The sequence below is a fragment of the Arachis hypogaea genome, chromosome 17 (genome assembly GCF_003086295.3).
Source record: "Arachis hypogaea cultivar Tifrunner chromosome 17, arahy.Tifrunner.gnm2.J5K5, whole genome shotgun sequence".
Taxonomy (NCBI): domain Eukaryota; kingdom Viridiplantae; phylum Streptophyta; class Magnoliopsida; order Fabales; family Fabaceae; genus Arachis; species Arachis hypogaea.
The window spans coordinates 127,748,240-127,820,328 of NC_092052.1; the positions used below are offsets into that span (position 1 = coordinate 127,748,240).

General features: G+C 36.2%; 6 protein-coding genes across 7 annotated transcripts; 4 read left to right on the forward strand and 2 right to left on the reverse strand.

Annotated features, from left to right (window-relative positions):
• Nucleotides 1-14,081: 14,081 nt before the first annotated feature.
• LOC112764955 (vacuolar protein sorting-associated protein 9A) lies at nt 14,082-18,649 on the reverse strand. The gene is made up of 5 exons (XM_025810801.3): nt 18,207-18,649; nt 17,850-17,997; nt 16,684-16,854; nt 16,098-16,277; nt 14,082-15,192 (listed from the first exon to the last, which is right to left on the reverse strand). Exons 1-5 carry the CDS (start codon nt 18,296-18,298, stop codon nt 14,347-14,349), a joined length of 1,437 nt encoding a protein of 478 aa, XP_025666586.1. The 5' UTR covers nt 18,299-18,649; the 3' UTR covers nt 14,082-14,346.
• Nucleotides 18,650-18,962: 313 nt separating this feature from the next.
• On the reverse strand, nt 18,963-22,626 carry LOC112765026 (beta-1,3-galactosyltransferase 7). Of its 2 annotated transcripts, none has more exons than XM_025810882.2 (11): nt 22,395-22,626; nt 22,113-22,209; nt 21,955-22,010; nt 21,575-21,792; nt 21,325-21,388; nt 20,605-20,677; nt 20,399-20,519; nt 20,198-20,285; nt 19,950-20,075; nt 19,648-19,757; nt 18,963-19,541 (listed from the first exon to the last, which is right to left on the reverse strand). In XM_025810882.2, exons 1-11 carry the CDS (start codon nt 22,484-22,486, stop codon nt 19,393-19,395), a joined length of 1,194 nt encoding a protein of 397 aa, XP_025666667.1. In that variant the 5' UTR covers nt 22,487-22,626; the 3' UTR covers nt 18,963-19,392. The 2 variants fall into 2 exon arrangements, with proteins under 2 accessions (XP_025666667.1, XP_025666666.1); XM_025810881.3 differs by having other exon boundaries at nt 21,575-21,801.
• Nucleotides 22,627-28,468: 5,842 nt separating this feature from the next.
• LOC112763925 (auxin response factor 17-like) lies at nt 28,469-30,544 on the forward strand. The gene is made up of 2 exons (XM_025809467.1): nt 28,469-29,575; nt 29,951-30,544. Exons 1-2 carry the CDS (start codon nt 28,469-28,471, stop codon nt 30,542-30,544), a joined length of 1,701 nt encoding a protein of 566 aa, XP_025665252.1.
• A 4,322-nt stretch (nt 30,545-34,866) lies between these two features.
• On the forward strand, nt 34,867-37,704 carry LOC112763926 (uncharacterized). Its single transcript, XM_025809468.1, has 2 exons — nt 34,867-36,544; nt 37,034-37,704. The coding sequence occupies exons 1-2, from the start codon at nt 34,867-34,869 to the stop codon at nt 37,702-37,704; spliced, it is 2,349 nt and encodes a 782-aa protein (XP_025665253.1).
• A 6,867-nt stretch (nt 37,705-44,571) lies between these two features.
• Nucleotides 44,572-46,683, forward strand: LOC112763927 (auxin response factor 17-like). Its single transcript, XM_025809469.1, has 2 exons — nt 44,572-45,681; nt 46,090-46,683. The coding sequence occupies exons 1-2, from the start codon at nt 44,572-44,574 to the stop codon at nt 46,681-46,683; spliced, it is 1,704 nt and encodes a 567-aa protein (XP_025665254.1).
• An 11,317-nt stretch (nt 46,684-58,000) lies between these two features.
• On the forward strand, nt 58,001-59,984 carry LOC140180759 (auxin response factor 17-like). Its single transcript, XM_072222052.1, has 2 exons — nt 58,001-58,027; nt 59,391-59,984. Exons 1-2 carry the CDS (start codon nt 58,001-58,003, stop codon nt 59,982-59,984), a joined length of 621 nt encoding a protein of 206 aa, XP_072078153.1.
• Nucleotides 59,985-72,089: the final 12,105 nt, after the last annotated feature.

Below are 72,089 nucleotides of genomic sequence, written 5' to 3' on the forward strand. Positions count from 1 at the left end.
TTTTTTTCTTTTTTCAACTAAAACTTTTCTTATCAATTCTTAAATATAGAAAAATCTAATTATCAAAATAACTTAATCATGTAGACCTGAAAAATTATAGAAAATTAACATTTTTAGCTAACAATATTTTCTTTGTAATTTTCATGGAGAAAAAAAAAACAAGAAAAGACAGATATAAAGAAGAAAATATAAATGTAAGAAATAAAAAAAAAAATCTATAAAAATGTTTACTTGTTGTTATTTTGTTATACTTAAACTTCCATCTTATTTCCTAATCATATTTTATTTTCCTGAGATTTTATGAAAGAAGTAAGAGTGTTCACTTTTTTTTGTTCATTTTTTGAAATTTAAATTTAAAACATTTAATTAAAATAATGACATATATTACCATCTTTAGTTATATACATTGGTGTGTAGTGTGGACTTTTACTTGGTCTCCCTTTTAAGAGTAAAGAAAGGAGAAATTATTATAAAGAAGAAGACAAAATAAATAGAATAGAAGAGATGATTGCAAGGAAGGAGTCTCATTGAAGATTGGGAACAGGCATCAAACGTTCAGGACCAGGACACCCCAAGGACCACATTACACTAAATATACTAAGCTTTTATTATTTTTAGTGTTTTTATTGAATTTAATGTCCGGTTAATATAAAATATTTTTATACGTGTATTTAATTATAGAACGTTATCTTAATAAAAATAAAAATAAAAATAAAATATATAACTAAATCAAAAGTATCTCAAAATTACATAAAATTTTTAAAACAAAAATTATGTCAAAGTTCTATACACATATTTATATAAATCGAATTGACCTAATTCAGTTTATAAAAGAATTGAGTAGATGTTAGTAAATTGAATTAACCTAATTTGATTTACTACTAATAATCCATATATAGTAAATCGAATCAGTTTAATTTGATTTAGTAATGGTACAGATTATGACATTTACTATTTTTAAGTTTTAACTTTAAAACATAAATATCATTAAAAAAATATTTTCATTTGAATTCAAATAAAATATTAAAAAAATCGAAACGAATAACCAATTTTGTGTTTTAGTTTAAATTTCAGAAAATCTATATTTTTATAAACTTATGAATTTAAAATAGAATAATAAACGATTTTTAAAAATTTATTAAAAATCATTCTTTTACTTATTAACATATAAAGAATCATTACCGAGACTTTTGATGTTAAAAAATTTAATATAAAATATAGTCTTTGAAAATAACAAAAAATTTAAAATTTAAATTTTTCAGAATAAAAAATAACAGATAATTGTGCATTATAATACGACTAACTATATATATTTATATAATATATAATTTAAATAATAAATTATTTAAAATTTTAATTATTAAAATATATATTAAAATAACCAACTATATTTATAACAAAATAAATTAACTGATTTTATTTAAACTGTATTACTTAATTCTATAAATTCTAGTAACTTTTTAATTGTAAGTGTAATAAAAAATGAGGAGTCGTATTTATCTAAACATTATTCATTGATAATGGTAGTAAAGTACACACACTACTATAGTGGTAAAATCATAGGCTGACCAACCCTTTGTCCCCCTCCTTATCAATGTCTCCACTTCAAGGTAGTAATTACTTATTATTACTTAATGGTGTTTTGTTATTGACGTAAAAAATATTCAAACTAATATGATAATGCATATATTATTATTTTGCTGACTAAGTAATCTCAAATACCTTTTTTTCTATCATTATCAACAATTTATCATAGAAATTTCCTTGCAATGGACCGAGGATAATAACAGCTTGTGTTTATCCTTGGACTCAATATTACAATAATTATCAAGTTGGAAAATTTCAACAAAAATTTGAGATAATTCGTACTGCAACAAAATTTTTGAATTTTTTTTCCACAAGCAATTATTGAATTTTGTTTGCATGATGAGTCAAAGACAATAATATTATTAGTGCTAACACTTATTATGAGGAGAACCACGTTCACCAATAAGCTAATAATCCAGGGAAGACATTATTATAATTATTATTATAATGTACATTACATCGAGTGAATTGCCCTAAACTATAACGAAAGATATGGCTTGACCAATGTGTTTGTCTTTATATATATGTCCCTTTATTTGTTTATCATCATTATTACTAACCTATATTTACTCTATTTGAAAAAGAAGAAAAAAAATAAAACAGGTTAATTTATTTATTTTTTTGACTAATTTTATATTTATTAAATAAAAAAATAGATCTATATGTATCGACAATAAGAGAATATAAAAAACTTTACCATCTTTGATGTGTGAAAAAAAAAAAAAGAGTTAACATGGTTTGATGCAAGCAACCAAAATCTTGTCACAATTGATTTTGACTTGAAATAGCGGAGTCAAAGTGTAGTAATCCAGCGAGCGTGTTTTGTGGAGTGGGTCCACAATGTCACCATTCTCTTCTTTCTTCGCCACGCATATAACTCATACTCACTCTAAAATTGAATTGTTCACTCATTTTTTTTACGTCGATATTTTTTAGTTTGGTAGACTAAAAACTAGTTCGTCGCAAATTTGAACTTCATTTAAAAGTCTGTTATGTTAAGAGTAGTGTTCATATCCTTGCCGAATGATAAGGCTCAGGTCCAAACGAAAGGCCCAATCCAAAGGATTAAGCCTCGCTCTATACCGACCTTCACCCCCACGAAGTCGGTTCCTACCACGACTTGCTCTAAAGAAGTCGGGACGAAGATTAGCTGGCAGATAAACACCCATTCAAATGAGTAACTACCCCTAAAATCTCTCTACCCACTTCCTGGAGCCATATCTCAACCTCCCTAAGATAAATGGACGGTTATTCCCCATGAATAACGAAACTACACCAACGGTGGTTATGGGTTCACCACTATAAATACACTGACACTTCTCATGTATCACTAAGCCCAATACTCTCTAGACCTGTTTTGCTCCCTTTGCTGACTTTGGCATCGGAGTGTCTTTGCAGGTACCACCCCCCATTCTCTCATACCGAAGTCGGACGGGGCCTTGGAGCATCAATCCGCTTGGATACTCCCTCATTCCAACGATTGGGCCAGCCAAACGAATCCAACCCAATAATCTCCGGTTACCCATCGTAACATTGGCGCCGTTGCCGGGGACCCGAGAGATCAATCAGTAAAGGCGGACATGTCACAGGAAGACGGTCATGTGGCATCAGATTTCGAACAAGAGAATCTGGATACCGGAAACCACGACGCAGACCTGACCCTTCACCAGGAAACCAACGACCAACACAGGGAAGAAACCTCTGGATTTAAAAATCCGAAGACAAATTCCTCGGAGGGGCGTGAGTCAGAAAAGGATGGACCACCCCACGCAACTGAACTAATGGGGCTAGTCCATGTCCACCAAAGTCGCTTGGAAGAGCTGGAACAGGAACGGGAGCGACAAAGGGAGATAGAAAAGCACCTAAGAAGGAGATGGATCGACGAAAAGAGTTAGAGAAAAAACTCTTAAAGTTAGAATCCTCCCTCAGAGGTCGAAACTCCCGTGAAGATCGAGAAGAGTCGCCCCCGGGAGGGGAGGACCCTTTCAGTGAGAACATAATGAGGGCAAAAGTTCCAAAAAACTTTAAAAGCCCCGATATGGACCTCTATGACAGAACCACCGATCCAAAGCATCATCTAAGCAACTTTAAAAGTCGGATGTATATGGCTGATGCTTCTGATGCAACGCGCTGCAAAGCTTTTCCGATCACCTTATCGAAAGCAGCGATGAAGTGGTTCGATAGTCTCCCTCCAAGGTCGGTCACCAGCTTCGAAGACCTCTCGAGGAAGTTTCTGATGAGGTTCTCCATTCAGAAAGATAAAGTAAAGCATGCACCGAGTCTCCTGGGAATAAAGTAGGAGGTCGGAAAACCTCTACGAGATTATACGGAAAGGTTCAACAAAGCATGCTTAGAGATTCAAGACCTGCCCACCGAGGCAATCATTATGGGGCTAGTAAATGGACTTAGGGAAGGTTCCTTCTCACAGTCCATATCAAAAAGGCACCCCACCTCCCTGAGTGATGTGCAAGAAAGAGCTGAAAAGTACATCAACATGGAGGAAAATGCCAGGCTGAGAGAGTCGAGCTGGCGACTTGGGCACCTTCCCTCAATAAAAGAGAGAGAAAGGGAGCCCAAGAAGAAAGAAGACTTCGGTCCTGACAGGCCCAAGAAATATCACTCTTATACTCCTCTAAAGGTTTCTATAGTGGACGTATACAGAGAAATTTGTAATACTGAAAAGCTGCCACCTCCCAGACCCATTAAAAATAAAAAAGGGGGGAGTCGCAGCGACTACTGTGAGTACCATAAAATATATGGTCACTCGACAAATGACTGTTACGACCTTAAAAATGTGATAGAAAAGCTAGTCAGAGAAGGCCGACTTGACAGATATCTCATAGAAAGGTCGGACAATCATGGGAAGAGAAAGCGAGACGATGCGGATAGAAGAGACCTACCACCGCAGACTCTGGAGAGACATATACATATGATCTCAGGCGGATTCGCGGGAGGGGGACTCACCAAGTCCGCTCGCAAAAGACACCTCAAGCGAGTATACCAGGTCGGAAATGAATCATCCGACCTCTCCACTATCTCATTTACAAAAGAGGATGGGCAAGGAGTAATCCCTGGACACGACGATCCAGTGGTAATAACTATGATCCTAGCTAATGCCCATCTCCACAGAACCCTAGTAGATCAAGGAAGCTCGGCGGATATCCTTTTCAAGCCCGTGTTTGACAAACTAGGGCTGGACGAAAAGGAATTAAGAGCCTACCCTGACACCTTGTACGGGCTAGGCGATACGCCAATAAAACTACTAGGATTTCTACCCCTCCACACTACCTTCGGAAAGGGGGAAAAATCCAAAACTCTGAGTATAGACTTTATAGTCATCGACGTAGGGTCAGCATACAATGCCCTAATCGGCAGAACTACCCTGAATCGACTCGGAGTAGTGGTGTCTACCCCCCATGGCCCCATCTTTGCATGAAATTTTCAACACCTGCGGGAATAGCAACAGTGCGGGAAGACCAGAAGTTGGCAAGAAAGTGTTACAATGAAAGCCTGAACCTGAGGGGAAAAGGCAAAGAGGTTCACACCATAGAGCTCGGTGGTGCAAGGGCCAAAGAAGAGCTACGACCACAGCCAGGAGAAAAAACTGAAGAAATACAGGTCGGCGAAGAGGAAGGGAAGAATACCAGCATAGGAGCCAACCTAGGGGAGACCCTGAAGCAAGGGTTGACTAAGCTCCTAAGAGATAATTCCGACCTCTTCGCCTGGAAGGCTTTCGACATGCCCGGGATAGACCCCGAGCTCATGTTCCACAAGCTCTCGGTACATCCGGGATCCCGACCTGTACAACAGAAAAGGCGCAAGCTCGGCCCGGAACGAGCCCTAGCGGTGGAAGAGCAAGTTCAAGCACTCCTAGAAGCCGGCTTCATTAGAGAAGTTAAATATCCAACATGGCTAGCAAATGTAGTTCTAGTCAAGAAGCAAAACGGCAATTGGAGGATGTGTATTGACTACATCGACTTAAATAAAGCATGTCCCAAAGACCCTTATCCACTCCCGAGTATTGATACCCTAGTAGACTCTAGCTCGGGATATCAATACTTGTCGTTCATGGATGCCTACTCGGGATATAACCAAATCCCGATGTATGAGCCAGACCAGGAGAAAACATCATTCATCACGCCCATAGCTAATTTTTGCTACGTGGTCATGCCATTTGGATTAAAAAATACAGAGGCCACATACCAAAGGCTGATGAATAAGGTATTCGCCCCTCACCTTGGGAGCTTAATGGAAGTCTACGTCGACGACATGCTAGTAAAAACCAAGGAAGAAGTCGACCTCTTATTAGACCTCTCGCAAGTCTTCGACACCATAAGGTTACACGGGATGAGGCTAAATCCCGCAAAGTGTGCCTTCGCAGTGGAGGCTGGAAAATTCCTAGGTTTTATGCTAACACAGAGAGGGATTGAAGCAAATCCCGATAAGTGTAAAGCTATCCTGGAAATGAAGAGCCCGACTTGCTTAAGAGAGGTTCAGCAATTGAATGGCCGACTTGCAGCCCTCTCCAGGTTCTTGGCAGGATCAGCACTCAAATCCCTTCCACTGTTTTCTTTATTAAGAAAGGGATGCCAGTTCAAATGGACTCCGGAATGCGAAGAAGCATTCCAGGAGTTCAAAAGGTTCTTGAGTCAACCACCAATCCTAACCCGACCTCTAGCCGGAGAAGATCTCGTCCTTTATTTGTCCGTAGCAGACAAAGCTATCGCATCAGCCCTGATAAGGGAGGACGAGGTCGGACAGCATCCAGTCTACTTCATCAGCAAAGTTCTACAAGGCCCCGAGCTAAGGTACCACAAACTAGAGAAGTTTGCCTACTCCTTAGTAATAGCCTCACGAAGGCTACGGCCTTACTTTCAAGCACATATAATAAGAGTCCGAACGAACCAACCCATGAAGCAAATCCTCCAGAAGACGGATGTTGCAGGGAGAATGGTTCAATGGGCAATAGAGCTCTCCGATTTCAATTTGAAGTATGAAACTTGGACAGCAATCAAAGTCCAATGCCTCACTGACTTCATAGCTGAGTACGCAGGAGACCAAGAGGAAAAGCCAACTACATGGGAACTCTATGTAGATGGATCCTCAAATAAAACAGAAAGCGGTGCAGGCATAATACTGGCGGATAAAAGGGAAACTCAAATAGAGGTATTCCTCAAATTCGAATTCCCAGCTTCAAATAATCAGGCAGAATATGAAGCCCTGATTGCAGGATTGAATCTGGCAGAAGAGGTCGGTGCGACAAAAGTGATGATATACAGTGACTCTCAGGTGGTGACCTCCCAGATAAATGGAGAGTATCAGACCAAAGACCCAAACATGAAGAGATACCTGAAAAAACTCTGGAATACCTCGGACGCTTTGCTGAAACCGAAGTTAAGCATATAACTCGGGATCTCAATAGCAGAGCAGACGCCCTCTCCAAGTTAGCGAGTACTAAGCTAGGAGGGAATAATAGAAGCCTGATCCAGGAAACTCTCCAAGAGCCCTCTGTAGTAAAAGCAGAGGGCAAACAAGATGTCCTTGAGGTATCCGGGCTAAATCTCGGATGGATGAATCCTCTGGTCGAATACCTAAAATTCGACATCCTTCCCAAAAAGGAAAAAGAGGCCAAGAAAATCCGGAGGGAAGCACAATATTACACTCTGGTGAAAAATATACGCCATTGTTGAAGTACGTACCGACCTCAAGGACCACTGAAGTGCTAGAGGAGGTCCACAATGGGATCTGCGGAAACCATCTCGGAGCCAGGTCGCTAGCCAGAAAAGTAATCCGAGCTGGATTCTACTGGCCGACCTTGCAAAAAGATGCCACAGAATTTGTGAAAAAATGCCAACCTTGCCAAATGCATGCAAATTTCCACGTAGCTTCCCCCGAGGAGCTCATTAGTATAACTTCTCCATGGCCCTTCGCAAAATGGGGAATAAATTTGTTAGGTCCTTTTCCCCAGGCGCCAGGGCAAGTCAAATACTTAATTGTGGGAATAGACTACTTCACAAAGTGGATAGAAGCAGAACCATTGGCCACCATCACCGCCCAGAGAAGTCGGAGGTTCCTCTACAAAAATCTCATCACAAGGTATGGGATACCTCACTCCATTACCACGGATAATGGAACCCAGTTCACCGATTCCACCTTCAGAAGCCTAGTGGCCAGTATGAAAATCAAACACCAGTTCACCTCGGTGGAACACCCACAAGCAAATGGACAAGTCGAGGCAGCCAACAAAGTCATACTGGCAGGGCTAAAGAAAATACTACAAGATGCAAAAGGAGCCTGGACAGAGGAGCTCTCCCAAGTGTTGTGGGCTTATCGGACGACACCCCAATCTGCAACTGGAGAAACACCCTTCCGACTTGTCTATGGGGTAGAAGCTATGATACCAGTGGAAATCAGTGAGCAAAGCTCAAGAGTGATTCTCCATGATGAAATTGGAAACGTACAGGGGCACAAAGAGGAACTCGAGTTGCTCCCCGAAGTCCGAGAACAAGCCCAGATAAGAGAAGCAGCGCTGAAGCAAAGGATGGCTACCAGATACAACAAGAAAGTCATTCGAAGAAATTTCGCACTAAGTGAGATTGTCTTAATCAGAAACGACATAGGAGTCAACAAATCGGGGGAAGGAAAACTCGCTGCCAATTGGAAAGGACCCTACAAAGTTAGCGAGGTCTTATGAAAATGTTATTATAAGGTGACCGACCAATACCCATTCTTCTGTCACCAATCCAGTCACTAATAATAATGCTACAACAGTCATCTATCAACAAAGATCATTCAATCCCATTTCTGATAAGCTGTGTGAAACTAATTTTAAAACCTGGCAGCAACAGGCCTTCAATGCGATTCAAGGACAAGGTTACGAAGATCATCTCATTAAAGAACGCATTCCTCCACAATTTTCATCCATTGCTGATCAAGAAGTAGGAATTGAGTCATCTCCTTACAAGCAATGAAAGCAAGATTATTGTCATTTGGTTTTTTGACTGCTTGCATCAATGGATGAAACTTTCCATAACAAAATGGTGGGTCACAAACTCAGTTATGAAATATGGTAGAAAATTGAAGACTATTTTGCACAATCAAGATCAAGCAACTCAAAGCACAGTTGAACAAGTGTTTAGTCCGATGATTAGACCAACAACTGTGAAACTTATTCTATGCATTGCTTTATCACACAACTGGACAATTCGTCAATTTGATTTTAACAATACATTTTTAAATGGTGATCTTCATCAAACTATTTATATGCATCAACCAATTGGTTTTGAAACAAACTCTGATTCATATGTGTGTAAATTAAATAAATCTCTATATGGTTTAAAGCAAGTACTTAGGGAATGATTTGATAAATTAAGTACAACACTTTAGTTTTTGCAGTTATAAGTCAGACTCGTCTCTTTTTATTAGACATAAACTAGACTCAGTGATGTACATTTTATGTTATGTAGATGACATAATTATTACTGGTAGCCATAATAGTGACATAGTTAACATGATACAGTAGTTAAATAAAGTTTTCTCTCTAAAAAATCTAGGGGAGCTAAGTTATTTTTTGGAAATAGAGGTTTAAAAGACTGCTCAAGATCAACTTCATCTATCCCAGACCAAGTTTATAATTCATTTGTTATCTATAATAGGCATGGGGAAGCAAGCCCAATGCCTACACCTATGGTTTCATCCTTATAATTGCTGTCTAGTGGTTCTAAGAAGTTTGATGACGCAAAATTATATAGAAGTGTGGTAGGAACATTGCAATACTTGTGTATCACACGATCAGACATATCTTTTGCAGTAAGTAAGATAAGTCAATTTATGCAATATCCATTGCTTGCTCACTAGAAGATAGTAAAGAGGCTACTAAGATATTTGTAAGGCACAAAAGAGCATGAAATTTTGATCCATTCAAGCACATATTATAGGCTTTATGGGTTTGATGATGCAGATTGAACAGCAGACTTGGAGGATCGAAGGTCTGTAATAGGTTATTGTGTTTTCTTAGGTAGCGTTTGTTTTTGAAGACAAGACACAAAGACATAGACATGGGTATAGATGTTCATTATTTGGTTATTAAGACACAAAATTGAGAGACAGTTACACATAAATACCCATAAAATACATGTAATTTGTATCTCTTCAAAAAGGTAAGACACAAATTTTTTACTTAAGACACAAATGAAATTATATTTTTATACTATTTTACCTTTTCCTCATTTTTTTTCTTTTCTTCTCTACGCACTTTCCTTCTCCACGAATAAGGGCTCTCTTTTCTCTTCTTCAACTTTGTTATTATTCACCTTCATTCCGAGTATATATATTGGCTGAGTACAAGTTACTGAAGTAGAGTACATTCATTTTTACAATTCATAATTTTATTTTTACATTCATCTTTGCAATTCATAATTTTATTTCTCTTCTTTTTTTCTCTGCTTTCTTTAATCTTCTTAACACAAACCCTAATAATATATATCTATGTAAAATTTTGTTTTGTTATTTGAATTTGTTCTGGATTATGAAAATTGAATTATAAATTAGTTTTGTTGGAAATACGAGTTGATGGAAGAAGATAAAGGGATAGAGATGCAGTTATTGAATTTTTTTTAATTATCAAGGGTAAAATAGACTTTTTAAAATAATGTGTACTCTATCCATTATAATTGCCAAATACAATATTTTTTAACCGTGTCTTTGTACATGTGTTCCTGTCTCAATATTTATGTCTTTGTGTATGTGTCTCAATCTTTGTGAGACATGAACTAAACGGAGCCTTAGGGCCTCATTTGATTACTTGGTGTTGCAGTAAGTAGACGATCAGTAGAAGTTCAACGAACAGTCTCTACTATTTTCTGTGATAACTTTAGCACTGAGTTACTCACAGCAAATCCAGTGCTACATAATAGTACCAAGCATTTTTAACTTGATGTTCAAATTATTCGAGAGAAGCTAAATTTCAAATCTCTCCGTGTGGTTCACATTCTAGGGAATGAACATGTAGCTGATATATTAACAAAGCCCAGTGACTGCTTTTTCGAGGTTGAAGGACAAACTTGAGTGATTCAGAGGCCTCACTCGAGTTTGCGGGGGAGTGTTAAAGGTAGTATTGTAAAACAGGCTCAAGATGAGCTCAAGAAAAGTCAAGAAAGTGTAAACTGTTGCGTTCTGTTCTAATAATCAATTTTACAGATTCACATTTTTTCTTCCTCTGTTTTACTTGCTGAAAAAAGTTTTTTTCATAGAAAACCCTTTATGTCATTGGTCAATAAATTACTGTATATATAAAATAAGATTAGAATCTCTGATATTTATTTAAGTGGACAAGTGAATTAACTACTCAACTAACAAAAATTATCTAATTTGAATAGTTTAATTGGTCTTTTTTACTTAAATAAAATTTAAAATTTAAAATTTTGTATTGTGTATATAGTAATTTATTAGATAATAATAAATTTTTTAAATAGAATTTTAACTGCAACGGATTAATTTTTGATTGATTAAATTAAAAAATACAATGAAAAAAAGTAATATGATTTTTTTTTAAATACGAGCTCTTCTTAAATTTCAAGTATGATAGTACTCTAGTGAATTTTATATGTAAAATATTATCATTTGCTTAAGTATGTTCATTATCGAGATAAATTTGGACAGCTATACATAGTTTTACACTTTAATTAATAATCAAGTCATATGGGCTTAATTTTCAAATCTATTATTTTTTCAAGTCCTAAGTTAGATAAGTCTTACTTATACACACAAATACCATATGATAATGTTCAGACATAATCACTATTTTTTTAAGGCTGCCTTTAATGACTCTTGATTTTAAATTAAAAGAATATAAAATATACACGTTACAAGGAGGAAAAACAAAAAAAAAAGGGAAAAAGGAGAATACAAAACGTAAAACTAATCACATGGAAAGAAAATTATATTGATTGAAAACCTTGGTTGGTTGATGCATTTTATTTGCGGCCGACACGCCATCAATATCTGCATGTGTAAGGCACGTGATCACAACCTTTTGGTATCTCATGGGATCTTAATTCTTTAGTTTGTATTAAAAATGGAAAAAAAGAAAAAGAAAAAACTTAATCCAAACAAAATTATTTAGGAACTTATTACATTTTTTCCCTCCAAACTAATATTTCACTAAAGTTTTGTGTGTGTGTGTGTGTGTGAATTCTATAATAACTATAATTATGATAAATATAGTGGTTATGAAATTATTTTGACAATATTTAAAAGATATAGCTAAAATTAAGATGATATTTTTTACTATTTAATTTTTATCAATAATATTTTACAATTTGCTTATATATAAAGAATCACAAATTTGCTGAGCAAAAGAATCTGCTTTGTGCTATAATGGTTGTATAACTTAGAAGAGAAGCAAGAAAATTTGTTGTTGAAGGAGTAGAGACTAGAGAGATCCAAAACTTAGTAGATTCCGTCCAAAATAAAAAGGGCAAAAAGGTCAATTTTAAAATAAAAAACAAAAAAATAAAAAATACTATAAGGAACACTGCCCAAGAGAAACAACATGAAAATTAGAAAATATAATTAATTACTATTAATGATAAAATGCTACAGCAAAGTAAAACAGGCATGTATTAGGCTAGTGAAAAGTGAACCTACTTGTGAACATACTAAACATAGCTATTGACAAAGACTGTCTTCAAAGAATAGGACATGCATTGTTGTCTTAAATTATTTCAGGTGCAACTTTATAGTATAAATTAATTATTTAAGGCTTTGGCTAATGAAAATCTTAAGGTTACTTATCAGTGTGATTTTAGTAAATCTATAATACGATGATTGGATTTGGATCCTCTAAATTTTGAATTTCACTTTAGAGAATAAAGTTTGATCTCTTACTATTTATTTTATAAGTGGGACCAAGAGAAAATATGAGAAAGAAATTATTCAATAGTGAGAGATCAAACTTTACTCTCTAAAGTGAAATTCAAAATTTAGAAGATCCAAATCCACGGTGATTACATTAGTTATGATATTTTAAAAAGTGTTTTTAAAATTAAAATAAAGTATTTTTATTATTTAATAATTTAAAAAAAAAGTGTTATTAAAAAATATTAAAATATAAAAAAATAATTAATTTAACATTTTCATAGTTATTATAGTCACCATAAATATAGACATATTAAAATTCACCTATTTATGAATATTTTAATATCAATGTCATTTTCTCTTAATTCTTTTAAAAGTAGTAAATTTTTATAAAAGTAGTTAAACAAAATCATTATTTGAAGGAGTTCAGTTAATTGCTCATTTTCCAAAAATGTCTCTATGACAGAGTTTAAGCATGGAGAAGAACCTTGCTTAGGTCAGACAAGTCTGAAGTTTAGTTGACCAGAACATGATCTTGAGATTATGAAAGCTCAACCAAAGAAAAATATATTTATTGGAAAATCTTACACGATTATGAATAAACTATTAGTTAATCTTTCAGGTGTGATTTGCAAAGAGGATAATGAGTGATGAGGTTCCATAACTTGTATATGATAAAATACTTTGCATTATTAAGGGAATAATTTTTTCAATATAAGGATATAAGAGAAAGAGACAAGGCATTGGTGCTATCCAGCTTTGTAAAAAAGAAGCATAACCTATTGTGTTGATATTGTAGGCAAGATTTAATGCCTCTGAATCAAATTCTCGATCAAGTCTTAAAACATGGAAAAGAAACAATTCATGTAAAGTTAGAAATGTATATGCATTATTTTCCCTCACTCTTGAATTATTTCATTTTCTCCCTTTTTTGATGCATGATACTCATATTTGTAATCATGAAATATTCGAGTATTGATAAAATTGACTACTGAAAAACTAAATTAATGTTATACTCGAAAAAATTTAAAAATTTAACGTGATTTTTTAACAGTCAACAAAAATTTAACAATTAAATATTTTTATCAAATAAAAATTATTTTTTTTATAAATATAATGTTAGGTATTTTTGTAGTTAATTTTATCAACACTCAAATATTTCATATTTAAAAATAATTATTTACTTATATTTGATATTGATTGGAGAGTGAATAATATCTAGTCGGTGCTACAAAAGCTGGCACTGTTTTGGGGAGGGTTGTCTAATCTGGGTTACCAGCTCCCATGGCCCAATTTCCATGTTTCATAGATCTTCACACTGTTCATTATGTGCAAATACAATGTTTCCAACATGGCTGAGACCCAACTTGGTCCCCTCTGTTACATAACTTTTCTTGATCCAGCATATTAATATAATATTGCAATCTTGTAGACCATTATGGATAAGTAATGATTAATGAATATTGTTATTTAAATATAACTTCATCATAATCTCTTATTATCACACACATATCTGGCCACTGTGAGAAGAACAGCCACTATCAATAACATAATTCAGGTGAGACATAAAGAGCTATTATATTATGATGAAGAGGAGAATATTATTCACTGCATACAGGGATAGCAGAACACACAACTGGATTTTCAATTTTCATCTTTACTTTCTTTTTTATCAATAGCAAATTTCTAGTCAGTTGAGAAAAGAAATTTCATGAAAGTTCTAAAAAACTATAAAGAACATGTTACAGAGGGCATAGTGATCATGGTATTCCCCATACATAAGCAAAGCAGGGGCCAAGCACCACAAAACCAAAGGTATAAAGTAAATTTACATGAAAAGATGGTGGAAAAAATGTAGGGTATATGATAAGGGGGGCAAAAAATGATCTTTTCTAGTTCCAACTAATCAGAGGATTCTACACTGGTCCCACCTTCTGGTGCAGCTGTTTCATCCTGTGGCACAACAGATTCAACTGTTTTCTCCTCATCTGGTGAAACTTTTTCTGAACTATCCTCTTTTTTACTTGAATCATTAGAATCTTCTGATTTCTCGTGGGCATCTACATGTCCACCATCTGATGCTGACTCTACTGTGGTTTCATCATGGACTTGAACATTGTTTGGTGGATTAGATGATGAAGGATGAGATTTAGTGGAGACTCCTAACCCCTTGGAGAGAGAAACATACTTGAAAACAAGTTGTTTATAATTGTTCAGTAGGTCTTCAACATCACCTACTGTTAGGTCACCTACACTGGCAAACAAATATGGGTACTCCCTGAAAACTTCATTCAATTTATCCTCCTTTAAAAGCATATTTGCCCCTTTGTTCTCCAACTCTGAGAGGGATGGAACCTTTGTGATTAATGACTCATCTGCGAGGGTCATATTCTTATTTTCGTATTTTGGAAGAGATGGAGCAGTTTGTAATAAGGCATCGTTATTATCATTTGAAGCTCTTTTTTGGTGCTTGGTGGCTTCTGATCTTGGCTGGTTTCCATGATTTTGGTAAGTTGAACCGGAATCTTGTGTACTAGCTGAAAGCCCCGACAGAAGGGTGCGGGCGAATTCCATGTTTCTCTCAAACTCACTTTCATCCATTGAAAGGGCTTTTGCATCGATGTTTGAGATGAAGGACTCAACAGAGAGCATATTTGTAAAGTAATATGCTGCTTCCCCAGTCAATCGTGATTGGCGTCTAAATCTTTGTATATACAGTAGATTTGAGTGCAGTTGTGGAGGGTTCGCCTGCAAAGTATCATTAGTAGAAGAAACTTTGTTTTAACTGTAAAAGAAGATTCTAAGAGAAAATAAGGTCTTTATGCATAATTGGCATGTTCGGCCAATCTAAGTTTGAGCAACATGTATAAAAGAAAATCCATCATTCAAGTTAACACATCGGCAAAAAGAAACGATAACACAGTATAATTCTGTAGTTTATGTCTCTCACTGTCATATATTTCCAGTTCCACTAGTCTTCAGTTTTGAGGAACAGATAAATAATTTTGATAGCAAAGATTTCCAAAAATAAAGTCAAATATATCTGCACCATAAGCACTACAAAGGACTAAATTGTTTACAGCAACTAACATAAATTAATGAAACAAACACCCCAACCAAAGAATGTGTATTTATGGCCAATTGGTCACGCCATGATTAATGGACAGGTTCAAGCAACAAGGCATTTCAACATGCAAAGGTATTACACAACTTCCCAATTACAAACTTTATTTCTATTAAGGAAAGTTCAAGAAGCAAAAGACTGTATGTTAAAGCTTTTTTAAATAGAGGAATATATGTTAGAAGACAACGAGGGTGAAGTGCAAGAGAGGATATCCTCCAAAAGCAACCACAAAGCAAAAACAAAACCTCCAATAGGAAACCACAAAACAAACAGATTGACAAGAGAAAACGAAAAAAGAACCCCCACGATTGACCCAAACACCTCCTATGACCGCCCCATTTCTCTCTTCAACAAGATAACTTGGACAAAAGGGGCAAACAAGTATATGTATGTACAAGTGAATATCCATAATTCATACCCATGATCTTTTAGAGGGTACAGGAACTAAGAAAATTGTACTTCAGGAACAAAATTATTTTATTCTTGAAAATTATGTGCATATCAATTTGTGATGAAATATTGGGATTACCTTTATGGTAACATAAATTAGCACAGGAAGAAAATCATCAGCTCCTGGAGGACTATCTTTGGATGCGAGAGAAGCATTAAGCAGCAAGTTACCGATAACCTTGCAGCAATTTAGTATACAGACAAGTTTGTCTCTGGGTGCCTTGTACATGTTGATTTTCTGCAATTCTTTTTGTGCAAGCTGCCGCCATAAAAACCAAACAGAAAATATAAGATTTTAAGGAAGCAGGATTACATACAGAAAAAGATTGCCAAAGCTGTAGTAAAAACTCAAGATTGGAAGAATTCTTCCAGCACTTTTGCCTGGCATTTGACAAATTGAAAATTTACAAACTAATATGGCAACTAGAGAGCCTTATATAAAATTGATTCTTAGGAAAAGATTGGCCAATCAAGAATATTATCCATCATGAAAGACAAAGTGACAAACATTAAGGTGCATATGTCATACATCATAGAATATGTTGTTATGAAGGGTTCAATCTTCAAATTTAATAACTCTGAGCAGCTTTTACAGTTTTGCTAAACCTACATATGTTTTTCCTTTTGTGGGGAAAAGAAAAATGAATGTGTAGTTATGTACTCACCAACCACGATGTTTCATTCTCAAAGGCTGGCTTGATATCCAAATTTTCTGGCTTGATGAACTGTTGAACTAAAGCCATCTTTTCAGAAAGTTGGTCATCAAGTTTTACATCCTCTGGAAGAGAAGCAAATACACGGGCAAACAACTTTGTCATGACATACTTCTCAAGCCCCTGCATATGAGCAAAACCCAATGATCAATAGATCACCTAACAAGGTAAGTGTTATATGTTAAATTAGTAACAAAAAAATTTACAGCAGAAAAAGGTGGCATCAGTAAGAAAGCACATAGAATCAGAAATTTTCCGAAAGACTCATTGAATTCTGGGGAAAAAAAGTACGACTAAGTTCTTGTTTAATTCATGCATGTCCAAGATTTTAACTAAACTATAAAGAAATGAGCTTTGATAATAATACTTGCATAAATTGCAGGGATGTGTGCACTTGGCAGGCAGAGTGACTAGATAAACTCTAGTTTCTAGTAAATAACATACGTTAAATCGAATATACAAAATATGTTACATTTTTAAATTGACAACCAGGGTGTTCAAGTTTTATTTACCTTTTTGTAGCTCAAGGATAACAACCTTCTATACATTCGCTAGCAAGTTTCATTCAAACAAATTCATATCTCAGAATACACCATAACATTGTGCAATGGTATATAATCAATGGGCGGTCCTACGAGCAAATTGCTGCCTCGATTGCTACAAAACATTCTTTTGCAATGAGGCAACTAGATGTGCGAATACACACCACAATACTAAATCCGTCTTCTATTCTAAATTTATCTCTACAACTTTCTTGACACTAGCTTTATAGAATTAATCATTATTCAAAGATAAAATCCAAGAAAAAGCCTCCAGAAGAAAAATGAAAAGGGAAAAGTGGGTCATAACGATCGAATAAATAACTGAATTCAACCACCCCAAGTTACAGGCTAAGAGACTAAAGCTACACTATTTTTAGCTGCACCAAATGCAAGGACCACAGAAATCAAAGAAAAAAAAAATATTAGAAGGATCAATGTCACAATTCAGTGATCCACAATCTAGTACCTAATTAATTGAATATAAATATCTTAAGTTTTGGATCAAAAACATAAATACAGCACTGAATAAGCAAAACCAAAAGTGCAAAGATATCTAAAGAGAGAAAAGAAACTAACTTCACCAGCACTTTCGAGCTCTTCATCAGAGCAACCAGCCCAAAGTGGATGAGCCCTAAAAGCAGCTTCCATGTTGGCAAAGAACTCTTGCACTGCGCCACCGTCCCTCTCAGGATCAGGTGCATTGTTCGAAAACGACACTATGAAACTGCAATCAATGGAACACACTCTCTCTTAACTCCTAAAATCATAGTAAGTAATTAATTTAGACCTACTGCTAAGCTAAGCTAAGCTAGTTTCTGATTAAAGCACCAATTAGGTTTAACAATAACAATAAATTAACTAGATAGAAAGGAATCATAGAGAGAGAGAGAGAGAGAGAGAGAGAGAGAGAGAGAGAGAGAGAGAGAGAGAGACCTCTTGATGGCTTTGACGAAATCGGCGGCGGAGGGTTGGCGCATCCGCTCGAGGAAGTCGTGTAAGCCAAGGAAAACGTCGGCGTGTTCCATTCTCCGCCGCGCCGCAGTGACTTCTTCTTCGAAGAGTTGACAACACCAAGACGGAGAAACTGCTCCTTCTTGATGCGATCAAAAACCACAATTTTTTACTTTCTCATCCTTCTCAAATCTTCACCTTCCTTCCTTCCATGTAAACCCTTTCTCTTTTTTATTTTATTTTTTATTTTACTTTAAACAGATTTTGTCATGTTCTTTCTTCTTTCGTTTTTTTGTTACATTGCGTGTAATACCTACTAATGGTAACTTGATGTATTTTTTTTTTAACATGAATGTTAACAAATTTGAGGGTTAGATTTGAGGAATTTTAAAATTTAATGGAACACAAATCAAAAGGTGCAATATAAATCTGAGAGTTAGATTTGCGTATATAAAAAAAATATCTATTGATATCCAATTCTACATTACAGTAAAACATACCAATTTAAATAAGATGAAATTTTCATGCAGTTATTTTTATTGTGAAATTAATAAATAAAAATCTTTATATGGTTTCAAAGATTAACTTGACATGTCACCAAAAAAAAAGATTAACTTGACATAAAAGACAAATATAAATAGATTTCCATCTTTAAAACGTGTAATAAAATTTGATGTGAAAAAAATAAACTTTCCAATGCTTCTGATAAATGGATCAATTGTTAAGAAGAAATAGGACTAGTGAAACTTGTGATTTCAGCATATCGAAATTCTAACATACAGTATAAGTTACAATACAATGCTATCATTCACTACTACAAAGAACAAAAAATCAAGTAACCTCACTTCAACTACAAACACAGAAACGTTACGTACAAATAACATAACACCTTGTATTGATTCATATCCTTCCATACTAAAAAATAAGACCGGAAGGTATTGTGAACTCTGAAGAAATCTGTATCCTGAAATCCACATTCATGCCATTGCTAACTCCAGTTAACAGCTTCCAAAATCGATGAACCTGCTTCGGTTGCCGGCTCTAATTACCTCATGCATTCTTGATTCTTCCATTCCATCTCAGAGCTCAAATCCAAAAATTGTTATTTGTTTCAGCTGCTATTAAACAATCAGAGTCCCTTTTCTAAGTTCTCTCTTTCAGAATATATCTATAGTAGAGCACTCCATACAGCTCCATCGCCTTCGCCGCATTTTGAGTGGACAAATTTAATCTTCTCCACTGACTTACAGATTCCGCTGCAGCTCCAGTCAAATGACGCCACGCATATGTTACCGGCCTGCGCCTTCCACTCACAATCTACAGGAACATTGATTGTAAATCAACTAGAAGTGAGAACCATAACCAAAAGAGATTGCAAAGGAGATTAACATAGAAATAGTTACATATTTATCGGATACAGTACCTGGAGGTGTCCCACAACACATACTGCGTTCGTCAATATGCTCGACTTCAAGACCGATAAACCACGAACCAAGTGAGACATCTTCGTTAGCATATTTATGCAAAATTGGCCTGAAGTCACAATAAGGATCCAGATGAAATTTGTCTATTTGTAAAGGTATATACAGTAGATTCTTGATGGTTACAACTACAATAGACTGATCCATGAGCTTTGTGTTCATATTTCGAAACATTTTTGTCATGAACAAGGTTTCTTATGCAAAATGATCAATGATGCACAGCTGTTGCAAACAATAAACATACTGGTTGATGGAAATGTAAGTGGCCAGATCCTTAGAAATCGCATATATCTGCCCGGTTGCGTGTCGGAAGTATTTGTTTCCCTCCTCTCCAAACTTCCAAAACTCAGGTTCATGGTACTTGACATCCCTATATATACAGAAATGCACTTAACAGGTAAATACAATGACATAAAGAAAGACATAGAATAAAAGTAACCGCATTCCCATTATATGTACGAATATATAGATATAGAAGTTCGGTGGAATTACTTTCGAGAAAGAACAGGCCCTGATTTCATACAACCAATGTAGATTCTGGGTTTTGAACGATGACGAGCAAGCGTTGTTGCCAAAACACCTATAAATAGCATACGTTAGGGAGGGGAATAAGTACTTGTGCAAACGAAATGGGACGAGAATTGGTAGAGGAAACTTAAGAAAGATGACAGAGAATCTGGAGATAGCATATACCTAAATTGACATGGACATCATCATCCACCTTAACATAGAAATCGGCATCCCACATTGCAACTGCAGTAGAAAAAAATATCTTTGTCTTTGCAGACAGTTCATGATACCCTTCAACGTGTTGCTACAAGGTAACATATGTCAAAGATTAAATTCCTGCCGGATTAACCAGAGTTTTTGTAGATAAAATGTGCTATCGTCTGCCTTACCAGACGAAGAAAATCTTTGTGCTGGTTTTCTTCTGCATCAATAGCTCGATCTAGAATGCTGTTGGAAGTTGCACTGAGATAGCAATGATAACATCATCCACGTTAGATCCATTATTAATTATTAGCAACCTATAAATATTATCAGCTTTCAAATAGGCAAACAAATAACAACAAAGTCTTATCCCACTAGGTAAGATCGGCTACATCGATCAAACGACGTCATTGGGCCTTATCTTATATCATGTTTAAGCTCTCAGATAGGCAAAGAAACTAAAAATGACACCATGCCCTATAGGTACTGGAAGAAAGCCAATTTTAAGAACAAAATCAGCATAAATGTCCATACTTACTTAGAGGCTTAGTGTATATAATTAAATATGACAAAAATACAACCACCATACAACATACTAAAAGAAGCAATTCACCAAACACTCCAAGTTCAGCAAGGTATATGCTAATGGAAGAAGAAATTTACAATAAAATAGTTCAACATTCCACGAAAGGCACAACATAGGCATATAGAAGAAATAGAATGGGCAAAAGTAAATACTGAAGATAAGTTTGAGTATACTATTATCCTAATAAGTATTTAGGATTAAAAGAAATTACACAAAAACACAATAACATACATTAAAACTTCAAAGGAAAGGATAACTTTAACAACTTATGTTGTCAAGATAATTTACAGTCACACTAAACTAGAATCGTCCAGCCAATTACCTGTGACCAATCATGAATCTGATAACAATTCCCTTCTCGCGCTCCAACTGAAGAAGTTGTTCTCCTGTTCAAACAGGTATTAGATACATATAAAAGTTGGCCATGCCATTCTAGTTCAATGTCCCCTCAATATTAGGATCCATATAATCATCTATCTAAAACTTCTCCTCTAATATTCACCCCATTTTTTAAAGGTGGATACCAAAATTGACTCTTAGCAGAAACAGTTTCTAGAGGAAATAGAATATACCCTGAGGCATCCAAGTCTCTCGAACCGAATCACGCCTCTTCCTGCTACTGAAAGCTGTGTTTATTCCAATCACTACAAAGGCCTTCTTCCTAGGAAGGCCTTCCCCTTTGATCCCCATGGTAGTGGCCGTGCTATTCGAGTCTGAGATCCCGGCTTCATGAGAACTCCTAGCAGCTGCTAGCTCCATTTGTAGCATGGAAACCTGCTTATCTAAAGCCCTGGCATGCCTCAATATAAATACAGAGAGGAAAAAAAACAATTATTCATTTATTATTCAACCCCAAAATACAATAAAAATAAAAATAAAAAAGCTCAAATTGCAACCAAATCTAAGCCAAAAAAAGGAAAGAGACTCAGGTTAATTAGTTAGAAGCACTCACTGAATTGCCTCATGTGTCTTGTACAATTCACTCATCGCATCCTTAGTTGGCTGCTTCTGATATTCCAAAAATGAAAATAAACACAAAAAAGGAAAGTTTAAAAAATGTATTAAAGTTGAACACTTTGTGGCAAATGCTGTTACAAACTCGGAAGATACCTGTTTGGTGGCGCAGTCACCTGAGATCACTTGCAGTTCTTGATCACGCTGATGCTTCGAAATCAGCATGCCGTTTGATTCAGGTTGCTCCCACACCCTGCATCAAACCAGCAAAATAATTTTAAAAAAAAAATTTCCATGACCCAGATCACAAAGTTTAGAACTTTAAATGAAGCTAAAAGCGTAACAATAGTAACGAAAGTTTCCAAATTTGGAGCAAGCCAAATTCATAGGTCACATCATGGATTAAAAGATAAGTGAAGGTAGAAGAAGAGGATGGACCTGGTTGTGATGAGCATGCCAAGAAGGAAGGAAAAGATAGAGAAAATGGGAACCCATTTTGCAGAGATTTTGGTGGAAGCACGAGTCTTCATTATGGTCGTCTTCTGTTCTTCTGGGTCTCAATGGAAGAAGATGAGCTGAAATGAAAATAAGAGAGAGAGAGAGAGAGAGAGAGAGAGAGGAATGCAATATGAAAAGAGACAAGGAATTGGTCCAATGAACCGTCAAATTGTACATATGTTTTGCTTAATAAAATTGTATCTTTTAAGAATTTAATTTGCATGGATTAATTTAATCAGAATTTACTTATATATTTTTGTTGGATTTACCTAATATATATTTTTTTAAAACATACTAAGCTTGTTTGAAATGCTAAAAATTAAAACTCAATCAATTTTTTTTTTTGGTTTTAGAATAATTAAAAATAAATAATTTAAATTTCTTTAAAAAAATTAATTTTTATTTTTTCTTCATTTGTAAATTCAGATTAAAAAGAGTTTGATTTTTAAATCAATTCTTACCTTTTTTAAATTTAATATGTCAACTATAAAAAATATTTTTATTTATAATTAATAAAATAAATTTATCAAAAATAAAATTATATACAAAAATTAATTTATATAAAAATTATTTTAAATAAAAATAATTTTTTTAAAAAAATAAAATTCTTTTTTCATATTAAATAGTTTTCAAGAAAATTTATATTAAATTTATTGTTAGTAGACAATTAGACATTTTCAAACTATTTACTTTAATAAATATATAATAAAAATATTAAAAATTTAAATTTTATATTTTTATAAAAATAATTTTAATTGATAATCTTAATATGTTTCATTAAGAGAAATATTAGGTAAATCTATTTTTATATTATTGAAAATATTCAAATTAAATATTATTTGAAGAGTTGAATTATTATTATGATTGTCATTTAATTTAAGTAGAGTTTCATTGAAGAGCTGAAAGGATGTGAAACGAATGCCTCCATTGATAGATGAGCTTGATATTTTTTGTGACCGAAATAAATTAAATAAAGAAAAATAAAACAAATAAAATAAGGAACGGTTTAAATAGAGGGATAGTCCTATTGAAGATTATCCTTAAACTCCTTTCAAAGTGAAAGAAGCTTCACATGTGAAAGTTGTAACTTCATCGTCATCTTTGCCATAGTATCTGCTACTGTATTTGCATCTCTCATAATCAAACGAAAGTTAATACGCCAATTTCAATGCATGATATCTCTTATTTTGAACACCAATGGATCAATAAACCCAAAACCATCTTGAGTAACAAGATTAAATGCTTCACACAATCCGTCTCACAAATAACATCTCGTTGACCCACATCCCAAGCTAAGAGATATCCTCTCCAAATGGCAAACAATTCTCCTTGAAGAATACTATTACTCTCAATCATTCCCAAACACGTTCTTTGCCAACTCCCATTACAATCTCTAATAATACAAGCAAAACAAACACTATCACCCGAATCAAAATAACTAGCATCACAATTAATTTTAAAAGTACCAATGGATGAGGATTCCAAAAACCATTTAGAGTAGAGAGAAGAGACATACGTTGTAATTCAAAAATATTCCTAAGCTCCTTTTCTGAAGTTAATACCAGACAAATCACTTTTTTCGGAGGCCAAGTTTCATGAGGATTAAAGATGTCATTATTCCTTACTCGCTATATCCACCAAAGTCCGAAAAGAACTTGAACGGATGCTCTCTGCTATGATACAAAAACCAGTTCTTCAAATCTAAAAGATGACAAGAAAACAAGCTGAGCTTTTGAACAATCCCAAATACAATGTAAAACCGATTCTTGGATAGATTAGCTTGATATGATTGCAGTTGGAATGTATTATTTTATATTTTCATGCTAAATAATAGTTAAAAAAACAGATATAATTATACAATAATAATAATTTACATAATCATTATATCAAAATTAAATTATATAAATCCATATTAAGACGAAACAAAAACATCTTTTATAATAGTCATTTTGAATAAACAACTTAATTAAATTTAAAAAAAATAAAATATAAAGACTTATATTACAAATTTTATAAATAAGTTTAATTTTTTAGTTATAAAATTATTTATTTTTAAAAAAATAATAAAAAGTCTCTTATTATAAGAAGAAGTCATTTTTTTTATTTTTTATATATATAAACACTTTAAATGATTTTTTAGTTAGTTACAAGTTAATTTTAAAAATTATACTAAATATTAATGTAATAATTTTTTATAAATTGTAAGTAAAAAAATTACTTGCGAATCTATTCAATTTGACAACTCTTTCTAGGATTTTTTTTCTTTTATTTATAGAAATTGAACTTGAATATTCTTACATCATATAATAATTTAATTTTGTGTTGAACATAATGATAGTGATTGGTAAGCAAGTTACAACGTGATTAGTCATGTGTTTGATTATTCGTGACGCGCATTGTTTTGTTTTTGTCAAAGGATTTGGCCATACAACTAAGTGCCGTCAGAAATGGCGTCTTCTCCTGTTTTCTAAACAGTTAATACTTAGTTAATACTCTTTTTTCAGTTATTTGGATTGGAGATAGATTAGATTTTTTTTTTTTTGGGATATGTTCATGGCGTGATTTTCGCATGGAATTTATATTTGAATGTCTTTGACATTGGAATCTTCCTAGAAGTAGACGTTCAACATTATTTAGGGTATAATTACCATGTGGAATATCTATATTTACTTATTTAGTATTTACACAAATTTTATTATTTGATAATTTTGTTTTTCAGTATGATTCATGGGAGATTAGATTAAAATTATAAGTATTATTTGATATTGTTATAAACTATATTTAAAATTATCAAGGTATGTTACAATTCGTGGGTTGATTCATTCACAAAAATTATAAATTGAGTTAGACAAATTTCAACTCATATAATAATAATAATAATAATTTATTTTGACCCAATTTATGTAATCCGTTATTTAAATAGATTCAATTCCTATAGCTTAGGAATTTGAGTGGGTTGATTTAAACTAAATTTTTAAGATAGTGTTTGTCTTAGATTTATGTCAATCAGAGACATAGATATAATAACACATATATTTATTGTTTGGTTATTGAAATATAAATTTTTAAAGACACGTTTACACACGATAGATACAATAAACATGTATTTATTATTTTTAGAAATAGTTTAAGACTCGAAAGAATCAATATAAATGCTAATTTTTGTGTTTCTTATGCGATTTTTTTGTAATTAAATAAATTTAATATTAAATTGTCTTTTTGTGTTTATATCTCAAAATTTTAAGACATTAACCAAACTGAGCTTAAGCTAACCCCAAATTAAATAAGAGTTTTGTTTTTTTTTTTTGTTATTAAAGATAGTAGTTTAGAAAAATACAAACGAAAAGAAAAATAAAATGAAGAGTTGACATGTATTAATATTAAATAGTTTATTAGTTCTACCGAAAAAAAAAAGTTTATTAGTTATATTGATTTTAATATTAACTCAAAGAGAGCATTAATAATTGAGGTCTAATTTGAATAAACAACCTAAATAAGTTATTTTGAAAAAAGAGTTTAAAGTATAAAAATTTTTATTAATAGCAGCTTATAAATAAATTATTTTGTATTTGAATTTTTAGTTATAAAAGTACTTATTTTAAAGTTGTAAGCGTTTGGATAAATAACTCAAAAAATATAATTTTTTTTACACAAGAAAATGAAAATTAAAATAACGATGATAACAAATACTTTTCAATTTTAAATGTTGATTTTACATAATCTAATTACTAAGATTACAATTGTTTAGGCAATTGATTTTTTATTTACTCTCTTATTAGTTCCATTTTTTAGATAATTGGTTCTTGCCACGTAATATCATTATCTACTTCACTTTCATCCATAACTATTTTTTTGTATGTGCTGAATAGTAATAAAATTTTAATTCACAATAATCTTGATAGCAATGCCAAAAAAATTATTGTGTAGTTAGTGTTTGCTGTTTTATTGTATATGATATAATAGGTAAAAATAAAAAATAAATATAAAATGTGTGTTAATGTATATTTTGTTACTGTTTTTTTTTTTTACTCCTGTTAGCCTCCTCCTTTATTTGGGTCAAGAACTTGTTATAACTAACTATAAAAATAATAGCAAGCTATATAAAAATAAAATCACATGTAAAAAAATAAAATTAAAATTAAAATTTTATACCACACACAATATTAAATACAAATTTAATAATAAAAATAGAGTGACAAATAATAAGAACAAATGTTAAAATTATTATTAAAAGAAATAAAAAAACATAATTTAAGTTTTTAATATATTTACTAAAATAAAATGTTTAAAAACTTCTATTATAATAATTTTGACGTATATTTTTAGTATACATATTAATTAAACTCTTTAATTATATATAATAGATAATAAATACTAGATAAAATAGATGATATACAATAAATAACAGATAATATTAATTAATTAATTTTGGTCATACTATGTACAGTCAACTTGTATAGCGGGTCATTTACAGCAAGTTAACTCTTATATTTGGTCTCTTATTGCCTCTTGTTTTTTTCTTTGATTTGATATCTGTTAACAATATTAATTAATTAGCGATCTGTTAGCAATGCTTGAATTACAAGTTGTCAAGTTCCTTCAATCTTACTACTAAAATACTGATCTGTTCAGATTTCAGAATAATTCATTTTCTTATTAATCGTTAATTTTCTTTCAAATTAACGTATTTTTATTAAGATAATTACTTATTAATTTATTATAGTAAAGATGAGAAAAGTATTATCAGTATTTTTTTTCCTTTGTACTTTTAAAGCTACTTCACATTGGGCTACCAGAAAAACCATTGTCTCTATTGGGCCGCCTTGGGTTTCTCCTGTAAGCCTTTTTATTAAGCAATACAATATTTTAAAAACCATGACCAAAAAAAAATTCAGAACCAAATTGTATACCAAAAATAACATTCAGAACCAAATTGGTCAAAGAACAAGATTTATACATAGGAGATAACATGTTAAAATTTAAATTGTCATCCTGTCTTACCATTAGTTGTAATTGGTTACTAAAATAAAATTTGAATTTTGACTCAGTTAATTTTTTATGTCTTAGATTAATTTGAACTTGCACTTTTAATCCCATGATAAGTTAGTACAAAAAAATTATAAAAAAATAAAAACAAAAGAAGTTAGACCACAAATTAAAACAGATAATTTTTTTTGTCCAGATTTTCGATAAATACAACAGATTTATAGATAGAAGAAGATAACATGTTAAAATTTAAAATATCACCTTGTCTTATCCTTTTTTTTTTATGAGATCTTGTCTTATCTTTAGTTGTAATCTGTTATTAAAATATGAGATTTGATTTAGTAGAGAGATTTCCGAAACCTATTGTTAAGGATGAAAAAAACAATCATGCTACCCTAAACAATCATTATTATCCAATTGTTTATCTAATAAATTTTATTTTAATTTTCAATTCCTACGTATGTATTGAAAATAAAAATACTAATTATAGAATGAGTAATTGTTATGGGAAGTCAAGAAGGTAGTAACATAGTAGTATTAACTATTAAGGTTGAAATGAATGCAATTAATTAATCAGTATATCATCAACTTGCTTTAAAAATTGAACTGCATGAAAACTACTTGTCTTTCCAAACGAACTAAGCCATGTCATCAGGGATACAAATAAAAGAGTTTTTATTACTAACTTAAAACGTAAAAAGTAAAAACACACATACAATTATACAAATGATAGAACTAATTAATGATCAGTTAACAGTGATGACCATAGATATTCCCATTCAAAGATAAGATAGAACATAAAACTTAAATTTCAAAATTCAATTGAATTTGATTTTGCGAGGGTTGCTCTAACTAACCTTATAGTCTTACACTAATCACTTGTTTGATTCAATTGACTAAGGGTAGCTATATAAAAGACTGCATGGTTTGATTTAAAATCCCCACATTTGTTTTCTTTTCGGTCATAAAAAAAAAACCACACATACTAATCACTCTCTCATTGCCGTAGTGCTCCGTCCTCATCAGCCATGCCTCGCCGTAGTGCTCCGTCCTCATCATTGCCGCCGAGGCCAACACCAATTCCCGCCAAATTCTGGCGCGCATGTGCTGGAATCTCTGCACAGGCACCAGTAGTGAACTCTAGGGTTTACTACTTTCCACAGGGACACATCGACCAAGCTGCTTCGCAACCGCAAAACCTTTCACCTCTGGTTTACTCCAGGCCGGTCATCCCTTGCCGTGTCGCCGCCGTCAACTACTTCGCGGATCCTAACACCGACGAGGTCTTCCTCAAGATTCTTCTTCTTCCTGTCACCAATGGATCCGCTCAAGATTTTCTTCCACCTGCCGTCGCCGCCGAAGGCAACAGCGGCAACGGCAATGGCGACGATGAAGAGGTTATCTCGTACGCCAAGATTCTCACGCGGTCCGATGCGAATAATGGCGGAGGGTTTTCGGTGCCGAGATCCTGTGCGGACTTGGTCTTTCCGCCGTTGAACTTTGAAGAGGACCCGCCGGTGCAGAACCTTAGAATAACCGATCTCCATGGCGCCGTATGGGAGTTTCGCCACATCTACCGCGGGACTCCGAGACGGCACCTCTTCACATCTGGCTGGAGCAAGTTCGTTAACAGCAAGAAGATTATCTCCGGCGATACTGTGGTTTTCATGAAGGACTCCCATGGGAGGATGTTCGTCGGGCTCCGCCGTAATATGTCGCTGGAGGACGGTATCTCAGATGGTGGATTGGATTGGGTTGCAGCTATGGTCGGGATGGACGAGGGCGAAAAAGAAAAAGAAGAGGAAGAAGAAGAGGCGATGACACAGGGATTTGCAAGAAACGAGAAGGGGAGAGTGACTTCGACATCGGTCGCGGAGGCGATGGAGCTGGCGGCGCAAAACAAGCCGTTCGAAGTTGTTTACTATCCAAGCGTGGGTTGGGGGGAGTTTGTGGTGAAAGCAGAGAAGGTGGACGCGATGATTAATGGTATTCCCTGGAGTGTTGGGATGAGAGTGAAAATGGGCAGAGAGAACTATGATTCGTCACGGATGGATTGGTTTCAGGGAACTGTTTCTGCTGTTAATGTTCCCGGTAAAGATCAACCATGGAGCGGTTCTCCTTGGCGCACGCTTCAGGTATAAAATTTGCCCGCTTTGTGAATTTTGATTTGTGTGTTTATGTACATTGATGTGGACTTTGACTAAGAAATGGCAAGAAAGGAAAAAGAAAAAGAACGGAATGAAAGAAATAAATAAAGAAAAATTTAACGATCCCAATGTTAACGTAGTGATTATCTAATAATAATAATAAGAAAAATTGAAAGAAAGAAACAATTTGTTGGTCTGTCGTTATGTCTCAGCAATTTGTTTGTGTATTGTTATGGTTCGTTAAAAAATAATAGATGGATTTTTACTGGTTGTTTTGGTTAAATAAAGATTTGGTCATAATATCTTTTTATAATATTTTTTATTGAAGTTGAGGTTGGCTTTTTTTTTTCTTCTTTTTTATAGATTACATGGGATGAATCCGAAATTTTGAAGAATGTAAATCCTGTCAGTCCATGGCAGGTGGAACTTCTTTCTGAGACACTCTTACTTCCTCAAATATTTTTCCCAACAAAGAGGTTCAGAACTACAGATGGTTCTGGAGTATTCACTAATGAAATGGGAGAATCCTCCTCTTCCGTTACAAGATTTTCTATTCCTGATTCAACAATGGGATTGCTGAATCAAACATTGTTGAGTAATTATGATACTCTTTTTTCTGCTAGCATGCAGGGAGCCAGGCCTCATCTATTTTCTGCAACTACTTATCCCTTCATTCCGATGGATCCTTCTCTGTCTATTGATAATTCCTTTGAGAATAATATTGTACCAAAGTTAAATGTTATGTTGCCAAAACTTAACATTGACACTCATAAGCCTAAAAACTTATCACCACATAGCAAGTCTAGTTTGACTCCCATTGATGAGACCCCTAACAGCAACTCAACCAAATCTGGAGCTACTTCATTTCAGTTATTTGGTTGTACTATTCAAACAGATCAAGTTTCTGATAAAATTGCTGACTATAACAATGTTGAAGGAGAAGACAACATACAATAAAATAATGTCTCCTCTATGAAAGTAACATCTAGCTGTACAGGTATGTCTATAAGCCTATATCTGAATAATAAACTGAAATTTATCTTAAGAATGAATTTAATATATATAAAAAAACAGCTATTAGTATATAGTTGATAATTTCTGTACCGAAGAAATGGATTATCTAGTTCATGGGGATGCTTGTAATGCTTGTTAGATTTGTTTCCATTAATAATGAACTCATTGTTCCACTTTTATCCTTCTGTGTTGTTGGTTTTTTTTTTTTTTGCTCTTTGCTGTAAGGTCATTCCATGGTTCTCTACTTCTATGATTGGCATTCATATGTTTTACGACTCGACTTTTTGCTTAAACTTTTTAATCCTTTTATACAGGTAACCACGTGATAGATGCTGCATGATGACCTTGAAGTGAAGCAGCTGTATACAAATTTTTTTTTTTGGTATTACAAACCAAATTTTTTAAAGTGAAAAAAATGTTGTAACTTTAGTAACATGGCCTAGTAACATTACCACGGCGCTTTTTTTTTATTAATTTTAGTTAATTAAAATAAAATAAATTTCATATTTTTAATTATCTCATATCATAACACGTTATAATTTAAGTAAATGTTAAGTTATTAAATTTTAAATAAAATATGTGATATAGTTTTAAACTTAAAACAAGTATCGTGGATATTACATAATTTTTATTTGAAATATTTTAAACATCAAGCATTAGAATTTCACTAGCAACAATTTTTTGGCCACTAATATCATTAAAAATTGGTTCTTCTGCTTCACTTTCACCCACAACGATTTTTTTATATGTAATGAATAGTAATAAAATTTTAATTCACAATAATCTTAAATAGTAATACCAAAAAAATTATTGTCTAATTAGTTTTTGCTATTTTATTGTGTATGATATGGTAGATAAAAATAAAAAAACAAATATAAAATATGTGTCAATGTGTATTTTGTTGCTGTTTTTTATTTTTTATTTTTACTCTGATTAGCCTCCTCCCTTATTGGGGGTCAAGAATTGGTTATAACTAACCATAAAAATAATATAAGCTATATAAAAATAAAATCACATGTAAAAAAATAAAATTAAAATTGAGATTTCATACCACACACAATGTTAAATACAAATTTAATAATAAAAATAGAATGATAAAAATAATAATAATAAAATAACTGAAAGGAATATATGCATTAAGTGGTTCGGATGTGTTACGGATCCGGCCCACCATCCCGGATCCAAGACCGAACCCAACACCGGTTCCCCGGGTCCGACCCGTTCCTCACTTCTAGAAGGCCCGAAAACGGCATTCTCAGACTCCTAACCGACTTTCGAATTCAAACGTCCCCTTTATCTTAGCCAAATAAGATAAGATAAGATATCCTCCATCACCTATAAATAGAGGACTCAGGCCCCTCCAGGTATTCATTCATTCCACACACTTTCTACCTCGCAGATCCATTCTGACTTGAGCGTCGGAGTGTCTTTGCAGGTACCACCCCCCATCGCCCCAGTCAAGTGATCCGGCATCCGCCTCGACCCGCAGGTTCCCGATCCATCTCTCAACCCGTACCAGAGACTTCTTGTACATTGGCGCCGTCTGTGAGGACCCTGCGCGTACCGGGCCCGATGGGGGACGTCCTAGAGGAAACCCCCTCAAGCCAGGATGACACTCAACCAATTAACCCGACCCCCGAGCACCGTGAAGTCACAAACCAAGCGAGAATAGCGAGTGCGGTCCAAAACGCGAACAATTACGACGTCACGGACAGACGACATCATGAGAAAGCCAGCGACAAAGCAGCACAGATCATCCAGGATCTCTGCCTCCGGGTTCAGGAACTCGAAGGCAAGATAACCAACAAAGGAAAACACAACAACGAGCACGGAAGCCATGCAACCTCCAGATCAAGATCTCGCCGCGGTAGATCGCCAACCCGAAAAGACGACAGAAGAAACGGTCGCAGTCCATCACGCGATCGCAGACACGAGAAATCACCAGAACGGCGATACAACAAGAAACATAACCGTAGCACCTCTCGAGATCTGAGTTCTCAACGCTACTCAGACGAAGATCGGAGGGACCGAAACACCAAGCGCACGAGAAACGACCACATAATAATGGGCGCTACACCCTTTACAGAAAGAGTCCTAAGAGCAAAGCTCCCCAAAGGCTTCGACAAACCTACCAATATGAAGTACGACGGAACCAAGGATCCCCAAGAACACCTAACGGCTTTCGAAGCCAGAATGAACCTAGAAGGAGCAGCCGACGCGGTCCGATGCAGAGCTTTCCCGGTAACCCTCGCCGGGCCAGCAATCAAATGGTTCAACGCCCTCCCAAACGGATCCATAGCCAGTTTCCACGACATCACACGAAAATTCATGGCCCAGTTCACTACAAGGATCACTAAAGCCAAACACCCCATCAGCTTGCTCGGGGTCACACAAAAACAAGACGAATCCACAAGAAAATACCTCGACCGCTTCAACGACGAATGCCTAACGGTCGACGGACTCACGGATTCCGTCGCAAGCCTTTGCCTGACCAACGGACTAATGAACGAAGACTTTCGCAAACACCTCACCGCCAGACCGGTATGGACCATGCATGAGATCCAGAACGTCGCCAAAGACTACATCAACGACGAAGAAGTCAGCCAAGTCGTCGCGGCCAACAAGCGGCAGCACGGCAACAACCAACGCGGCAATTCGGCTTCTCACCATAACGCAACACCTAAAGAGAATCAACGAGACCACCCGAGGCCGACCAACCGGACACCGAGAATAGGCAAATTCTCCAATTACACACCCCTAACCGCACCAATTACCGAGATATACCACCAAATAGCGGACCGAGGCATCATTCCAAAAGCCCGACAACTCAAGGAAAGGACAGGAGGCAACAAAACCCTCTACTGCGAATACCACCGAGGCTACGGTCACAAAACGCAGGATTGTTTCGACCTTAAAGACGCCCTTGAACAAGCCATACGAGACGGCAAACTCCCAGAATTTACCAAAATCATCAGAGAACCGAGACGCGTGGAGAGAGACAGATCACCGGAGAGAGAAGGACGTAACCCGAGAACCCAAAAGCGACCCCCAAGAGAAAGTCCAGAAGAAGACCCGACCATCATAGTAAATGTCATCACGGGCAAAGATGCACCATGCAAGTCAAAATCCAAGATAAAAAAGGACCTCCAGGTAATGGCCATCAGAAACCAAGCCCCAACTCCCATGTCCAACAAAGCAATAACCTTCCTACCCGAGGACTGCCAGCACGGCACCACAGCCGAAGACGCACCTTTCGTGATCTCGGCGAAGATCGGAACCGGACTAGTCCGAAGAATACTAGTAGACACCGGCGCAGATTCCAACATCCTCTTTCGAGGGGCCTTCGACAAGCTTTGGCTCCGCGACGAAAATCTCCAAACGCACCGCAACGGCGTCACGGGACTCGGGGACAACTTCCTCAAACCGGAAGGCTCCATCACACTCCCCCTCACCATAGGAACCGGTGACAAGAGGAGGACACTCATAGCCGAATTCGTGGTCCTAAAAGACTCCACTGCCTACAACGTCATCCTCGGAAGAAAGACGATTAATGACTTTTCGGCCATCATCTTTACCAAATACCTCCTTATGAAGTTCATAGCGGAGGACGACTCCATCGGGACCATCCACGGAGATCGGGAAATCGCGGCAGAATGCGACAACACCAGCCTGGCTTTACGGAAAAAATCCCGCGACGCAGCCGGGATATTCCTGGCCGACCTAGATGCCCGACAAGACGGCCAACCTAGACCCGAACCAGAAGGCGACATGGAGAAACTGCAAATAGGACAGACCAAGGACGAATACACCTTCATCAACAGGAACCTCCCTTATGACCTGAAAGAAGACCTTTCCCAATTTTAAAACAAAACAGAGACCTGTTCGCTTTCACTCCAGCCGACATGCCGGGGATAGATCCTGACTTCATGTCCCACCGGCTAGCCGCGAACCCCAAAGCCAAACCCGTAGCACAAAGAAGAAGAAAAATGTCAGCAGACCGAGCGGCCGAAGTCAAGAGACAAGTACAAGCCCTGCTCGAAGCAAACTTCATCCGAGAACTTCCCTACACAACCTGGTTAGCAAACGTTGTACTTGTAAAGAAATCCAACGGAAAATGGCGAATGTGCGTCGACTATACGGACCTCAACAAAGCCTGCCCCAAAGACGCCTTTCCCCTACCGAACATCGACGGACTAGTGGACTCCGCATCCGGACATCGATACCTCAGCTTTATGGACGCGTACTCCGGCTACAATCAGATACCCATGCACCGACCCGACGAAGAAAAAACGGCGTTCATCACCCCCGACGGCACGTACTGCTACACAGTCATGCCCTTCGGTTTGAAAAACGCCGGAGCAACATACCAACGGCTCGTCAACAAAATATTCCAGAACCTATCCGGAACCAAACTAGAAGTCTACATAGACGACATGCTCGCCAAAACTGACTCCGACGAACAACTCATCAGCGACCTCAAGGCCGTAACGGACACCCTAAGAAGACACCAAATGCGACTCAACCCAACAAAGTGCGCCTTCGGAATGGAGGCAGGAAAGTTCCTCGGCTTCATGATCACACAACGCGGAGTTGAAGCCAACCCGGAGAAATGTCGCGCCATTCTCGAGATGACGAGCCCAAAAAACCTACGCGACGTCCAGAAGCTCACCGGTCGACTGACAGCCCTATCTCGCTTTCTCGGAGCATCAGCCCAAAAAGCAATCCCCTTCTTCAAACTAATGAAGAAAGGAGCCCCCTTCGTATGGAAAGAAGAGTGCGAAGCGGCATTCCAACACTTCAAGAAAACCCTGGCGGAACCACCAATCCTCGCCAAACCCCAAACAGGGGAAACCCTGTACTTATACCTCTCCATAACGGAAGAAACACTCGCGGCGGCACTCATCCGAGAAAACAAGAAAAAGGAGCAAAAACCTATATACTTCACAAGCAAAGTCCTACAAGACGCAGAGACCCGCTACTCGCGCCTAGAAAAACTAGCCTTTGCCCTCCTCACGGCGTCCCGACGCCTGCGGCAATATTTTCAAGCCCACCCCGTAACGGTTCGAACCGACCAAGCAGTCAAACAGGTACTACAGAAGCCCGACCTAGCGGGTAGAATGCTAGCATGGTCCGTCGAACTATCCCAATTCGACATCAAGTTCGAACCCCGATACGCAATCAAAGCACAGGCCATGGCCGACTTCATCGCAGAAATGACCCCAGGAAACACCCCTCCCGAAGCATGGAAACTACACGTCGACGGCTCCTCGAACGTCACTTCCGGAGGCGCCGGAGTCATTCTGGAAAGCCAAAACGGCGTCGTGATCGAACAATCAGTCAGATACGATTTCCCGGTCTCAAACAACCAAGCAGAATACGAGGCCCTCCTGGCAGGCCTAACCCTGGCCAGCGAAGTCGGGGCAAAAATCCTGGAGATCAACACGGATTCGCAAGTAGTCAGTTCCCAAATCAACGGAGACTACCAAACGCGAGATCCCCTACTACAACAATACCTCGCCAAGGTCAACAAACTAAAAGAAGAATTCGACCAGGTAATCATACAGCACGTCCCCAGGGAAAGAAACGCCAGAGCCGACCTCCTCTCCAAACTTGCTAGCACCAAACCAGGACACGGCAACAAATCACTAATTCAGGAAGTCGTCAAAACGCCGTCCGTATCCTTAACAGCCGACACCCACCTAACACACTCCCACCACAAGTCATGGACCTACCCCATCCTACAGTACCTCCTCAACAGGGAACTGCCCGAAGACCCTAAAGAGGGAAAACGAATAAAAAGGGAGGCCGCCGGTTATACGGTCGTCGCAGGACAACTATACAAACGCGGATTCTCGCAACCCCTGCTCAAATGCGTCGAGCCCGGGAGCACGGAATACATACTACGCGAAATCCACGAAGGCTGTTGCGGCCACCACGTCGGAGGTAAAACCCTTGCCCAAAAAGTCATCCGCGCCGGCTACTTCTGGCCCACGATCATCCGGGACTCCACGCAACTAGTGAAAAACTGCGATAAATGTCAACGACACACCAACATCCACCAAGCCGCCCCACATCAGCTCAGCATCATATCGGCAGAACGGCCATTCGGCACCTGGGGGATCGACCTTGTCGGACCTTTTCCCACGGCACCAGGCCAACTCCGATATCTCATCGTCGCCATAGACTATTTCACCAAATGGATCGAGGCCGAGCCGCTAGCCTCTATCACGGCGACCCAATGTCGAAAATTCCTTTGACGACAAATCATCACCCGATTCGGGATCCCCGAGATCATCATCTCGGACAACGGAACCCAGTTCGCCGACACCAAATTCAAGGAATTCCTAAACGGGCTACGCATATCCCACCGCTTTAGCTCGGTAGAACACCCCCAAACAAACGGACAAGTGGAATTAGCAAACAAAATAATAGTCAAAGGCCTCAAGAAACGACTCGACGAAGCCAAAGGACTATGGGCAGACGAACTCGGATCGGTCTTATGGTCGTACCGCACGACCCCGCAGACAGCTACCGGAGAAACCCCCTTCCGATTAACCTACGGCACGGAAGCTATCATCCCAGTTGAAATCGGTGACCTAAGCCCGCGAAGAACAATCGGAGGCAACGACGAAGAAGCAGAACGAGACCTCACTGGCGAAATAAGAAGCATAGCCCACCTCAGAGAGCTAGCCCTAAAACAAAGAATCAGCCTGAGATACAACCACGGAGTCATTCGGCGAGAGTTCACAACTGACGACCTCGTCCTACGGCGAAACGACATCGGTCCCCAACCCCGGGAGAAGGAAAACTCGCCCCCAACTGGGAGGGACCATATAGAATCAAAGTTGCAATCGGGAAAGGAGCCTACAAGCTCGAACGGCTTAACGGTAACGAAGTCCCGAGAACGTGGAACGCCGCCAACTTACAGCGATACTACTCCTAAAACCAACCCAGGTCTCCATTTCCCCCCTCCCCCATTTCCTTTTACGCTTTCGCTTTACTTATTTGCAAAATTACATTTACATTTCAAAAACTATGTATCAAACTCGGGTACTCTTTCCCGCCAACAACGGAGGGTTTTAACGAGGCCCACCCATCAATAAAATCGCATTACAAAGCTATCCCTAAATTCTTTATTTTTTCTCACACAATGTCCCAAATACGGAACAAAAACACGGCCACAACTGGAGGACCGATCACCCTCCAGGCCCAACCCGCGGATATCCATATAAACCCGACCACACGACGGTCCACTCATCCCAAATACGGGAAAAAGATTAATTAAACGGAATAGCTTTTAAACGGAACATACGAAAAGAGCCCGAACGGCTCGAAAAATTGTTAAAACAAAAAACCAAAGTTACGGAGTCACGGTTACACGGCCCACGGCCAAACCAAAAGTATCCAAAAACAAAGTAAGTCTAAAAAAGCGGGAGAACAAAAGATTACAAAGATAAAGCTACTCGAGGTCGACTATCCGGCCATCACGAACGGTCTTGAATGCGCCCATCACGGACACATCCACTCCCGGAGCAAGCACCAGGGCCTGCGCCTTCATCGTCCCCTCAGTAGCAGCAATTGCATCCTTAGCATCGGCCAACAGTTCAGTTTTCTCCCTCTTCAATGTAGCAACCTCGGCAGTCAGAGCCTCCATCTCACCAAGAAGTACGGCAGCCCGGGAACCCGCATCAGAAGCCTTGCGCCGCTCCTCGCCCAGCTGAGAAAGAAGCGAAGTCTCAAACTCGGAAAGCCGGAGAATCTCCGCCCCAGCTTCCTCAGAAGACTTCACCGCCTTCCCCCTCGCAATCTCGGCAGCATCGAGCTCCTCTTTCAACTTAGCCACCTCAGCCTGAGATTGGCGAAGCTTCTTATCCAATAAACCAACCTGAGCCATCACAGGCTCAGCCTTCTGAACAACAACAGCAGAGCGAAGGAGAGCACGATACACCGACTTGGCCTGGAACGAGACATCACAGCCATCAAAATAAGGCTCCGTACCAGGCATCAAATGCTGATCAATAAACCCTAGAGCATCAAAACGACGATCCATCACACTTGGCACCAAACCCTCCTCAAAAGTCTCGCTGCTCGGGTCCTCGGGCCTCTTTCTCTTCCGAGAAGCCTCAGCAGCCGACACTACCACAACCTCAGGAGAGTTCACATGGCCAGGGGAAACTTGAACCTCTGCCCGAGCAGCCGAAGAAATCACCTCCTGGGAAACCGGTTGAGATTCCACGGCAGGATTGGAGACAGGGGTCGAAGGAGACGAGGATCCCTCCTCCCGACCCATCGCCGCCTTCAACCTAGCCAGAGAAGTCAGCCCACCAGCCATCTCAACTGAAAGAAATAAAAAATAAAAAGATTACAAAAAGGCAACAATATAACATACGAAATCGGGAAAAGAAGACAAAGCACACACCGATATACGCCCGACAAGCCTCGGGATCCCCCATAACGTCCCGAGGATTCAACGGACGCTCACCAAATAAATGCCACAAAATATTGGCAACGTCCTTATCCTCCTGGGACAAGCCATTGTAGGTGAACTTAGTTAGAACCGACGGGCCAGCCTGGAAATTCCAGTATGTCAGAAACCGACGAACACCCTCCGGTGACAGCCAGAATGGATGGTGCCCCTGGACGGGACGCACCTTAAAATACTCCCATTTAAAGCCATGAAAAGAATCCTCAAATAAGCCAAAAATACGGCGATGAGGCTGAGCCCGGAAGGACATATACCCCTTCTTATGCTTCCCCTCCTTAGTCGGAAGAGTGCATAAGAAAAGAAAAAGAAAAACAGGAACGGAAGCCGGAAGGTCGAGATACCGGCACACCAACTCAAACGACCGCACAGCAGCCCAGCTGTTCGGGTGAAGTTGAGACGGCGCCACGGAACACCGACTCAACAGATCCTGAACAAACGGCGAGAAGGGAAGTCGCACGCCAAGCCGAGTGAACATCGACTCGTAAACCCACATCCAATCCGGAACGGTGGGAGAATGCAGATTCAAGTAACAAACGCGCTCATCGGCATCCGGGAGGACGAGCTCATACCGCCCCTCCTCATCACCACCGCCACAGATGGCCCCTTGATCACGGAGCCGTTGAAGGTCGCCCTCCGTCATCCGCGACGGAACGCCCTATACATCACTAGTCACCCAACCATAACGATTGGGAACGCCCCTGGAAGGGGCTACTGGAGCCCTCACACCCTCATTTCTCCGCCGTTGCATACCTAAAACAGGGAGGAGCACCACCATCAGCCTGCTAACCCTAGACAGAAGCAAGACAGAAACCTACACACCACTACCAAACCAACGCGGCGGTATACCGCCATCACCAAACGAATACGGCGGTGCTCGACCCCTCCAAAAACTCAAACAACCACCCCCCCCCCCCCAAAAGAGACTAGTTCAACGCAAAACTAAAAACAGGCAGAACAATGCATGGCAAAAAACAGAGCAGCATTCACAAAATAACAATAAAACGAAACGCGCTAACCTGGAAATGCAGAAAGAACACTTGAGGAAGCTTGAAAAGCAGGAGCAGCAAGCAAAAACCAAAAACCACAGAGAAAGGAAGGGACTTTCTGTTCAGAGAGAGATTCTTTAGAAGAGAATGGAAAAAGCAAAAAGGAAGGGAAGTGAGCGAGGGAACTGAAATAAAAATCCAAAACGGTTTCAAAGAGAGGGGTAAACTGACACAATTACCCCTAGGCACAGTTAAAGCTAGTAGGGGCAGAAAAGGGAAAACGTCCCTTCACATTTAATGACCCTCCCTCGAAAAAAGAAACTGATAAAGCATCGAAGAACGCAACAGACACGGCAGAAGCGGAGGAGTCTCGTCAAACCAAAAAACGGTCAGACGAGCCCCCCAGCAAAACCGGAACCAAGGCACCGACCTCCCTCCAGAAAACAAACGAACTCCTGAGACGAACCGAAGCCCACGGACAGGCATCGCGCCTTTCAAGCAACGGACCGACCTTGTTCGCTCCCCCGCTGCGGGGGCAACTGTTACGGATCCGGCCCACCATCCCGGATCCAAGACCGAACCCAACACCGGTTCCCCGGGTCCGACCCATTCCTCACTTCTAGAAGGCCCGAAAACGGCATTCTCAGACTCCTAACCGACTTTCGAATTCAAACGTCCCCTTTATCTTAGCCAAATAAGATAAGATAAGATATCCTCCATCACCTATAAATAGAGGACTCAGGCCCCTCCAGGTATTCATTCATTCCACACACTTTCTACCTCTCAGATCCATTCTGACTTGAGCGTCGGAGTGTCTTTGCAGGTACCACCCCCCATCGCCCCAGTCAAGTGATCCGGCATCCGCCTCGACCCGCAGGTTCCCGATCCATCTCTCAACCCGTACCAGAGACTTCTTGTACAGGATGGAACATTATTTTAAATGATGGTAGAAGTCAATACTTTTAGCAGAGGAATCATTACGTGAAAATAATGGTGGAAGGCCAATGCTTCTAACAGATGAAACCTATGGTGGTAGAGAGCCAGTCTTTTCAGTAGAAACAGAAAATATTTGTACAGAACCAAAAATGAAAGCAATTTTTTTTGTTTTGAAGTCAATTCTTTTTAAAGAAGTAACAGAATGATTTATCAAAAAAAAGAAATCATATATTTTTACTTCTTTGAAAAAGCTATAAATTAACTTTTCAAAAATTTAAATTTTTTTTTAAATAATACCAAATACGCATATTGTAATTTTTTATAATTAAAAAAAAAAAGGCTTCTACTGTTTCAAAAGGAAGTTATAAGTCTGAATATATCATCGTAATTAATTGATATTAATGAATTAGATTAAATAAATCAAAAAATATAATTAAGAATGTACCACTTCAGCTTCATAATTAAATGAAAAAATATCTTTTAATTATAAATTTTGCTAACATGTATTATAAGAACAAATGTTAAAATTAGGGATAAGTATTGTTTTGGTCCCTCATGTTGAGGGTTGGAATCGAACCCGTCCCCGATGTATATTTTGATTTAAAATTATACTTAACGTTTTTTTTCGTATTAAAATTGTCCTTTTAATTTTTTTGGACAAATATACCCTCATCACTACCAGCACAATTACCTCCTCCACCTCCACCACCACCACCACCACCACCAACACCAACACCAACACCAACACCACAACCAGCACCACAGCCAGCACCACCACAACTACCACCACCAACACCAACACCAACACCGACACCACCACCACCACCACCACCACCACCACCACAACCAACACCACATCCAGCACCACCACAACCACCACCACCACCACTACCACCAAGAACACCAAACAACAGCAACAATACCAAACAAAAAGCAGAAACAGAAACAGAATGCAAGACCACCACCAACACCAACACCAACAACACCACCACCACCACCACCACCACCACCACCACCACCACCAAGAACACGAAAAACAGATAGCAAAAAAAACACAGAAAGCAAGAAAGCAAAACGGTGGTGATGGGCTTCTGCTCAGTGGGCTCGACGGCAACGGCCATAGAAGCTTCTCAGACGGCGATAGAGGCGCGAACGGCGGTGATGGGCTTCTGCTCAGTGGGCTCGACGGCGGCGCAGCGAGGACGACGACGACTGGGTGGCGCGATCCTCCTCCTCGCGGCTCTCTCTCTTCGTTGTTGACTTGCGATGGCGGCTCGTGGCGGATCGGCAGCGACTCCCCATAGACGGCGAAGCAGTACGGCGGCGGAGAACTGACGCGGTGGCAGGGCGCGGACAGCATCTCTTCCTCTTCCTCTCCTTCTCCTCGGCGGCGGCAAGGGCGTCTGGAAGTGGCGGCGCGCTTCTCTGCTCCCTCAACTCCACGCTCTCTCTCTCTCTCCCTCGGATCTCCCTCCTAACGGCACAGCGGCAGCGACGGTGGCAGTGATGCCCACCCTTCCCCCCTTCCCCTCCCCCTTCTCCTTCCCCCCTTCCCTCCCCCCTCCTTTCGAATACCCTTTTCTCTTCCCCCTCACCGTGTTTTCTTTTATTTTTTTTTTAAATTTTATAATTTTTTTTATTATAGGGGTAGTTTAGGAATAAATTAAAAAATTTTATTAGAAAAGACGATTTTAAATTTAAATACGACTTTAAGGATGATTTTAAATCAAAATATATATCAGGTACGGATTCGATTCCGACTCTCAACGTGAGGGACCAAAACAATACTTATCCCTTAAAATTATTATTAAAAAAAACATAATTTAAGTTTTTAATATATTTGCTAAAATAAAATGTTTAAAAACTTCTATTATAATAATTTTGACGTATATTTTTAGTATACATATTAATTAAACTTTTTAATTATATATAATAGATAATAAATACTAGATAAAATAGATGATATACAATAAACAACAGATAATATTAATTAATTAATTTTGGTCATACTATGTGCTTTTGTGATGAGGTAACAGTAGTATAGTCAACTTGTATAGCGGGTCATTTAGTCATTTACAGCAAGTTAACTCTTATATTTGGTCTCTTATTGCCTCTTGTTTTTTTCTTTGATTTGATCTGTTAACAATATTAACTAATTAGTGATCTGTTTGCAATGCTTGAGTTACAAGTTGTCAAGTTCCTTCAATCTTACTACTAAAATACTGATATGTTCAGAATAATTCATTTTCTTATTAATCGTTAATTTTCTTTCAAATTAACATATTTTTATTAAGATAATTACGTATTATAGTAAAGATGAGAAAATAATTATCAGTATTTTTTTTTCCTTTGTACCTTTAAAGCTACTTCACATTGGGCTATCAAAAAACCATTGTCTCTATTGGGCCACCTTGGGTTTCTCCTGTAAGCCTTTTTATTAAGCAATACAATATTTTAAATTCAGAACCAAATCGGTCAAAGAACAAGATTTATACATAGAAGAAGATAACATGTTAAAATTTAAATTGTCATCCTGTCTTACCATTAGCTGTAATTTGTTACTAAAAAAAATTTGAATTTTGACTCAGTTAATTTTTCATTTCTTGGATTAATTTGAACTTGCACTGTTAATCCCATGATATATTAGTACAAAAATATTATAAAAAAATAAAAACAAAAGAAGTTAGATACTTAGATCATAAATTAAAACAGATAATTCTTTTACTCAGATTTTCGATAAATACAACAAATTTATAAATAAAAAAGGATAACATGTTAAAATTTAAAATATCACTTTGTCTTATTTTTTTTTGGATGAAATCTTATCTTATCTTTAGTTGTAATCTGTTATTAAAATATGAGATATGATTTAATAGAGAGATTTCCGTAACCTAAAGTTAAGGATGGTTGTTATAATTTACTATCCTTTGTTTCTTTAACAACCATGCTACCCTAAACAACCATTATTTATCTAATTAAATTTATTTTAATTTTCAATTCCTACGTATATATTGAAAATAAAAATACTAATTATAGAATGAGTAATTGTTATGGGAAGTCAAGAAGGTAGTAAAATAATAGTATTAAGGTTGAAATGAATGCAATTAATTAATATCAATATATCATCAACTTGCTTTAAAAATTGAACTGCATGAAAACTTGTCTTTCCAAACGAACTAAGCCATGTCATTAGGGATACAAATAAAAGCGTTTTTATTACTAACTTAAAACGTAAAAACACACATACAATTATATATACAAATGATAGAAGCATAGAACTAATTAATGATCAGTTAACAGTGATGACCATAGATATTCCCATTCAAAGATAAGATAGAACAAAAAACTTAAATTTCAAAATTCAATTTAATTTGATTTTGTGAGGGTTTTCTAACTAATCTTACACTAGTCACTTGTTTGATTCAATTGACTAAGGGTAGCTATATAAAAGACTGCATGGTTTGATTTAAAATCCCCACATTTGTTTTCTTTTCGGTCATAAAAAAAAAATCCACACATACTAATCACTCTCTCATTGCCGTAGTGCTCCGTCTTCATCAGCCATGCCTCGCCGTAGTGCTCCGTCCTCATCATTGCCGCCGAGGCCAACACCAATTCCCGCCAAATTCTGGCGCGCATGTGCTGGAATCTCTGCACAGGCACCAGTAGTGAACTCTAGGGTTTACTACTTCCCACAGGGACACATCGATCAAGCTGCTTCGCAACCGCGAAACCTTTCACCTCTCGTTTACTCCAGGCCGGTCATCCCTTGCCGTGTCTCCGCCGTCAACTACTTCGCGGACCCTAACACCGACGAGGTCTTCCTCAAGATTCTTCTTCTTCCTGTTACCGATGGATCCGCTCAAGATTTTCTTCCGCCTGCCGTCGCCGCCGAAGGCAACAGCGGCAACGGCAATGGCGACGATGAAGAGGTTGCGTCTTACGCCAAGATTCTCACGCGGTCCGATGCGAATAATGGTGGAGGGTTTTCAGTGCCGAGATCCTGTGCGGACTTGGTCTTCCCGCCGTTGAACTTTGAAGAGGACCCGCCGGTGCAGAACCTTAGAATAACCGACCTCCACGGCGCCGTATGGGAGTTTCGCCACATCCACCGCGGGACTCCGAGACGGCACCTCTTCACATCTGGCTGGAGCAAGTTCGTTAACAGCAAGAAGATTATCTCCGGCGATACCGTGGTTTTCATGAAGGACTCCGATGGGAGGATGTTCGTGGGGCTCCGCCGCAATATGTCGCTGGACGATGATATCTCAGATGGAGGATTGGATTGGTGTGAAGCTATCGTCGGGATGGACGCAGGCAAAGAAGAAAAAGAAGAGAAAGAAGAAGAAGAGGTGATGACGGAGGGATTTGCAAGAAACGGGAAGGGGAGAGTGACTTCGACATCTGTGGCGGAGGCGATGGAGCTGGCGGCGCAAAACAAGCCGTTCGAAGTTGTTTACTATCCAAGCGTAGGTTGGGGGGAGTTTGTGGTGAAGGCGGAGGACATGGACGCGATGATTAATGGTATTCCCTGGAGTGTTGGGATGAGAGTGAAAATGGGCAGAGAGAACTATGATTCGTCACGGATGGATTGGTTTCAGGGAACTGTTTCTGGTGTTACTGTTCCCGGTAAAGATCAACCATGGAGTGGTTCTCCTTGGCGCATGCTTCAGGTATAAAATTTGCCCGTTTTGTGAATTTTGATTTGTGTGTTTATGTATAGTGATATGGACTTTGACTAAGAAATGGCGAGAAAGGAAAAAGAAAAAGAATGGAGTGAAAGAAACAAATAAAGAAAAATTTAAAGAAAGAATCTCTTGGTTTCTTGTGGTGTGTTCTTGTTTTCCCGATGTTAACGTAGTAATTATCTAATAATAATAATAAAAAAAAATGGAAAGAAAGAAACAATTTGTTGGTCTGTCGTTATGTCTCAGCAATTCATTTGTGTATTGTTATGGTTCGTTAAAAAATAATAGATGGATTTTTACTGATTGATTTGGTTAAATAAAAATTTGGTCATAATATTTTTTATTGAAGCTGATGTTTGGCTTTTTTTTTTTTTTTCTTCTTCTTCTCTGCAGATTACATGGGATGAATCCGAGATTTTGAAGAATGTAAATCCTGTCAGTCCATGGCAGGTGGAACTTCTTTCTGAGACACTTTTACTTCCTCAAATATTTCTCCCAACAAAGAGGTTCAGAACTACAGATGGTTCTGGAGTATTCATTAATGAAATGGGAGAATCCTCCTCTTCCATTTCAAGATTTTCTATTCCTGATTCAACAATGGGATTGCTGAATCAAACATTGTTGAGTAATTATGATACTCTTTTTTCTGCTAGCATGCAGGGAGCCAGGCATCCTCTATTTTCTGCAGCTACTTATCCCCTCTTTCCGATTGATCCTTCTCTGTCTATTGATAGTTCCTTTGAGAATAACATTGTACCAAAGTTAAATGTTATGTTGCCAAAACTTAACATTGACACTCATAAACCTAAAAACTTATCACCACATAGCAAGTCTAGTTTGACTCCCATTGATGAGACCCCTAACACCAACTCAACCAAATCTGGAGCTACTTCATTTCAGTTATTTGGTTGTACTATTCAAACAGATCAAGCTTCTGATAAAATTGATGACCATAACAATGTTGAAGGAGAAGACAACATACAATAAAATAATGTCTCCTCTATGAAGAGTAACATCTAGCTGTACAGGTATGTCTATAAGCCTATATCTGAATAATAAACTGAAATCTGAAACTTATCTTAAGAATGAATTAAATATATATTAAAAAAAACAGCTATTAGTGTGTAGTCGTGTAGTTGATCTAGCTCATGGGGATACTTGTTAGATTAGTTTCCATTCATAATGAATTAATTGTTTCACTTTTATCCTTTTGTGTTAGTTGGGATTTTTTTTTTCTTTGCTATAAGGTCATTCCATGGTTCTCCACTTCTATGATTGGCATTCATATGTTTTACGACTTGACTTTTTGCTTAAACTTTTTAATCTTTTTATGCAGGTAACTGACACATGTTAGATGCTGTTGCATTATGACCTTGAAGTGAAGAAGCAGTGGTGTGTACAAACATTTTTTTTTTGGTATTACAAATAACAATTTTTTTAAAGTGAAAAAATGTTGTAACTTTAGTAACATTACTACGGCGCATTTTTTATTGATTTTAATTAATTAAAATAAAATAAATGTTGTAATGTTTTTACGTTAACATGTTAAGTTATTATATGTGAAACAAATTATCTTGACATTCTGCCTATCATACATGAGTTTATAAGTGGGTATTTATCTGAAGTAACAGATTTGGTTCATAAGATTTAGGAATTTTTATCTCATCCTTGGGTTGTTCACGTCGAGTGAGTGTCTCGAGAAGCAAATAGAGCTGCGGATTTGATGGCTAAATATAGTACTAAGAGTAACTCTAATCATGTTATTTGGTCTGAGCTTTGTGTTGATCTGCAGCAAATCATCCACTCAAATATAAGATAGTGTTTGCTTTATTTATTTCCATGTTTAGACAAAAAAAAATGTTAAGTTATTAAATTTTAAATAAAATATGTGTTATACTTTTAAACATAAAACAAGTATTGTGGATATTACATCATTTTTATTTGAAATACATTTTAAACATCAAGCATTAGAATTGTTATTGCAGCAATAGTTCTATTTGAAGCACTAAATTAAATAATATACCTATAATAATTTTCGAAAAAAAATTATGGGCGAAAAAGTTTTCATCCTCAATCTAAAATTTTGTCCGCGATTTTCATCTCCATTTCCAAAAAAAAAATATGTTAGGACAATAATTAGAAATTTTTGTGAAGTATTAAAAAAGTAAAAAAATATTTACAATATATATCTTTGTATATTTTTTTTATATCACCGAAGAAATTACTTGAAGAGAATGCTTAAAAAAAATCTAGCAAAAATAATTTTGTCTTTATTTAAACTTCGTACTTTAGACATAGTTTTTTTTTTATTTATAATGATTATTATTTTAGTCCTTTAAATTTAAAATTTATTATATTAGTCTATGAGATTCAAACGTGGGTACCATATTAGTCTTTAGATCTCTTTTAACACTAAATCAGCAAATAAAAGTACTGAACTAACTCTGACTTACCACCCTAAATACATAGCTAAACAATGTCATTTCATTTTGACGCTTAAATAAAACAAAACAAAAAGATGAAAAAGAGTTTATATGATGTACAAATTATTTTATCTCTCTTTATTCTTCAAAATGACATCGTTTTTGTTTTATTTAAGTGGCAAAACGAACAAACATTATTTAACCTTGTGTCTAACATGACAAATCAGAGTTAGTTCTATTCCATTCGTTGCCTCAACACCAACAAAAATCCAAGACCAATATGAAGCCTTGAACTAAATCTCTAAACCATTATAGTAAATTTTGAATTTAAAAGATTAAAATATATAATAAAAGCCGTAAATATCAGAAATCACTTAAACATTGTTTTCATAAATACAAATCCCATTAGCACAAAACACACAACGTATCTGATGCTGAACTTCATCTTCTTCAATCCTTCCTTTAAGCTTGGTCTTCTCCTCTGTTAGACTCTCTCTCTTCGTCACTTTTGCTTTGTCGCCGTTCGCTAGCACGAGCTCCCTCCGCCGCCCTCGCTTGCACGAGCTCCCACATCTGCTGCTCGCACTTGAAGGAACTATAATTACCAGTTCATGAACTGCAATATACTAAGTACATATATTGAAATTACTCTTTGACTAATTAGAATGAGATTTTTAGAAGAGAGATATGTACTAAATAAAATAATATCACTTAAAGAAATAAATTTGTTACACTGAAAATTTATTACCTAGCTGTAATGTTTGATAAACACTAGTATGGTTTATAAAATATATTTAATTCACTTTCTAAAAATTTTGAGTGTATATCATGTTTGAAAAATTTAAGTTACAACTACCATAGTTTTATTTAGTTATTTTAAAATGTCAGATTCATATAAAGGTTCTAAGAATGTTTGGTTTCTATTGGAGAAATTTCTGGACATCTCAAAGTTGAAAAGACATTTTGAAAATGATGCCAATTTCTTTACAGCATTTTGAAAGCATAAGGATTCAGATAAACTAGTTAGCATACCATTTATTTTTTCTATGATAACATAACATCATGACAGAGGATCTTTGATATTTTATAGATACAGACTATTTTAAGCTGAGGATTATACACAGTTACCAGTCAAATTCTTTTCCATCGCAAGTCAATTACAAAAGTAAGCAAGGTTTGCATATTTAGTCAGGAAGCAAGCAGATACAAAGGTACAGCTAAGAGTTTCTGAATCAAATATCAATAATTTTTTCTCACCTTGAATTGAAGAGCTCTCCATTTTCTCATCTAGCCTTTGCATAACGATTAATGGGTTTTGCATGCTTTCAGTAAGGTCCTCACCATTCATATTAGTTGCTGCAAGGGTCTTCAAGTACATAGCAAAACTAACTATCATAGATAATTATTAATTTGGCCTTTTAATGTCACAAGTTTTTATGATATACGAGGATTAATTATAGGAAAAGAAACTTGTTCATGTACCACAAGAAGAGAAGCGATTGGGGAAGATAGAATTTGAAGAACTTGACAAGCTGTTAAATGCTCAGATCGAGATGTTTATCTTGCCAAGTTCTATAGAAGATTTGAAGCAGAACAACTTGGCCTTATTAATTGAATGTGAAAAGCATGTTAAGCATCTAAATTTTCTAATAAAGTTATCTCAGAGTTGGATAGTGAAAATCTTATGCAACTTATGGATTATAGTTGATATATCAATACATTATATTTATGTTTTGAATTGACTTGTTTGTTTATAATTTTTTTTCTTTTAGTTTGATAATATGATAAATTTGTTTATTTTTTAAAATATTATAAATATTTGAATACAAGTTAGATGAAAATTTGTCTTGATTAAATTTGTATTTATTTTGTATAAAATTCAGTTTATTTTGCAAAAAAAAAAATTTTTAAAAATTTTGTTTTATCTTACTGATAGATTTACAAATAAAATTTTTTTCTATATTCCGAGTTGTGAATGCTTTTTCAGTCTCTAATTACAGACAAAAAATCTGTCAAAAATTTGATTCTAGTTACAGACAAAAATTTGTAGAAAAATTTAACGCTAGTTACCGACAAAACATCTGTTAAAAAATGTGACGTGTTTAGCAAGTGATGATTACTGAAAAAAAATTTGTAACAAAGAAAAATCTGTAGATAAATTACTGACAAAAAAATTGTTGGTAAATTTTTTTTTATGAGATTTTTTTCGATAGACAAAATCCGTTAATAAACAAAAATTCGAATGTAATTAAGATCAAATTTTTCTATAAATTTGTCTCTAATAAACAGTTTTTTAGTAGAGAGTATTTTCTATTGGAAGCAATATTATTTAAACATTTAATATTCTAAAGGACATGGTTCACTTACATATTCGTTTTAAACATGATTCTTATCTCCTACTCAAACTAGTAGTTCTTAAAAGGATAAAATATTAAATGCATACACTTTAATTATATTCTTTTAGTAAATATTTTGAAATAAAAAATTAAAGATAAAAAATGACACAGAAAAAATATAAAAATGATGATTCTATTTTTTTCATTGTCCTTTTTTTTAACAAAATAATATTGTGTAAAATTTTATATTTATTTGTCTTGTTTACTAAATAGAATATATTTGTATTTCTAAAAATTATATAAATGAACTTGTACTAATATACAAAAAATTAGTATAAATGAATACAAACAACATAAACTTAGATATTGAATTTATTGAATACTTTTAATTTGACTATTGAATTAAAAGGCAAGCAGCAATTCACATTTTTGTTTTTAAGTTTAAATATTAATGTTTTATGAGCAGTAGTTATAAACTTCTATTGCTTTTGGTCATATTAACTTCAAAAAGTAAATTATGTGGTATATATATTGTAAAACTAGTGTTTAGTTTAGTCTCAAATAATAATTACTTGGATAATAAAGAATCACTTGCTAAAGTAATTACGTTCTCTTCTCTTTTTATTTTCCTAAAAAATTTGAATCTCTTACATTATTAAAAGAAAATATAAGATAGGATAACAATTAATTAAATTTAATTGTTATCTCTTCTCTTCAACTTGAATTGCCTTCAAATAATGCGGGTGGTCAGCTTGTGGATGAATGAATATCATTGCAACTCAATCAAAGGACGAATTTAAATATATACACTTTTTGTTTGAAGATATTTTTGTCAGTCAACATAACATTATCCATTCTATCCTTTCTTCTTTCTTCAACAATCATAACATTCCTTGCTAAAAACTAGGGGTATTATTATTTTGATATTCAACTACTTGGATAAGGATTTGGATCCTAAATTTTAAATTTTATCTTAGAGAATAAAATGTGATATCTTATTATTTATTTTATAAGTAAAACTAAAAAAATATAAAAAAAATATTTAAAAATAAGAGATCATACTTTACTTTTTAAAATAAAAATTCAAAATTTATAGAATCTAAATTTTTTGTATAATTGTATAATTTAAAAAAAAAAACATTAAATTTTTAATTAATATAATGAAAATAAAAATACAACATAATCACGGGATGACAAAGCATGTCGTTCAACTGAATGAGTAATAAGTTTCAATTATTTATATGCAAGTAAATGAAATATACCATTAATTTTGTTCACATTAATATAAGCAGCTGAAACTTCTCTTTCCAACGCATACCATGTTAATTATAAATGAATGTTATGGTGTCTATTATATATTATATCTAACTTATTAAAAAAATAAATATATAATATTTAATAAATTTTAAATATTTTATTTTTAATTTAAATATTTTATTTTTTATTTTTAAAAATAAGTTAGATAATTTAGACATTACAATAAAAAATATCATAAAATTTATCTTATAAATAAAATCTGTACATTAGAAATATAAAAAGAGTCCAAGTTCAAGAGCAAAATCGTAATTAAGAAGAAAAATAGAGGGGATGCTTGTAATGCTTGTTAGATTAGTTTCCATTCATAATGAATTAATTGTTTCACTTTTATCCTTCTGTGTTGTTGGGATTTTTTTTTGGTGAATTCTACCTAACCCTCTCTAAAATAACATGTAAGTTACCCTTCATGATGTGTCACATTTTAATTGGTCATTACTTAACTATAGTTGGGTTATTTTGTAATTTATTATTTGAGATGGGTAATTGTATAATTTCTTAAAATATTAAAATTCTACCCCATTAATTGAAGCACGTTCTCATGCAATCTCTTTCTACAGTGCATCATTCCTTAACGAGTCGTTGAATTTCCATGGCTTGTAACTTCTTCGTTCTTCCCAGTATAGTCAGCACCGACTTCCAGTATAGTCAGCACCGACTTCATTGCTATCTCATGTCCTCTCACTCAATCTCTTTTTTTTTTTTACCATGGATCATTCCTTACCAATATAATTAATGGTTAGTTTGGTTATTAAATTTTTTTCATTAAAAATAATATATGGAATATATATTCATATGTAAAATATAATATAATATAATAAAATAAATCTATTAAGAGTACTTAAAAGTATAATTAAAATCAAGAATATACAAATATAATAATAAAATTTGTACTCTAAACAAGTAAACATATCTTATCATACAGTCACCAAAATATCTTTTATCATACATAAATTATTTAAAAAAATATAAATTGTTAAAATTAATAACACAAATTTAAAATGATAAAATTCAACTTTCTTACAAGTAATTTTTATAGTATTTTTATTCTTTTAATTTTTAATTTATTAATATTTTATTATTTAATTAATAATTAAACAAATTATTTTCATGAGAAATATTTTTTGTATAATCTTAAAGAAGAGACCAATATACCAATTTAAAAATTAATGTAAAAATGATATTTTAAATAAAAAATAGTTAATATTAAAATTTTTAAATACAAAAGCAAATTATATATATATTCAGGATATAAATATAAAATACATGTTTAAAATAAATAAAGGAGACAAAAATAATTATTTATTTCTCATGAATACTTTCATTTTATCTGTTTTATTTATTTTATGCATATATTTTATATTTATTTTTTAAATATTTATACAAATTATTTTTATATTTAAAAATTTTAATATTAAATATTTTTTATTTAAAATTTTATTTTTACTTTATTTTTTAAACTAATATATTGGTCTCTTCTACAAGATAATACAAAACATAATTTTTTATAAAAATAATTTGTTTAATCATTAATTAAATAATAAAGTACTAATAAATTGTAAATTAAAAGAATAAAAATATTATAACAAATACAGTAAAAATTTGGATTTTATTATTTTAAATTTGTATTATTAATTTTAATAATATATTTATTTTTTAAATAATTTATGTATGATAAAAAATATGTTTACTTGTTTAGAGTACAAATTTTATTATTATATTTATATATTCATGATTTTAATTATACTTTAAGTATTTTAAATAGATTTATTTTATTATATTATATTTTAAATATGAATATATATTCCATCTTGTAATTAAATAAATATATATTTTTTTAATAAAAAAATTTAATAACCGAACTAACCATTAATGATGTTAATGTTGGTAAAGAGTGATTCATGGCAAAAAAAAAAAAAAAAAAAAAAAAAGAGGGGGGGATTGAGTGAGAGGACAAGAGATAGCAATGAAGTCCGCGTTGGCTATACTGGGAAGAACAGGGAAGTTACGAGCCATGGAAATTCAACGACCCGTTAAGAAATGATGCACTGTAGAAAGAGATTGCGTGAGAACGTGCTTCAATTAATGGGGTAGAATTTTAATATTTTAAGAAATTATACAATTACTCATCTCAAATAATAAATTACAAAATAACCCAACTATAGTTAAGTGATGACCAATTAAAATGTGACACATCATGAAGGATAACTTACATGTTATTTTAGAGGGGATTGAGTAGAATTCACCTTTTTTTTTTTTTTTGTTGCAATTGGCTATAAGATCATTCCATGGTTCTCCACTTCTATGATTGGCATTCATATGTTTTCCGACTTGACTTTTTGCTTAAACTTTTTAATATTTTTATAGAGGTAACTGGCACATGATAGATGCTGTTGCATGATGACCTTGAAGTGAAGCAGCAGTGTACAAACATTTTTTTTGGTGTTACAAACAAAAGTTTTGCTGAAAACTCAGGTGCAGTCAACTTTAAGTGAAGTTGATAACTGAGAGCTGATAGATAATTTAACTGATTTGACTAAATTTTCATATAACTCTCAACTATCAATTTCACGTAAAGTCGACTGCACCTGAATTTTTTAAGTGAAAAAATGTCGTAAGTAACATTATTACGGGGCAGTTTTTTATTAATTTTAGTTAATTAAAATAAAATAAATTTAATATTTTTAATTATCTTATATCATAACACGTTATAATTTAGTAAATGTTAAAGTTATTAAATTTTTACTAAAATATGTGTAATACTTTTAAACATAATACAAGTATTGTAGATATTACATAATTTTCATTTGAAATACATTTTAAACATCAAACATTAGAATTGTTATCACAGCAATAGTTTTATTTGAAGCACTAAATTAATTAATATACCTATAATAATTTTCGGAAAAAAACACGGACAAAAAATACGGACAAAAAGGCTTTCATCCTCAATCTAAAATTTTCTCCGCGATTTTCATCTCCATTTCCGAAAAAAAATGTTAGAACAATGATTAGAAACTTTTGTGGAGTTTTAAAAAAATATAAAAAATATTTACAATATATATCTTTGTATATTTTTTAGAATAAAAAACATTTTAGTCCTTGACCTTTTTTTTTGTGGACATTTTTGTCTCTGACATTTGAAAAATACTTTTAAGTTTCTAACGTCCTTAAAACCTGGACGGATCAGTCCCTCGGTCCAAATACCTCAATTAGACCCAACGGAAAAAGCTGACGTGGCTCGTATTACGGGAGCCACGTCAGCTTTTTTCGTTGGTCTAACGGATGTATTTGGACGAAGGGACTGATCCGTCCAGTTTTCAAAGACGTCAGAGACTTAAAAGTATTTTTCAATGATTAGAGACGAAAATGTCTACAGAAAAAAGTCAAAGACAAAAATATCCTTTACTCTATTTTTTATATGTCACCGGAGAAATTACTTAAAGAGAACAGTATAAAATAAAAATTCTAGCAAAAACAACTTTGTCGTGATTGAAATTTCAGTGTTAAAAAATTATATATGTACATATTTTGGTGATATACTATAAGTTACTCTTAAAAAATAATAGATTATAAAGAGATTTTTTTAACAGAATTTTATTTTCAATTTCTAACTATTTTAAATAATTTTATCGTAAAATTAAAATTAAATTAAAAAATTTACTTACAGATTCTAACTTTTTTTTAATAATTTTACCGATAAAATTAAAATTATTCTAACCATTTTTTAATAATTTTATCGTAAAATTAAAATTAAATTTAAAATTAAAAATTTTCTGACAAATTCTAACTTTTTTAATAACTTTATCGATAAAATTAAAATTAAATTTAAAATTATCACCGATAAAAAATTAATTTGTACTTATTTGATAAATTCTTCTCAAATTTGAATTAAATAAGACTAAATCTTTGAAGTAGTTCTTCAGATTCACTGAATAAATTTTTGAAATCGGGTTCCTAATCATTTGTTCGATGGACTTCTCACTCCTAAAAAATTTAAACATCTAAATCGGTCTCTATCTAGTTTGATATACGTACGTTTTAGTCCCTATCGAAACTTACATATATTAAAGTAGATAAAAACTGATTTAGGAGTTTAAATTTTTTAAAGAGTAAAAAGTCCATCGAACAAATGGTTAGAGATCGAAAAAGACATTTACTCTGAAAACTAACTTCAGTAAAGTTAAAAACAAGAGATGACTAATGAAGACAAATCTATATCTCTGACTAACCAGGACAGGGCAAACTATCAATATGTTTTTGCAATTAAAAAATTAGCGTATATGAATAATTCTAAAAAGTGAAATAAAAGAATAAAATAACAAAATATAAAAAAAAGATATAAGTATTGAACTCAGTTAATTTTTCTATGTATTAAAATAATTTGAACTTACACCTTTAATCTCATGATAAATTAGTACAAAATTGTTACAAAAGGATAAAAACAAAAAGTTAGACCACAAAATAGAAGAAGATAATATGTCAAAATTTAAAATATCACCTTCTCTTATCTATTACTAAAATATATAATTTGACTGAGTAGAAATAGGATTCGATAATTTTAAAATGTTTGGACTATTAAATGGTTTAATAATAAAATATATATTTTTTTAATTTTTTCATAATTATTAAATAGTCCTTAATTATTTAATTTTAATTACAATTTAATCTTTTATATATTATTTAATTATTAAATTTATCCTCTATTTTATAAATTATTATTTTATTATTCAGCTATTATGTTTATTAATCATTAATTAGAAACAAAAAACAACAAATCTTCATAAATATTTTGGCAATGCGAATCACGAGTTTTTTTTCGTTTTGGTCCGTTACATCTGTAAACACCAAGAAAATCGTGTTTCTTGATAATTCAATCGATTGGACGTACAACACAATCGATTGAATATCGCAAGTTTCTTCAAAATTCAATTGATCGAAGATGTAACACAATCAATTAATATGGATTTTCTCAAAATTCAATTGATTAAAATTGTTACACAATCAACTAAATTGCACTACAGAATATAAGTTTTTTCTTATTTAATCGATTGGTAATGTTACCCAATCAATTGAATTTCGTAAAACAATAAGAATATTTTCTTATTCAATCAATTGGCATGATAACACAATCGATTAAATTGTGCTGTGGAATGAGTTTTCTCAAAATTTAGTCAATTAGCTTTGTAACACAATCGATTGAATTTTGTACGTGATTAAGCATAATTTCTTATTCAATCGATTAATGTGGTAACACACTCGATTGAGTTGAGAACTGCAATGTATGTTAAACCGTTATAACCACTTTTTGATAAATTATTATCTTATTATTCATTTATTTTATTTAGGGCTGGAAGTGAGTCGAGCTGAGTCGAGTTAGACCAAACTCAAGCTCGACTCACAAAAATGGAGTTTGACTCATGGCTCGACTCATTAACAATCGAGCCTATTTCTTAAATTCAAGCTCGGCTCACCGAAAGCTCACAAGCTGGCTCAAATAATAGGAACATAATCTACATTCTATATGAATAAATTATAACTTATATATTTTAAAAAAATTTAAAAAGATTAATTTTATATATTATTTATCTATTAATAATAAATTATAATTTTTTTATTTATGTCCTACATCAAAATTATATGTAAAAAATAAATATAAAATTTTAAATAATTAAGATTATATATATATATATATATATATATATATATATAATCGAGCCAACTCACGAACTAATAAGCTGAGTTTATCTAAGCTCAAACTCAACTCATTTAATTTATGAGCTCAATTTCATGCTCAAACTTGGCTCACTAGCTCACGAGTTTAGCTTATCGAGCTATTAACGAGTCGAGCTCGAGTTGGCTCATGAGCTGACTTGACTCACTTCCATCCCTAATCTTATCTTTAAAATTCTATCTCAATTTTTTAGATATCATAATCTTATCTTTTTCAATACTAATATTAATAATTGGTGAATAATCTATCGTCGATTTATTTTTTAATTATCCAATTTTACAATTGTAATCGTTTATCAATCTCCCTCATTATCAATTTGTTCATCATTTATCCATCTCCTTAATATCTAATTTTTCTTCATCGTTTATCCATCTCCTCAATATCCAATTTTTATTTATTGTTAGGCGATCTTTATCGTTGTAGTAATCGTAATCCACATAAATCCAATCAATTAGTTCATAAAAGAGTCTTTTTCATCTTATGTCTTTTAGGAAATAATGGATTGTTTTGATTCCAAAATCGAGGTTAGTGAATAGAATTTTTTTATTTTGCAATTCCTTATTTTAGTAGTTATGACCGTCTTGGTCATGTATTAAAAGTATATATAGATATTATTTAAAATATAATTTTTAATTTTTAATATTTAATATACGAAGAAGAACAAATCAAATGAAATTAGAAATTAGATCTATTTTAGTCTGATTTGTATATAACTTTAACATGAGAATTGAAATCTCGTTAGAATTGAAATTAGTACTATTTTATTTTTTATACCAAAATAAGAATAGAATTCTAATTTTGTAGAGAATTCTAATTAGAATAGAATTCTAATTTTGTAGAGAATTCTATTCCAATGGTTAATCAATGCAAAATACATTACTCTAAAAAATAGTAGAAAATTAATTTTTTTTATTAAAGATTAAAAAATATCAATTTATGTCATGAACATTTAGGTAGCGTTTGGTGGAGAGAGTGAGAGATAGAGACTAAGAGACAGAGATTGAAATAAATCTCAATATTCTCTTTGGTGCAAAGTGGGAGACAGAAATTAAAACAAGAATAAAACTCTAATTTAATTTGCACGAAGGATAAATTGGAATTAATTAATTGAAATGAGGATATTTTATGTATAAAATGTTATTAAAGTTTCAGTCTCCATCTCTAAAAATTTGAGTCCCATGTATCCTTACTTTTTGGAGATATTGAAATATTGAAATTTTAGAACAGACACAGAAATTTTAGTACCAATCTCTGAACTAACAAATATGATATTGAATCTCAGTCTTCCAATCTCTGTATCAATACTTCAAAACAAACGCTACCTTAAAAAAATGGAAATAACATTAATATATGTAAACATATAAATAGAATGCAAACAAAATATTTTTTATAAATAAATTAATTATATAAAATAAAATATAATTGACAAGACATCATATTTATATGACATAGTTGTTGAAATAAAAAATAGAAATGACATTACTTTACCTAAAAATATGAGTTTTTTAAACTAATATATATATAGTATCATACTAATCCATTAAATACATCAAAAACTTTAATTACGTGTAAATTTTAATCAATTGTATTATCGTATTTTTGTTGTTTTGTGAAATTCAATTGATTGTGTAATAATTTTAATCAATTGAAATTTAAAAAAACCATGTTACCCTGCGAAAAAATAAATATAAGTAATATTTTGTGAAAAAAAAAAAAGCAAAGCTAGAGTTTTTTTTGTTTGTGTATTGTCATGGTTCGTTAAAAAATAATAGATGAATTTTTACTGATTGTTTTGGTTAAATAAAGATTTGGTGATAATATCTTTTTATAATATTTTTTATTGAAGCTGATGTTGGCTTCTTTTTTTTTTTTCCTTTTTTTCTATAGATTACATGGGATGAATCCGAAATTTTGAAGAATATAAATCCGGTCAGTCCATGGCAGGTGGAACTTCTTTCTGAGACACTTTTACTTCCTCAAGTATTTTTCCCAACAAAGAGGTTCAGAACTTCAGATGGTTCTGGAGTATTCACTAATGAAATGGGAGAATCTTCATCTTCAATTACAAGATTTTTTATTCCTGATTCAACAATGGGACTGCTGAATCAAACATTGTTGAGCAATTATGATACTCTTTTTTCTGCTAGCATGCAGGGAGCCAGGCATCCTCTATTTTCTGCAGCTACTTATCCCCTCTTTCCGATTGATCCTTCTCTATCTATTGATAGTTCCTTTGAGAATAATATTGTACCAAAGTTAAATGTTATGTTGCCAAAACTTAATATTGACACTCATAAGCCTAAAAACTTATCACCACATAGCAAGTCAAATTTGACTCCCGTTGATGAGATCCCTAATAGCAACTCAACTAAATCTGGAGCTACTTCATTTCAGTTATTTGGTTGTACTATTCAAACAGATCAAGCTTCTGATAAAATTGCTGACTATAACAATGTTGAAGGAGAAGACAACATACAATAAAATAATGTCTCCTCAATGAAGAGTAACATCTATTTGTACCGGTATGTCTATAAGCTTATATCTAAATAATAAACTGAAATTTATCTTAAGAATGAATTAAATATATATAAAAAAACAGCTATTAGTGTATAGTTGATAATGTTAGAGAATCAATTAGAATCATTAGAATCAATTTAGATCAATTAGCATCGTCTATATTTATATAGCATATCTGTACATTAATTGTAGGATTCTATGTCTTTATTACTTTGATTTATTTAGCACCTATAAATACCCCTTGTATATTGTACCTGACACACAACTCAATAATACACTTTTCACATCATTCTCTCAGTCTCTTGTTTCTAACATGGTATCAAGAGCTTAGGTCCTTTTTTTTTCAATGAATATTAGTTCATAGCCCCTTTGTTTTTTTCTTGTCGGCAGTGTTCTTTGGCCTCCTTTTTCGTACTTTTTTTGACGCTTTGGTTCGTCACCCCCATACCCTTCTTGTTCGTCTCCTCGCCGTGATTCCAACGCAACCAAAACCGTCGCCATCCGCCGCCGGACGCGCCTCCACGCGCCGCCTAAAGACGTCGTCACGACCAGGTTGATCTTTCACCCGTGCCTCTTTGCTCGCGATTTTCGAGCTGTTTCCGACGCTTTGGTTCGTCACCTCCGGTATCATCGTGTTCTTCTCTCCGTCAGCTTTCCAACGCCGCCAAGATCGTCGCCAACGACCACCACACGCGCCTCCACGCGCCGTCAGAACATTGCTGCCGACCACCATTCTTTCTCATCCGGAGGCTTCAGCAGCCGTTGGATCTTCGTGCAGATCGGACGTCCCTGGAGCGTCCACGTGTCACAAGGTAAGCTGGTTGGGCAACCCGACCCGCGACGACCCGACCCGACCCGCCCTGAGACCCGCGTGCCACCTGTGCGCCAGCGTGTCTCCATCCGCCTCTCCCGTGCTGACACGTGTCATCACCCGCTGACGTGGCGCTGACGCATTGCTGACGTGGCGCTGACGCATCGCTGACGTGGCTGCCAAGTGGACCATCCCTAAGGTTTTTTGGTGAGCTCTTTCCGATTCCGCGCTCTGTTTTCTCGTTTTCTGCCCCGAATTTGCAGTTTTCTTCTTCCTTTGCTATTTCTTCTATTACTATGGAAAAACCGGATGTCTTTCAGCCTATCCCTGTTATTCTTAATGGCTCCAACTATGCACATTGGGTTGAAGCCATGCGAGGATTTCTTAAAGGGAGAAAATTATGGCGATATGTAACTGGTGATATTGCTTGTCCTGTTAAGCCAACTGTATCCAAAGATGGTACCTCCAAATCCAAGGAGGATGCTGAGAAGGAGAAGGACTATGCAGAGAAATTGGAAGATTGGGATAGTAAAAATCATCAGATTATCACTTGGTTCCGCAACACTTCTACTCCTGGCATTCACTTACAATTTGGGCGTTTTGAAACTGCTAAAGAGGTATGGGATCATTTGGCGAAACGTTACACTATCTCTGATCTCTCTCATCAGTACCAACTGCTTAAGGAACTTCATAGCCTTAAGCAAGAACGTGGCCAAGCAGTTTTTGATTTTCTTGCTCAAATGGAGATTATTTGGGATCAGTTGACCTCCTGTGAGCCTGTTCTTAAAGATCCCACTGATGCTAAGGCATATGAGGATTATCGGAACCGGACACGTCTCATCCAATTTCTGATGGCACTTACTGATGACTATGAGCCGGTCAGGGCTTCTCTTCTTCATCAGAATCCCTTGCCTAGTCTTGAAGATGCTCTTCCTCGTCTTAAGTCTGAAGAAACGCGCTTGGGATTGCTTCGTTCTAAAAGTGAAACTGTCTTTGCTGCCACCGACAGAAAGGGAAAAATCTGTCGCAATTGTAATCGGCCTGGGCATTCCTTCTCCGACTGTCCTTCTATTGAATGTCGTAAGTGCAAACAAAAAGGCCACATTGGCTCCAATTGCCCGAAACTGTTCTGCCATTATTGTAAGCTCTCGGGTCACTTGATTGCTACCTGTCCTACTCGACCACCACGCTCAGATCAGAACAAGTATCAACCTCGTCCCAACCACTCTTCGCATGTGCCTGCCTCTGCTGCTGCTGCTACTGAGTCCACCTCTTCCACATCTCTCAACACACCTTCTGTCTCTCCATCAGATATTGAAACCCTTCTTCGGCAACTTCTCTCTTTCTCTGGTAATACCCCCGCTACTCTTTCCACCCCTCCAGGTAATTCTAAATGGTATTTTGATTCTGGTTGTTTCAATCATATGTCTCCTTTGCGTCATCTTTTTACTTGGGTCTATTTGATGACTAATCGTTGTGAGTTGCCTCAGATTTATATTAACTTTGCCACTATGGTTCGAACTCAGTTTTCAAAGGTCATTAAAATTTTCAGACGTGATAATGCTATGGAATATCGTGACTCCAAACTTTTAAATTTTCTCGCTGAACAGGGTACTTTGTCCGAGTTTTCTTGTCCTGGTACCTCTCAACAAAATGGCAGAGCTGAGCGTAAACACCGTCATATTCTTGACTCTGTCCGTGCGATGCTTATTTCCTCTTCCTGTCCTGAGCGTGCTTGGGGTGAAGCTGTCCTCACTGCTGTTCATGCTATCAATAGACTCCCTTCTTCTGTTCTTGGTAACACTACTCCCTTTGAGCGTCTTTATCGTACTTCTCCCGATTACAGTTCTCTCCGTGTTTTTGGTTGTGTCTGTTTTGTCCTTCTTCAGCCTCATGAACATAATAAGCTTGAACCTCGGGCTCGCATGTGTTGTTTTCTTGGGTATGCTTCTGAACATAAGGGTTATCGTTGTTGGGATCCTATCTCTCGCCGTATTCGTATATCTCGTCATGTTGTCTTCTGGGAACATCACATGTTCTCTAGTTTCTCCTCCTTTGAGTCCATTCCTTCTACTCCATCACCGTTTTTTACTAACCCAAATGTTGATCTCTTTCCTAGTGATGATACTACAGGGTCTACCCCAAGTCCACCACTCGAGGCTCCTGATCCTCCACCTTCTCCATCTCCCGATGATTCCAGTCCGGACGGCGATCCCACTCCTAGCGTCATGCCTCCTCCTCCCACTCGTTCTTCTAGAGTAAGGAATCCCCCTCCTCATCTTCTTGATTATCATTGCTTTTCTACTATTCTTCATCAACATGAACCTAAGTCATTCAGAGAAGCCTCCACAAATCCAAATTGGCAACAAGCAATGCAGGAAGAAATACAGGCACTTGAAAAAGCACACACTTGGGATTTGGTTGATCCTCCTTCTGATCAGGAAGTTGTGGGCAGTAGATGGGTATACAAGATCAAGACTCGCTCTGATGGCTCTATTGACCGTTATAAGGCACGATTGGTTGCTCAAGGTTGTACGCAAGAGTATGGTATTGATTATGAAGAGACTTTTGCTCCTGTTGCTCGCCTTACGTCTGTTAGAGCTCTCCTTGCCATTGCTGCGGTTAAAAGATGGTCTCTCCGTCAGATGGATGTGAAGAATGCATTTCTTAATGGGGATTTGAAACAGAGAGTCTATATGAAACCACCTCCAGGATATCCTTGTCCTTCCAGTAAGGTTTGTCTCCTTCGCAAGGCACTTTATGGACTTAAGCAAGCTCCTCGTGAATGGTTTGACAAGTTCAGCACTACCATATGCAGTCTTGGCTTTATTTCTAGTCCTCATGAGAATGCGCTTTTCATTCGTAAAAGCGACCGTGGAGTTGTTCTTCTACTTTTGTATGTTGATGACATGATTATTACTGGAGATGATGTTGATGGTATCTCTGATCTCAAGACCTCACTTCAGCGTACCTTTGAGATGAAGGATCTTGGTTCTCTCAGCTATTTTCTTGGTCTCGAGGTCATCTCCACAGATGATGGCATTTATCTCTCTCAGGCTAAGTATGCTTCAGATCTCCTTGCCCGCGCTGGGATTACAGATAGTCGCACCGAGTCTACTCCTCTTGAGCCTAATGTTCGATTTACCCCTATGGATGGCACTGTTTTGGATAATCCGACACTTTATCGTCAATTAGTTGGCGGTCTCGTCTACTTGACTGTCACCCGACCAGACATTGCCTATCCAGTTCATGTCCTCAGCCAGTTCTTGTCTGCTCCCCGTACTACTCACTATGCGGCAGTTCTTCGCATTCTTCGGTATGTCAAAGGCACTCTTTTTCATGGCCTTTATTTTTCTGCCCATTCCTCTTTGACCCTTCAGGCATACTCTGATGCTGATTGGGCTGGTGATCCCACTGATCGTCGTTCTACTACTGGTTATTGTTTGTTTCTTGGCGACGCTCTCATCTCTTGGCGTGCTAAGAAGCAAACGTTCACTGCTCGCTCAAGCACAGAAGCTGAGTACCGTGCCCTTGCTGACACCACTGCTGAGGTTATCTCGGTTCGTTGGCTTCTCGAAGATCTGGGTGCTCCTCAGTCGTCCCCTACTGATGTCTTTTGTGATAACCGCAGTGCTATTCAGATTGCCCATAATGATGTGTTTCATGAACGCACCAAACACATTGAGATTGATTGTCATTTTGTTCGGCAACGAATTCTTATTGATGCTGTTCGTCTCGTTGCTGTTGGGACACTGGATCAGACTGCTGATATCTTCACGAAAGCTCATCACCCGACTCGCTTTCGGATTTTGTTATCCAAACTCAAGCTGGTATCCTTAGCTCCCACTTGAGTTTGAGGGGGGATGTTAGAGAATCAATTAGAATCATTAGAATCAATTTAGATCAATTAGCATCGTCTATATTTATATAGCATATCTGTACATTAATTGTAGGATTCTATGTCTTTATTACTTTGATTTATTTAGCACCTATAAATACCCCTTGTATATTGTACCTGACACACAACTCAATAATACACTTTTCACATCATTCTCTCAGTCTCTTGTTTCTAACATGGTATCAAGAGCTTAGGTCCTTTTTTTTTTCAATGAATATTAGTTCATAGCCCCTTTGTTTTTTTCTTGTCGGCAGTGTTCTTTGGCCTCCTTTTTCGTACTTTTTTTGACGCTTTGGTTCGTCACCCCCATACCCTTCTTGTTCGTCTCCTCGCCGTGATTCCAACGCAACCAAAACCGTCGCCATCCGCCGCCGGACGCGCCTCCACGCGCCGCCTAAAGACGTCGTCACGACCAGGTTGATCTTTCACCCGTGCCTCTTTGCTCGCGATTTTCGAGCTGTTTCCGACGCTTTGGTTCGTCACCTCCGGTATCATCGTGTTCTTCTCTCCGTCAGCTTTCCAACGCCGCCAAGATCGCCGCCAACGACCACCACACGCGCCTCCACGCGCCGTCAGAACATTGCTGCCGACCACCATTCTTTCTCATCCGGAGGCTTCAGCAGCCGTTGGATCTTCGTGCAGATCGGACGTCCCTGGAGCGTCCACGTGTCACAAGGTAAGCTGGTTGGGCAACCCGACCCGCGACGACCTATGGTTCGAACTCAGTTTTCAAAGGTCATTAAAATTTTCAGACGTGATAATGCTATGGAATATCGTGACTCCAAACTTTTAAATTTTCTCGCTGAACAGGGTACTTTGTCCGAGTTTTCTTGTCCTGGTACCTCTCAACAAAATGGCAGAGCTGAGCGTAAACACCGTCATATTCTTGACTCTGTCCGTGCGATGCTTATTTCCTCTTCCTGTCCTGAGCGTGCTTGGGGTGAAGCTGTCCTCACTGCTGTTCATGCTATCAATAGACTCCCTTCTTCTGTTCTTGGTAACACTACTCCCTTTGAGCGTCTTTATCGTACTTCTCCCGATTACAGTTCTCTCCGTGTTTTTGGTTGTGTCTGTTTTGTCCTTCTTCAGCCTCATGAACATAATAAGCTTGAACCTCGGGCTCGCATGTGTTGTTTTCTTGGGTATGCTTCTGAACATAAGGGTTATCGTTGTTGGGATCCTATCTCTCGCCGTATTCGTATATCTCGTCATGTTGTCTTCTGGGAACATCACATGTTCTCTAGTTTCTCCTCCTTTGAGTCCATTCCTTCTACTCCATCACCGTTTTTTACTAACCCAAATGTTGATCTCTTTCCTAGTGATGATACTACAGGGTCTACCCCAAGTCCACCACTCGAGGCTCCTGATCCTCCACCTTCTCCATCTCCCGATGATTCCAGTCCGGACGGCGATCCCACTCCTAGCGTCATGCCTCCTCCTCCCACTCGTTCTTCTAGAGTAAGGAATCCCCCTCCTCATCTTCTTGATTATCATTGCTTTTCTACTATTCTTCATCAACATGAACCTAAGTCATTCAGAGAAGCCTCCACAAATCCAAATTGGCAACAAGCAATGCAGGAAGAAATACAGGCACTTGAAAAAGCACACACTTGGGATTTGGTTGATCCTCCTTCTGATCAGGAAGTTGTGGGCAGTAGATGGGTATACAAGATCAAGACTCGCTCTGATGGCTCTATTGACCGTTATAAGGCACGATTGGTTGCTCAAGGTTGTACGCAAGAGTATGGTATTGATTATGAAGAGACTTTTGCTCCTGTTGCTCGCCTTACGTCTGTTAGAGCTCTCCTTGCCATTGCTGCGGTTAAAAGATGGTCTCTCCGTCAGATGGATGTGAAGAATGCATTTCTTAATGGGGATTTGAAACAGAGAGTCTATATGAAACCACCTCCAGGATATCCTTGTCCTTCCAGTAAGGTTTGTCTCCTTCGCAAGGCACTTTATGGACTTAAGCAAGCTCCTCGTGAATGGTTTGACAAGTTCAGCACTACCATATGCAGTCTTGGCTTTATTTCTAGTCCTCATGAGAATGCGCTTTTCATTCGTAAAAGCGACCGTGGAGTTGTTCTTCTACTTTTGTATGTTGATGACATGATTATTACTGGAGATGATGTTGATGGTATCTCTGATCTCAAGACCTCACTTCAGCGTACCTTTGAGATGAAGGATCTTGGTTCTCTCAGCTATTTTCTTGGTCTCGAGGTCATCTCCACAGATGATGGCATTTATCTCTCTCAGGCTAAGTATGCTTCAGATCTCCTTGCCCGCGCTGGGATTACAGATAGTCGCACCGAGTCTACTCCTCTTGAGCCTAATGTTCGATTTACCCCTATGGATGGCACTGTTTTGGATAATCCGACACTTTATCGTCAATTAGTTGGCGGTCTCGTCTACTTGACTGTCACCCGACCAGACATTGCCTATCCAGTTCATGTCCTCAGCCAGTTCTTGTCTGCTCCCCGTACTACTCACTATGCGGCAGTTCTTCGCATTCTTCGGTATGTCAAAGGCACTCTTTTTCATGGCCTTTATTTTTCTGCCCATTCCTCTTTGACCCTTCAGGCATACTCTGATGCTGATTGGGCTGGTGATCCCACTGATCGTCGTTCTACTACTGGTTATTGTTTGTTTCTTGGCGACGCTCTCATCTCTTGGCGTGCTAAGAAGCAAACGTTCACTGCTCGCTCAAGCACAGAAGCTGAGTACCGTGCCCTTGCTGACACCACTGCTGAGGTTATCTCGGTTCGTTGGCTTCTCGAAGATCTGGGTGCTCCTCAGTCGTCCCCTACTGATGTCTTTTGTGATAACCGCAGTGCTATTCAGATTGCCCATAATGATGTGTTTCATGAACGCACCAAACACATTGAGATTGATTGTCATTTTGTTCGGCAACGAATTCTTATTGATGCTGTTCGTCTCGTTGCTGTTGGGACACTGGATCAGACTGCTGATATCTTCACGAAAGCTCATCACCCGACTCGCTTTCGGATTTTGTTATCCAAACTCAAGCTGGTATCCTTAGCTCCCACTTGAGTTTGAGGGGGGATGTTAGAGAATCAATTAGAATCATTAGAATCAATTTAGATCAATTAGCATCGTCTATATTTATATAGCATATCTGTACATTAATTGTAGGATTCTATGTCTTTATTACTTTGATTTATTTAGCACCTATAAATACCCCTTGTATATTGTACCTGACACACAACTCAATAATACACTTTTCACATCATTCTCTCAGTCTCTTGTTTCTAACATGGTATCAAGAGCTTAGGTCCTTTTTTTTTTCAATGAATATTAGTTCATAGCCCCTTTGTTTTTTTCTTGTCGGCAGTGTTCTTTGGCCTCCTTTTTCGTACTTTTTTTGACGCTTTGGTTCGTCACCCCCATACCCTTCTTGTTCGTCTCCTCGCCGTGATTCCAACGCAACCAAAACCGTCGCCATCCGCCGCCGGACGCGCCTCCACGCGCCGCCTAAAGACGTCGTCACGACCAGGTTGATCTTTCACCCGTGCCTCTTTGCTCGCGATTTTCGAGCTGTTTCCGACGCTTTGGTTCGTCACCTCCGGTATCATCGTGTTCTTCTCTCCGTCAGCTTTCCAACGCCGCCAAGATCGCCGCCAACGACCACCACACGCGCCTCCACGCGCCGTCAGAACATTGCTGCCGACCACCATTCTTTCTCATCCGGAGGCTTCAGCAGCCGTTGGATCTTCGTGCAGATCGGACGTCCCTGGAGCGTCCACGTGTCACAAGGTAAGCTGGTTGGGCAACCCGACCCGCGACGACCTATGGTTCGAACTCAGTTTTCAAAGGTCATTAAAATTTTCAGACGTGATAATGCTATGGAATATCGTGACTCCAAACTTTTAAATTTTCTCGCTGAACAGGGTACTTTGTCCGAGTTTTCTTGTCCTGGTACCTCTCAACAAAATGGCAGAGCTGAGCGTAAACACCGTCATATTCTTGACTCTGTCCGTGCGATGCTTATTTCCTCTTCCTGTCCTGAGCGTGCTTGGGGTGAAGCTGTCCTCACTGCTGTTCATGCTATCAATAGACTCCCTTCTTCTGTTCTTGGTAACACTACTCCCTTTGAGCGTCTTTATCGTACTTCTCCCGATTACAGTTCTCTCCGTGTTTTTGGTTGTGTCTGTTTTGTCCTTCTTCAGCCTCATGAACATAATAAGCTTGAACCTCGGGCTCGCATGTGTTGTTTTCTTGGGTATGCTTCTGAACATAAGGGTTATCGTTGTTGGGATCCTATCTCTCGCCGTATTCGTATATCTCGTCATGTTGTCTTCTGGGAACATCACATGTTCTCTAGTTTCTCCTCCTTTGAGTCCATTCCTTCTACTCCATCACCGTTTTTTACTAACCCAAATGTTGATCTCTTTCCTAGTGATGATACTACAGGGTCTACCCCAAGTCCACCACTCGAGGCTCCTGATCCTCCACCTTCTCCATCTCCCGATGATTCCAGTCCGGACGGCGATCCCACTCCTAGCGTCATGCCTCCTCCTCCCACTCGTTCTTCTAGAGTAAGGAATCCCCCTCCTCATCTTCTTGATTATCATTGCTTTTCTACTATTCTTCATCAACATGAACCTAAGTCATTCAGAGAAGCCTCCACAAATCCAAATTGGCAACAAGCAATGCAGGAAGAAATACAGGCACTTGAAAAAGCACACACTTGGGATTTGGTTGATCCTCCTTCTGATCAGGAAGTTGTGGGCAGTAGATGGGTATACAAGATCAAGACTCGCTCTGATGGCTCTATTGACCGTTATAAGGCACGATTGGTTGCTCAAGGTTGTACGCAAGAGTATGGTATTGATTATGAAGAGACTTTTGCTCCTGTTGCTCGCCTTACGTCTGTTAGAGCTCTCCTTGCCATTGCTGCGGTTAAAAGATGGTCTCTCCGTCAGATGGATGTGAAGAATGCATTTCTTAATGGGGATTTGAAACAGAGAGTCTATATGAAACCACCTCCAGGATATCCTTGTCCTTCCAGTAAGGTTTGTCTCCTTCGCAAGGCACTTTATGGACTTAAGCAAGCTCCTCGTGAATGGTTTGACAAGTTCAGCACTACCATATGCAGTCTTGGCTTTATTTCTAGTCCTCATGAGAATGCGCTTTTCATTCGTAAAAGCGACCGTGGAGTTGTTCTTCTACTTTTGTATGTTGATGACATGATTATTACTGGAGATGATGTTGATGGTATCTCTGATCTCAAGACCTCACTTCAGCGTACCTTTGAGATGAAGGATCTTGGTTCTCTCAGCTATTTTCTTGGTCTCGAGGTCATCTCCACAGATGATGGCATTTATCTCTCTCAGGCTAAGTATGCTTCAGATCTCCTTGCCCGCGCTGGGATTACAGATAGTCGCACCGAGTCTACTCCTCTTGAGCCTAATGTTCGATTTACCCCTATGGATGGCACTGTTTTGGATAATCCGACACTTTATCGTCAATTAGTTGGCGGTCTCGTCTACTTGACTGTCACCCGACCAGACATTGCCTATCCAGTTCATGTCCTCAGCCAGTTCTTGTCTGCTCCCCGTACTACTCACTATGCGGCAGTTCTTCGCATTCTTCGGTATGTCAAAGGCACTCTTTTTCATGGCCTTTATTTTTCTGCCCATTCCTCTTTGACCCTTCAGGCATACTCTGATGCTGATTGGGCTGGTGATCCCACTGATCGTCGTTCTACTACTGGTTATTGTTTGTTTCTTGGCGACGCTCTCATCTCTTGGCGTGCTAAGAAGCAAACGTTCACTGCTCGCTCAAGCACAGAAGCTGAGTACCGTGCCCTTGCTGACACCACTGCTGAGGTTATCTCGGTTCGTTGGCTTCTCGAAGATCTGGGTGCTCCTCAGTCGTCCCCTACTGATGTCTTTTGTGATAACCGCAGTGCTATTCAGATTGCCCATAATGATGTGTTTCATGAACGCACCAAACACATTGAGATTGATTGTCATTTTGTTCGGCAACGAATTCTTATTGATGCTGTTCGTCTCGTTGCTGTTGGGACACTGGATCAGACTGCTGATATCTTCACGAAAGCTCATCACCCGACTCGCTTTCGGATTTTGTTATCCAAACTCAAGCTGGTATCCTTAGCTCCCACTTGAGTTTGAGGGGGGATGTTAGAGAATCAATTAGAATCATTAGAATCAATTTAGATCAATTAGCATCGTCTATATTTATATAGCATATCTGTACATTAATTGTAGGATTCTATGTCTTTATTACTTTGATTTATTTAGCACCTATAAATACCCCTTGTATATTGTACCTGACACACAACTCAATAATACACTTTTCACATCATTCTCTCAGTCTCTTGTTTCTAACAGATAATTTCTGTACCGAAGAAATGGATTATCTAGATCATGGGGATGCTTGTAATGCTTGTTAGATTAGTTTCCATTAATAATGAATTAATTGTTTCACTTTTATCCTTCTGTGTTGTTGGGCTCTTTTTTTTTTTGCTCTTTGCTATAAGGTCATTCCATGGTTCTGCATTTCTATGATTGGCATTCATATGTTTTACGACTCAACTTTTTGCTTAAACTTTTTAATCCTTTTATACAGGTAACCACGTGATAGATGCTGCATGATGACCTTGAAGTGAAGCAGCTGTATACAAAATTTTTTTTTTGGTATTAGAAACAAAATTTTTTAAAGTGAAAAAATGTTGTAACTTTAGTAACATGGCCTAGTAACATTACTATGGCGCTTTTTTTTTATTAATTTTAGTTAATTAAAATAAAATAAAATTTATATTTTTAATTATCTCATCGTAACACGTTATAATTTAAGTAAATGTTAAGTTATTAAATTTTAAATAAAATATGTGATATACTTTTAAACATAAAACAAGTATCGTGGATATTACATAATTTTCATTTGAAATACATTTTAAACATCAAGCATTAGAATTTCACCTATAACGATTTTTTTTTGTCACGTAATATCATTAGAAATTGGTTCTTCTACTTCACTTTCATCCATAATGATTTTTTCGTATGTGGTGAATAGTAATAAAATTTTAATTCACAATAATCTTGATAATAATACTAAAAAAATTATTGTGTAGTTAGTGTTTGCTGTTTTATTGTGTATGATATGATAGATAAAAATAAAAAATAAATATAAAATGTGTGTCAATGTATATTTTGTTGCTGTTTTTTATTTTTTATTTTTACTCCGATTAGCCTCCTCCTTTTTTAGGGGGTCAGAACTTGTTATAACTAACTGTAAAAATAATAACAAGCTATATAAAAATAAAATTACATGTAAAAAAATAAAATTAAAATTGAGATTTCATCCAGGAATATAT

Excerpts from the sequence above, each read along its gene's own strand:
- LOC112764955 (XM_025810801.3), bottom strand. The coding sequence starts at position 18,298 with ATGGAACACGCCGACGTTTTCCTTGGCTTACACGACTTCCTCGAGCGG. Across the intron at positions 16,855-17,849 it reads AGCTCGAAAGTGCTGGTGAA|GGGCTTGAGAAGTATGTCAT; the intron begins GTTAGTTTCTTT and ends GCTCATATGCAG. Across the intron at positions 16,278-16,683 it reads AGAATGAAACATCGTGGTTG|CTTGCACAAAAAGAATTGCA; the intron begins GTGAGTACATAA and ends TTATGGCGGCAG.
- LOC112765026 (XM_025810881.3), bottom strand. The coding sequence starts at position 22,486 with ATGAAGACTCGTGCTTCCACCAAAATCTCTGCAAAATGGGTTCCCATT. Across the intron at positions 22,210-22,394 it reads GGCATGCTCATCACAACCAG|GGTGTGGGAGCAACCTGAAT; the intron begins GTCCATCCTCTT and ends GGTTTGATGCAG. Across the intron at positions 21,389-21,574 it reads AGAGACTTGGATGCCTCAGG|GAGAACAACTTCTTCAGTTG; the intron begins GTATATTCTATT and ends CTGTTTGAACAG.
- LOC112763925 (XM_025809467.1), top strand. The coding sequence starts at position 28,469 with ATGCCTCGCCGTAGTGCTCCGTCCTCATCATTGCCGCCGAGGCCAACA. Across the intron at positions 29,576-29,950 it reads CTCCTTGGCGCACGCTTCAG|ATTACATGGGATGAATCCGA; the intron begins GTATAAAATTTG and ends TCTTTTTTATAG.
- LOC112763926 (XM_025809468.1), top strand. The coding sequence starts at position 34,867 with ATGCACCGACCCGACGAAGAAAAAACGGCGTTCATCACCCCCGACGGC. Across the intron at positions 36,545-37,033 it reads TTGCGGCCACCACGTCGGAG|TCAAAGGCCTCAAGAAACGA; the intron begins GTAAAACCCTTG and ends ACAAAATAATAG.
- LOC112763927 (XM_025809469.1), top strand. The coding sequence starts at position 44,572 with ATGCCTCGCCGTAGTGCTCCGTCCTCATCATTGCCGCCGAGGCCAACA. Across the intron at positions 45,682-46,089 it reads CTCCTTGGCGCATGCTTCAG|ATTACATGGGATGAATCCGA; the intron begins GTATAAAATTTG and ends TCTTCTCTGCAG.
- LOC140180759 (XM_072222052.1), top strand. The coding sequence starts at position 58,001 with ATGGATTGTTTTGATTCCAAAATCGAG. Across the intron at positions 58,028-59,390 it reads GTTTTGATTCCAAAATCGAG|ATTACATGGGATGAATCCGA; the intron begins GTTAGTGAATAG and ends TTTTTTCTATAG.